General features: G+C 40.1%; 1 protein-coding gene and 1 long non-coding RNA gene across 2 annotated transcripts in view; one reads left to right on the forward strand and one right to left on the reverse strand.

Annotated features, from left to right (window-relative positions):
- Positions 1–7,005: 7,005 nt before the first annotated feature.
- On the forward strand, positions 7,006–58,371 carry sema3d (sema domain, immunoglobulin domain (Ig), short basic domain, secreted, (semaphorin) 3D). Its single transcript, XM_058645883.1, has 18 exons — positions 7,006–7,234; positions 19,269–19,527; positions 26,634–26,794; positions 30,110–30,172; positions 30,265–30,384; positions 30,462–30,555; positions 31,106–31,234; positions 34,036–34,172; positions 38,351–38,465; positions 39,120–39,189; positions 39,288–39,432; positions 41,092–41,314; positions 41,970–42,058; positions 42,169–42,210; positions 43,091–43,248; positions 45,042–45,106; positions 46,636–46,775; positions 56,778–58,371. The coding sequence occupies exons 2-18, from the start codon at positions 19,320–19,322 to the stop codon at positions 57,201–57,203; spliced, it is 2,385 nt and encodes a 794-aa protein (XP_058501866.1). The 5' UTR covers positions 7,006–7,234; positions 19,269–19,319; the 3' UTR covers positions 57,204–58,371.
- Positions 58,372–70,883: 12,512 nt separating this feature from the next.
- LOC131470641 (uncharacterized) overlaps positions 70,884–72,089 on the reverse strand; it is a 1,939-nt gene continuing 733 nt past the window's right edge. The window contains exons 2-3 of the long non-coding RNA XR_009241907.1: positions 71,098–71,230; positions 70,884–71,032 (exon numbers count right to left, since the gene is read on the reverse strand). This is a non-coding gene — a long non-coding RNA (uncharacterized LOC131470641). The remainder of the gene's footprint in view (positions 71,033–71,097; positions 71,231–72,089) is intronic.

Here is a 72,089-nt window from a genome sequence, read left to right on the forward strand (position 1 = left end):
ACTCACACTCCATATATCAAGAGAAAAAATAAAACAAGCTACCATTCGTTCTAATGGTGGAAAACACATTTAGCACATGTGTGGATGCATGAGTGTGTGTTGTGCACTTACAAATGGATTACAGTTTGACCCCTGAAATCTCACGTTTTCTTGTATTTTCTGATGTTTACATCGTTTGATTCTTAGTTTCTGCTTTTCTGTTTTTTTCAGAAAAGCAGATATAGAATACATATATAGATATAGATATAAAATACACATTTGGAAGTATTCCTCCGTTTGAAAGTCGCTTCCTGTTTTGTTTTGTAGTCTTGCTTGTGTCCTGTTTCATTAATTTTACTTCCTGCGTTTTCCCTCCTCTGTGAGTGTAAGCCCCGCCCTGATGTGACTCACCTGTCTTCATGAGTTCCACCTCCATGTTCTCTGTTTCTTTGTCAATTCAGTTGCTACTCCTGTTGTGTTTGTATTTGTAACCCTCCCCTCCTGTCTGTGGTTTCATTTTAATTTTTTTTAGTTTTGTTTTTAATTTTAAGCCCTTTTTTAACCTCTGTTTGGATCCTGTTTGTGTCAAAATTGCCTCATCCTAGTTTTTACTTTGTACATCAAGGTCAGCAACTGATGGCACGTGGGCCAAAACTGGCCCGCCAGGGTTTATAACAATAAAGTACAAATAATTTGGAGAGGAAATTTGACACAATAGATCTGTCCCAATAGTCAAGGCTGCATCCTCCAAGTGTGCAGCCTACAAGGCCACTGATGGAAATCACACGCTGTGAGAAATGAGACGGTCTAACTCACAACACTCGCCACTTCCCCGTCTTCTTCTCCTAATACATTTCCGACAGGCTGTACACCGAGAGGTGACACGCTGCCCCCCACAGGTTGAAGTCATGAACAGTTCTTCCTGCCCCTCGAAACCTGAATGCTATTCTGGAAAAACGTTAAAAAATCACATATATTTGAACATATCTAACATCATATATGTAGTTTTAGAACTAATAGTATGTTTTAGTAAGGCCATTTTGTCCAGTTTTGTGTTGTTATTAGTTATATTTTTTATTATTTTTGATGGATATTATTGTATGTAATAGTGGAGTAAATGAAGATGCATCAACACAGATACCAGCGTGTGATGCATTACAATCCTTCCCCTTAAATCATGTTCCATAATCCAATGCTTATATCCTGGAATATTATTCACAAGCAAATTGTATCTCTCTGTTGTGTGGTTTACAAAAAATAAAAAAGTAAAGAAATTCTTCTTCACGTTTTTGAAACAGTTGAACGGTGCATTAGTAACAGAGGCGAGGCAGAGCCTGACATCAGCTGCAGAACTGGGAAAGCAGCTTCAGTGTTTCGTCGGATGAAAACCATCTGGTCAGCAGCAACCATCGACCTTGTACAGCAGCATCATCCTGACCACTGCAACATATGTGAAGTGAAACATGGAAGCGCACTGTCAAACTGACCAAAAGAGAGTGACATCATCACAGGGATAGAATGCAACTGTCAGGGCACGTTCTATGTTTACCCAGACACCGACACTCAAACACAGCCTGGACCTGGGTACCTGCAGATGGTAAAAGGACGAGAGGCAGGCCGAAGAACACCTGGTGCAGGGCATTCCCAGAAGATCTAATAAGGGCAAATGTCCTCTGGGAAGAAGTAGAGACAGTAGCTGTCGATCAGAGGAGATGGAAACTTGCTGCCCGATGTGCATTTGTCGGCCACATGTGAAGGATCTGACGATTCACGTGTCAACGGTGACACATTTTGACAACATCCAGACAACAAATGCACATTTAGAAGACGCAGCCTTGACTATTGAGACACATCTAATGTCTCGATGTCTCGGATCACATCAAAAGGACAAAATGGACAGAGTCAGAGTTGCAAGGACCATTTTTCTGTCGGGTAATTGCATAAAAGAGACTTCAGACTTGACAGGTGAATCACAGAGGGCACCAGTGTGTGTAGTGCCCACTATGACTTTGTTATGATAAGAAATGCAAGAGATATCAGTAATAATATGACAGGTGTCGCAAAAAGAGCCACTTCCTCCGCCCTGACACTGAATTATTTCACTATTTGTCATTGCTATTATAAATATGTTATGATTTCAATATTTGTATTTAGGTTTAATGTAAAAAAAAAAAAGAAATACAGTGACCATGCACATATTTAACGGTTATGCAGAGTTTTAATGAATACCAAGCCTAAGAAGAGAAATATAGCCAACTTTAACACTTAACTGCTTCAAGATGTCTGTCAGACAGTCGAAAGATTTAAGAGGAAAGTCCTGTTTGTTTGTTTGTTTGTTTGTTTGTTTGGAAACAGGCCCAGCTGTTTCCATTTGCTTATCTGAATATTTGTAATGTCAAATCATCAACAACACACTGTCTGATTGTTGGGACGTGTACCAGGGAAAATCGACCTCTGTCAGAAGAAACATAAGCTCCAATACTTCAAATAGTGATTATTAGGATGTCGAACAATGATTATGCTCCTGCTGCCTCTCGCTGAACCAGTGGACAACTAGTGATTCCACCTGATTTTGAAATAACTTCAAGAAACACAGTCCAACGTTCTCTTCTCTCTCTTGTATTACCATTACACCTGTACAAAATAACTTCAAATACTCATTTTCAGTTAATTAAAGTAGATCTGGAGTGTATGTGTTTGTGTGTCCATATCAATTATTGAAAAATATGTCTTGCTTTTGACTTAGTCGTCACATCTGCTGTGTCTGACAGAGGACACTCTGGACATTCATACATAAACACCTCAGTAGTTTATAAGCCTAGTTCAGACTCCGCCCACTGCCAGATCATCTTTTCAGTTTTGCAGCATTTTTTCAGGGTTAGTTCTCTTTGTGTGTTTTATTTACCAGTGAATTTGGTAAATAATTCCCTGGTAATAGTCAGTGTCCACTAAACACTGACTTTTGCCTGAACCCTCTTGTGTTGTGTATTAACTGTGTTCAGGTGGCCTGAACACAGTTAATATTTTGGAAAATCTGTGGAAATTCTGTGGAAAATCTTGTATTTACTTGCACATTATTTATTTCAATAACCATGCAGATGTTTTTTTTTAAGGTCGTCTCAACACATTCCTACAAAATACAGCAGCACACGTCAGCACAACTCTGCGGGAAACGGGAGGGAATGGAGTGGACATTGGAAAGCGATCAGATGTTTGACACCACTGACGTCATCAGTGCTGTTGCACTTCACTGATGCTCTGACGCCGCGTGTACAGTGTGTGTGTGTGTGTGTGTGTGTGTGTGTGTGTGTGTGCGAGGGTGTTGTCCTGAGGAAGTGTCCGCCCTGACACTGAAACTCCCCACAGGGAGGGATGACACCACTTTAACCTGTCCACCTATAACCCTAATCTTCTTAGGTAACTGTCTGGAACACACTGTCACATCTGCCAAGAGACACACACACACACACACACACACACACACACACACACACAGAGCTGGAGAGAGAGCAGGAATCTGGCTGTATCAGTGATACACTGCAGAAATTACCCTCAACTGTGATCATTATTTTGCTCTTTAAAGAAAAACTGAAACTGGCAAGCTAGAAAGTAACCGAATATTAAGAAAGACACACCTTTAACATTACAAAATATTGGTTTACAGTAAACTCACAAATTGGCCTGTGGCTGGGTTTTAACTCTAAAAGCCAGCGTAATCAAGTAAAGGCCTGTTTTAAGTTCAGTATTATAGCCGAGCAAAAATGTGCTTACCCCACTGGCAGGTTCTTTGTGTTAAAACAGTTACATTTGGCTTATTTCTAGTGGGGCTGTTTCTGCAGTGACTCCAACAAACTCTCGTTCTGCATCCACCGTCTCCGCTCTCACCTCAAATGAATGTGACCTCTGTGTGCACTTGGCTCTGACCCCGCCACGAGAAAAAGGGTGGATTTGGACCAGAGCATGTCTGCGTGTAAACGTAGGTGAGAAATCAATGTTTACTTCCAAATCAGCCGGGGAATTGAGACTGCACGCTCCTGTCTAGGAGACATGCAGCATGAACATCCCGCCCTGCTGCCGAAACACAAATACAGCTGCTAGTTCTTTCCTCTCTGCAGACGTGACACACATGTCAGGAGTAATTCCCATTAATCAAGTCGTGCAAACCTTTTTATCTCTTCTCCGGTATTCAAATATTCTTAAAAATGTGTCTAGGGAACATGAACGTCAGGAGCCATGGTTTGTTCCTGCAGCAGCTGTATCTTGTTTGTTAAAATGCTCTTTCGCTATCAGTACAGTGTGTGTGTGTGTGTGTGTGTGTGTGTGTGTGTGTAGTTACTGTAATACTAAAATAAGTCATGTTTACACTGGTCTACCTGTTCACTAACCACTGTGCCCTACATGTGCTCTGGCAGCACAGTAGCAGAGTCTTCATAACACGCCAGAGAACTACGTACGCTCCCGCGACGGAGACAATAAACAGAAGTGAACAAGTGAGTCACAGAAAAAATGTCCAACAAAGTGCAGCCAGAATTCACAGTTCTGCAACAAATCCTGATTTTTAGTGTTTTTGGGCAGTGGATGTTTGACGCAAGTGCTGACTGGAGGGGGGACGTAGCAGCTGTGAATGCTCAGGCTTTTAATCAGTCCAGTTAGTGTTATTGTTCTGTTTGTCCTCTGTGAGCCATGGATGGACGAATGGACAAAGAAATGTAGGGAGCTTTCCTTTTTTGGGGAACATTGGTGTTGTCAATGTTTTCCTGGCTGATGGAACTATTGATTCTGTGCTAACCATCTCACCATTTCATCAAATTAACACAAAGTACAGATGAAAGGCTCCGTCTGTCTCCACCTTTTCTGGAGACTATAAATCGTACAAATGGGCCTTTTAGCTTCCAAACTGTCACTGTTGGTATTTGTAACACAAGCATCACTTACAGCTATGTTGTGAAAGTTCTTTATGTCTACTAGGGATGTCCCAATACAACTTTTTCACTTCCGATACAATACCGATATTGCAGCCTTGAGTATTGGCCGATACCGATATTGATTTGATACGATATCAGCACGAATCATACATACTTTAATTACATATTTTGCAGTGAGGAATGTTAGAATAGGCTTGATTAAGTAATATTACTTAAACAGAGAACAATAGTCAGTAACATAGGTATGAGAAAAACTGACCCATTTATTATTAACCAATGGGTTACATACATTTTTACCTTCAACATAAGAATAGTTGATTTTTTGCCATGTTAATTTCATGCAGTCTATGGTTAATTTCATCAGGAGGAAAGTACCAAGTGCTAATGGGGGTGTTTTCAGAGCACTCGTGTTTCACAGGTAACAGCGTGTCTTCAGAGAACACCCATCTTGTTTTCACTATTGTGGATTAGCCCTACCCACTCTGGGTGAGTGACTTGTCCCGCAGGTAAACCCGGAGCCCGGCCCCGCAGACGTACTTAGCTCCGTGTGTGTAGCTTCAGGACATATTTAAAACACAGGAAGCTCTTGGTATGGCTGGTTTTTGGGGTACAATTAACAAACGGAGGCTGTTTAAAGTCGACAGGTGGCGCTGGTTTATGAAATAATGTTGTTTTAGCGGCTAGCCTCATGATGAGCTAGTGTGGTGCTAATGGCTAACTCGCGCTCGCTGTGCCGCTTCGTAGCCTCAGATTTCAGAGGTTAAAGAAAAATGTTTCATCTCTGAAATAACAGTAGCACACACGCTGTTGTTGTGATCATGTGGGCTCTACATGCATTCAACACGCAGAGTGCACAGTCCGATATAATCAGATATGCGTTTTTTGGCTGATATCGGACCGATATCCGATATCAATATCGGATCGGGACATCCCTAATGTCTACTGATCTACTGATCTTGCTAACCAGATATGGCGTGTGTTTTCCACCTTCCTCAGATCAGTCATCAAACAAATAAATGTCACATACTCAGGGTTGCCACACCTTGGTTGACATAAAATTCAAGGACTTTTCAAGGATTTTCCGTGATCAATTTCCTCAAATTCAAGGCAGCTTAAGAGCCTCTTCGTCCATGGCGTCCACTTTCATTGATTTGCAGCACGAGCTGCATCTGGACAAATGATTGTCCTTGGGATCTTGGGTGAGTGACTCGTCTTGGAATTTTGGAATTTTAATTTTCCAGGCATCACGTCATTCCACTCTCTCTTACTTAATGTTACTCGCTCATTGTTCTGCGTGGACTCTCATGTCAATGGCAGAGAGAGAGAGAGAGAGTGGACAGTATCCACAACACCGCTAGTAATTATGACTCCACAGGTCTAGTCTACGTACATCAAGCAGTGCAGGGCATGAAACAGTAGGTGGTCTAGAGAAAACAATATTTGGATGAAATAATTAAACAAATACATAAATAATATGTAGGTTAATATATTGACTAGATCTGAAACGTGAACATTCTAAAAACATTCTTTTTCATCAGGCAGAAATGAGTTGACCTAGACGATCTGAGCAGCTGCTGTGTTCCATATGTTTAGCAGACTGCTGCTACAGTGAATAATGATGGGGTGGCAGGCGGGAGACATTTACCTAAATATCAACTTCACTTCTTTCGTCAACAAAATTTGAGCACTTTCAATGACCCATGTCTATTTTAAACTTTCAAGTGCCTTGAAATTTTGCTTAGTTCACAAACTTTCAAGGATTTCAAGGATACAGTTTAAAGTCTCTCTATTAAATCAGATCTTGAATTTTACAGTGACATTCTTGCCTGTCAAACTAAACAACTTTAAAATGAGTCCATTCTACTGTTCATGTGCTTCATGTTGCACAAACTGTCTCTATGTTTATTATTCTACTTCTTTTTCAAAGTTCTATTTTTGCATTTGAGAAATAAAACATCTAACAAGAGAGAGACACGAGGATGTGAAGAGAAGTGACCACTGGGCGACACACATGCTGAGTGAGGGCTCCACCTCTTCACACACACACACACACACACACTCCACTGAGAGTTCGAGGGCGCCTCTCTCTCTCTGTCTCTCTCTCTGCGTGTGTGTGTGTGTGTGTGTGTGTTTAACAACAATTTAAGGGGAGTGGAGACTCAGTAACCTCAGGAAGTTTTCACTTTACTCTTCATCCACTTCACTTTCTGTCCTCACGCGCACGTGTCCGTGTCTCTCGCGCTCGCTTCTCTTTGTTTTTCCTTTAATTGAGGACAGTGACGTGGGCATTTGCAGCGCGTGACAGGAGGACGCCACAGAACAGCGCGCAGGTAAGAAAAAAGAAAGAATAAAAGAAAGAAAAACACAACAGTGTCAGGTTAAAGTAAATGAATGTGCGGTTTTCACGTGAGGTGGCTCTGTCCCGTTGATCTTTTAAAGTCATTAACTCAGTTAACTTGTCGTAAAGCAGGTCGTAATTAGTGATTAGTGAGTTATGCTTGTTTAGAGTTAATTGATTAACAATAACTTTAGTGCAGGGATTTGTTTTTATTACTTGACAAGAAAGTTTCTAAATGTACAAACTTTCTCGATAATTATAACAGATTGTCTGATTTATTGTTCCACATACAGAAATCATTGAGACTGTATCATTTCGATTTGTACACATTTTGAAGATATCATTATTGGGGTTTGAGAAACACTGGTCAACAATAACATGTCTTTATTTTAGTTCGTCTTATTTGCAACACCCAGTATAAAGCCATCCAAAGAAACTGATTTATAAGTGTTTATATCAAATGTTAGATTGAAATGATCTTTTCAGATAACTTTATTAAAATTGTATATGAAATAAAGATGCTGGATAATTGTATCTAATCTCCTTTTCTCTAAAGTCTTAATAATGTACGTAATAATGCGTTAATCCAGTGTGTTTACTGGCAGGTAGAAGAAACGTTAGAGGCTCAGTTAATGCAGAATAATCATTATATATATTCTCACTGGTTTCACAGAAAGATAGTTGAGACACTTGATTTGCTGTAGTTAATCTGCTTCAAGTTCACACTCAGGTCTGGTCCTTTCTCCTCTGACCTCTGGCATCAACAGTCTCTCTCTGGATATTTTCTCTTTTTTAAGATCATTCTCTGTAAACACTCGAGATAGTTCCCAGTAGATCAGCATTTTCTGAGATACTCAGACCAGCCCATCTTGACACCAACACCCATGTCTCTTAAATCACTTTTTTTTCTGCTCAGTTTGAACATCAGCAGCTTGTCTTTACCATGCCTAAATGCAGTGGGCTGTGGCTCTTTGAATGTGTGAAATTGTATTTATAACGTTATTGTGAAGCCCAAAGCACTCCCGTTAGCCCACAGTTATTCTCACTCTCATATCTGTTCATTTGAGTCTCCAGCACCTGTTTTCACTTTCTAAAGGTTTATCAAACTCTCCCTGCATGAGTTTTTTAGTGGAGCAGGTTGTTGTGAAATCGTCCAGGGAAACTGTCAGAGAAGGGGAGAGGTTGCACTTGTGTGCATATATTGATGTTTCTGGCAGTGTTTCAGGCTCTTTGATCAGCATATCTGAGGTGAATTATGCATATAGATTCTTTCGCTTCAGGCCACAGAAGAACGACCCAGAAAAAACCTGTCTGATTTTCCCCATGTAAACACTGTCCAGTTGCTGATGCTTTCAGCCAGACTGCTGTATATACACACAGCTGCAGGTTTACTCCACTGCCGGTGAAGTCACAGTCTGGAGCTCTGCACTCACAGGACTTTGAAGGAGACTTTTGCAAAGGTGTAAACTTAACGTTTCCTCTTTCTGTGGAAGAAAACACCGTGTACTAAATAACTGTGCAGTATTTGAATCTTCTCCTTTGTGTGGCGTGCACGGACGGATCCAGCATGACTGTGAAAGTCACATCATCAGTATTCAGCTGTGTTTTGAATGGCCTGCAGCACCATTCCTGCGCTCTGTGACAGCGTTATACAGTTCATGCCAAGGCTTCTTTTTTTTTTTCCTGGACGCTGATGAAAACTTAAAAAAAACTGAACGAGCACGTTCTCCAGAACAAAACAGGCTTTGAGTGAAAAGCGTCACTAAAAACATAGTCGTAGCGATGCTGCACACTGGTGCGGCCTTATAAGGCCATGTTTCCAGAATTCTTGGGTGCAGACGGACAGACAGCGAGGGCACCTTTACTGCAGTGGTGATGTTAGTATGTTTAGAGAGTCTGTGCAGCAGCTAGGTGCCAATGACTCGCTGACAGACAGCCAGGCTGGGATCATCTGCCCTGCAGCTCTTTGTGTTTCCTCCTTCAATCATGAAATAATCCTGTGTTTCCCACACTTTCTGTTTGGGAATCGTCAAAAACGCCACGATACGATATTCTCACGATATTTAAGTCACAACACATTTTTACACTTGTGGGTATTTGCGAAATCATATATTGCGATATACTCACACAACAGCTGTGGTGAGAGTGAGCACTTAGAGCACCATCTAGTGGACTGAAACGTCAATTGATACATTTTTTTGCTAATCGTAACATTAGTAAAACACAAAATATCGCGATATTTCCCTGTATTGATCCCCCCACCGACCACCCCTAATGGGCATCCACTCTTTAAAGATGGCAAATTATCATGACTTAAATCACAATATATATCATGACAAGAGCAAATTTGTATGGCTGATAAATTAATTAAAACAACATGGTTTTAAAATTGAGAATGAGCTGATACGATACTCGGTATCGGTCCAATACTGGTCAAAATCCCTGGATCGGATAAAGAGGATCGAGAAAAATGCAAAATCCGATACAGTTTAAAAGGTCGAAGAAGAGTGTTGATGGAAACTGCTATGGCTATCAGTAAATACGCTAGGTGGTGTTATCGGTATTGCAAGTGGTATCATGCCGTCCCTAATTAAATATATACACATAAATCTTGACTTGAAAGGTTGGGGAAAATTCAGCGAATTTGTTTAGGGACAAAAAACAAATTTCCCGTGACTCATCTGTGGGTCCCGCCCCAGAATCACTGACCTAATCTACTAAAGCTTTTTAGATACATGGGTGGCCTAGATGACTAAAAATGTATAATTTATCATGTTTTTTTTTTTCTTAAAGTCAGCAGTAATGGTATCATATCATGGTTTTAGAAAAAAAACTATACATTCCATTTAAATGCTTCCTCTTCTCACTGATGTTCTCTTTTGGACCTGGGTCTCCTCTGACTTGATTGATTCTCAGTGGCACATGTGAACCTGAAAGAACCTGAAAGAAAGCAAAGATACTGTTGCTGCCAACTAACAGTAACCACCGTAACTGCTGACTTTGGCGACACGTCGACCAAACTCAAACTCTCCCGCTTCTCTTCAAACGCTGTTGTGAAAATATTTTGCGCCCCCCAATGTCTGCGTTGTTGAAAACCATGGCGTGTAGCAAAGCACAGGACATCTCCGCGTGCATCATAAGACGTAGACATAAAAAAACAACTCTAATAACACAGGAAACAGTTCCTCGAAAGTTCAACTCTTGCTAAAAGGATAACTATCGCGATAGCCGTGTTTGTAGCATTGGACATGTGACTTTATTCAGTGGTGGAAAACCTTTGATTTAAGCATTTACTGGTTATTGTTACATTCATATTGTTTGACAAGAAGGCCTTAATGTGGTACGTTGCAAATTGAATCAAGGATTTGGAGAATCATGAAACCCAGAGTGCATGGGTTTTCTTTGGGCCCTCCGGGTTCCTAACATGAAGACGATTAGGTTAATTGGACACTCTGAAGTGACTGTAGGTGTGAATGTGTGAGTGAATGGTTGTTTATCTGTGTACGTTGGCCCTGTGATGGACTGGCGAGGGTGCACCCCGCCTTTTGCCCTATGTCAGCTGGGAATGGCTCCAGCTCCCCATGAGCCTCATGTGGAGGATAAAGCGGTAGACAATAAGCGAGTTAATCTCCTCTCTGGCTGTCTCTCACATTTAATTCATTTAATTTCCCAGAATAAGCGTCTTTCGGCGGGATTATTGCTTCCTGCTCATAAAGTGAGACTTACGATGAACTGCTGCTTTAGCCTTAGCCTAGCTTAGACTTTACCTCAAAGTTGTTGGGAAACAATACCTTGGTAAATGGTAGATTAACTTTCAATTTCAAGGACGGTGGCCTTGTGATCAGGTTTCATGGTAAATTAGATTACTGCCATTGTGTGCTACTGTGTAGGGCTGTCGCAATAATCGCACAAATGAGATATCGCAGAATGAACGAGACTATAATAGCGCTAAATTGCCCGTGATGTCATCTGTGTAAATATCCTTCATTTCACATTAAAAAGCCAAAGAAATAAACCAGGTATTATTTGAAATGAAAGGTAATAATAACCGGATTTAAGGATGATGTAATATAACAGTAGATGTTTATATCTACTTTCCCTCTCCTTTGAGATCAACATCCCAAAAGAAAACTTTTCATGAGTACAAACTGTGTGCAGCTTTATGTGCCCATATATCTTGTGTATGGATACAGCCTAAAAATATCCAGATAGTATTTTTAGTGCTGCCCACTCCTAAACTGATAAAGCACTCCACACATTTTTAGGAGACAGTAATGCTCTTGAGAGGAGTCGTTCCATAGCATTCATAGGTGTATCTTCAGGCTGTCAGGAGGTAAGTGTAAGCACTTACAACTGTCACTCTCTCATGCTTTTCTCTTATCGCTGACATCTGCTTACGTCACGATGGTATTGGCTTTCACGTAAACACAAAGTCACAGTCACTCACATGTACATACATGCAGGCGCTCGAACACATCCCCGGGTCATGCCCTGCTCAACACGTGTAGAATTACTCGCTCTGTTGTTGTCCCTTATCAAACGAAATGTTCATGCATGTGACGTAGCCTTGGTTACATGGTTTGAACGGTCTGTTGACTTGATGTTTTTCTGTTTCCGTCTTCTCTATGCATGCGAGTTAAACCACCGATCCAGTCCCACGCCAAACCCTTACACACACAGGCTGGTTTCCATAACTTCAGAGGACATTACATTGACTTACTTTCACTTCCTGGGAGCTACTACTGTCCTAACCCTAACCTTAACCCCATCCTGACCATACAACATCTCTTCCATAATGTGACTGTGTAAAGGTCCCCACAACATGAGTAATACCTGGAATACACACACTCTCTCTCACCTCTCTGTTCACCCTTCTGTGACAGTCAACAAGAGCTGGCACTGTCTCACTCTCATATGGCTGAGCTGAGTACTTTGTATTCTCCTCCACAAAGATTGTGGGGGATTTAAGTGCAACATTAACCATAAAGCATGTCTATACAAAAGGCAGCATAAGGACTATTATCTGTCTGTGGTTGGATTTGGTTACCATACCAGCATTCACTGTAGTATTCTATTACCACTCTTTTCAGATAACAGCTTTGGGAAGGAGAAAATCTAAATACGCTGGACCTCAGGGCTGCAATTGTATCCATCTCTTTGGGATTTTCCCTGCAGGCATACTCTTGATTTCCAAAATGGAAAGAATTCTGAAGGAATGTCCTCTTGTCTGAGCATAGAAATTCACTTATTTCATACAAGTACAGTCACCGTCTGACTCTGTAGGTGGGGTTTCCATCATCCATTCATCATGTGTATGCACATCACATTCGATGTGCACACAAAAGCTAAATGACTTTTCAGAAAGTAAAAATTCATATTGAATAACTATAAAAAAACAGCGTAATCTGTCAATAAAGACAAGAGGAGGTGGATTGATGAGGAAACTACAACATTCTCAACTACAATTATAGATACAAGCAGCAACAAAACACCAGCATGTATCAATAGCTACTGTTACTCTTTATTTACGTCATAAAGTTGTGGCTTGTAAATCTTCGGACTTTTGCTACACCAACTGTTTGTCTTTGTGACCTTAAAGTAGTGAATTTGCATTTTTTTCACTGTATTTTTATAAATAAATGATTCAACCAAGCTACTGTCGTGATTCACAACATGGCCTGAATTATTCTCTGAAACAAAGGATTGCAACTCATAAACAAAACAATCTGTATATTATTTTCTTCTTGTGAAAACGACGACTGTTGTTTCCCAAAACTCTAAAATAATGTCCCCAAATGTCTTTTTTTTCCCTCAAACTAAAGATATATGTATATTTTTTCTCATTTCTTTATCATATTTAGCTAAGAACCACATTAAAATTGATTAAATCAATCCATTAATATGCTGTTAAAATCAGCAATACTTAAATCATGATTCACCTTAAAATTCTATTTATTTTTTCCACACGCTAAATAAATGATTTATTTCTTATTTCGTTGTAATATGGAGCTAACAGATGGGAACATATTCACATTTAAGAAGCTGAAAAGTCTCAAAAGGCTCATCAAAAATAATTTGATATTAATATAATGTTAATATTATTGCAGCTTTACTCAGAGAAAACCTCACATAAAGTCTTTTTTGTTCAAGCTCAATTGCAGTAACGGTTGGTTTCAGTGGGGCTTTCACTACTCAGGCTGCATGTGAATATAAGATTTATTAGAATGTAAACGGCTGCAGGAAATACAGACTTTGCTAATGGAGAGGGATCAAATGATCGCTCCTCTGCTCCATGGAGAGGTATTGGATATCCTTACCTCACATGTTGTCCAATGCGCTCATTCATTATTTGGGAAACATTTACTGCAGCATTTTAAACTTCAAAGACCATCTCTGTCTGAATCACCATGTTTTGATTATTGAAGTTTTGCATGCAAGGCTACGTTTCAGCGATTTATTTAGCTTTTTTTTGGAAGTGAAATGTAATTTCCCGAGAGAAGAGAACGCAACGCTGATAGATTCAGGTTTCGCTTCGATAAGGTATGGTAATGTTTTGGGTTGAATTCTGAAATGAAATGCAGCTTGGCTTCCTCTGTTGACTTTATGACGTTTAGTAAACAAATCACAGGGAAATGAGCAAATCGTACAATTAAAGTTGCCAAATAGCCTCAGTATGTTGATGTCATTGGAGAAAAATCTTGTGTCACATGTTTCATATTTACATTGGAGCTTATAGGAAAACACCAAGTGTGTATGTTAACATTGTTAAAGGGAATTGTTTGGACAGGGCAGGGAGGAGGTGAGAGTCTTCATATCAATATTTATGATTTCTTAATGAGCGTAACAGAGCCATTTTACTTTGTTTCCTAAAGACATTTCGCCTGTCATAGAAAGTGGAACAATGTAATGTTTACATCTTTGTAACTGTAGTTTATAACCAAAACAACATCTTTTGAAATGTAATACTCCGTGCATTAGCTTTATAGTTTGTATAGAGTGAAAACACAAACGCTGCTGCCCAGTGGAAGTCCTGTATTTCCCCTTACTAGACATGAACTCACACAGACCCACGTGGGAATTACATGCTTGCTTAAGTGCGGGCCAAAAAAGATGATTGACTATTCCCGACAAAACCAACAAAAGTCTTGAGAGAGGTACAAACAATTACCTATATTATTGTGTCGGGTCAGTGGCTGTGGTCGGGGAATAAAGACAAATAGCTGTGCTAATGCACTCCGTCCCGTGGAGATTGAGGGGTTTGATAAAAGTGTTCTTGAAGGGGCACCTTGATTGTTGCTAAATGCCTGACTGGGGGTGGTCTTGGTATGAAAATGAACACTTTTCACCATCTGCTCCTTTCGCTTGTCAACTGGAAGTTTCTACTGGAAATATTTTATCTTTTAAAACTTCAGCGACTTTAAATGACTCGCCTCAATTTCTTGATTTTGGATCATTGCTGATCGTTGGCCAAGTGGAAAGGGAGCCTTGGCTTGGAGCTCGGCGGGTTGCCATTTCGAGTCCCTGCCAGGTTGGGGTCTGGGGTGCCCCTGAGCAAGGTACCCAATCCCCATTGCTCATTGTTAATTGGACACTCTAAATTGTGGGGGGGCACATCCATTGTACTCGCTTGGGAAGCCTGGATAGATGGGAGGGTTACATCAGTGAGGGCATCCGGCGTAAAAAAATCTCTGCTGAATCATATCTGCGGATCATCTGGTGTGGCGACCCCTAGAGGTGGAGAAGCTGAAAGGTTGATTAGTGATCGGTGCTGGTGAATGGCTAATATGGCACATTTTCTGTTGCGATACTGTATGTGTTTGATGTTGAGGCCACACTGGAGTATTTCATTTTCTGAGATGACACTTATGCGGCGCTATATCTTTGGCACGAGTGCCTCATTTCTGGCCGCTAGCTTTGAATCTGTCATCTGTCATTGCCGTCAGAATTGTTTTTCCATAACCCCCTGCACCGCGTGCTGGCCGTGCTGCCAAAGACAACAGGGAACAGGCTGTGGGCAGGAAATGGAGGCGTTAGCTTAACCCACATGGCACAAGCTCTCTCTCCCCTTTTGTTTCTCACTCTCTTTCACTATAGAATTTTCATTCATTCATTTGTCAACTGCTTTATCCTCCACATGAGGGTTGCAGAGGGGCTGGAGCCAATGCTAGCTGACATAGGGTGAAAGGCGGAGTACACCCTGGACATGTCACCGGTCCATCACCACTGGAGATGAACAACCACTCTCTCTCACATTCACACCTATGCTCAATTTAGAGTGTCCAATAAACCAATGCACGTTTTTGGACTCTGTGAGGAAACTGGAGAACCTGGAGAGAACCCATGCGCACATGGGGGAGAACATGTGAACTCCACACAGAAAGGCTCTCTATACCTCTCTATGCTCTCCATACCGGGGTTTGGACCGGCGACCTTCCTGCTGTGAGGCAACAGTGCTATATGCCCACTATAGACTGTTTCACACTAGTGATAACAACAATGCCATGGAGCTTAGTGTCAATGTTACAGTGGGTCTCTACAAACAGTTCTTGAGTTCCCACTGATGCCATTCAGAGCCGAAGCCTGTAAAGACCTGTGTCCATTACAGACTTGTAGGATCAAAGAGTAAATGCGGATTATACACATACATACACTCATATAAACCCAGGTTTGACCAGAGGGAATTGAGTAAATCTCTTTCCACTCTATTATCCTCTCTTTCTAACTGGCAACATGTACTGCGTCCTTCCTTCCTGTCGTGCGTGTCGATGTCCTGTTGTCATCCTTTAACTTGGAGTAAATGCGGATTATACACATTCCCACTGGTCAAGACACCCATTTAAACCCAGGTTTGACCAGAGGGAATTGAGTATATCTCTTTCTACTTGATTATCCTCTCTGTCTAACTGGCAACATGTACTGCGTCCTTCCTGCCTGTCGTGCGTGTCGATGTCCTGCTTTCATCCTTTGACTTGTCTTTCAACACTTGAGCTTACTCCTTTGTCAGGGGGACATTCTTCCCCAGTGTTGCCAGTAGCTCTGTACCACTGATAGATGTGTTCACTCAAGCAGTGAAGAGAGATACATTACTCGAGTGGTGGGTAAAATTGTGTCCCTGCTCCCCTCCCCAAGTTACTGTTGGGAAGACGATCCCCACCACCACCACCACCACCAGCAGCACCACCACCAGCACCAGCAGCAGCAGCAACAGCAGCAGCAGCACCACCACCACCACCACCAGCAGCAGCAGCAGCCCTATGACTGTCCCTCTCACAACGTGCCAAGACTGCACAGATTGAAACCCTCTCACTCTCTTAGCTGATTGCCCATCTGTCACACACAGCTCTGTATCTGTGTTTCTAACCCTGAAGGTGTGAGGGCGCCTCAATTTGTCATCCTAAGTAAACAGCAGTCTGTTTATCAGGGTCTAATCCTCGGCCGCTTAAAGCCACGGGCCACTTGGATGCAATTCTCCGCAGTGAAGACGACAACAAAAGCAGACAGGGAGAATAAATGAAGTGAAATGATTGATGAAATGGAATAGTTTAAAACCTCGTATCTGTCTGCCATCGTACATGTTGTATGACTGAGTGCATAGAATGTCACCTTTTATAATTAACTTTCATAGGCCATATTTTACCCAGATGGTGGTTGTGTCCTCTTGTGTCTGTGTATCCAAATCGTCCGACTGAAAACGCCACGCTTGGTTTTCTGAGATAGAGGTGTGAGTGTGTTTGCCAACGCTGAAGCTTTCATTCCAGTGGACAGAGTTTATGTTGATGTGTGTTATGTGAAATGTGGACGGACTGAGGGTAATGAGCTAGATGTAGCAGTCAGGTCTGAGCACAGAGACATGCTTTTAATGCTTTTACTCATTTCCTCCTTGTCAGGATTATTAGCGACATGGCTGTGGAAAATGCACTCATGCAGGCGAACTAACAACTGGGTATGATGATGGTAAAACATCAAGATGTCTGGTGATGAAATCTGACACAGAGTTGCAGCATGTATAATTTCAATAATTGACAATAAACTGCGAAAATTTGCACCTGAAATGGCAAATAACATAACTAGTGGGAGCCTTTGGTAAAACATACTGTACTTTACTGTATTGCACTACATTACATTTTATTCATAGTAAATGGGGAACAATGAATTGAAAAAAATAACCAGAATGTAGATTAACAGATATTTATAAATGATTGGGTTTAGGCTCCTTTCAAAAGGATCTTGATTTCAAGTTGGGCTGCACGATATTGGACTTTTTGCTGATATGTGTAATGCTGATTTATTGGGAATGATTCTACACAATCGCAGGCTTTCAGCAGTGCTGTCACTAAATACACCAGACTCCTCTCTTAAATAATGAGATTTGAGAAGTAAATGTTGGAGATTGGCGCAAGTTTTCAGGATTTTTAAGTCTTTTTATGTGATCTACAGTTCGGCATTGTCCAGCTTGTTTTTTTGTCTTGCTCATGACTCTTCTAGTGACCGTACTCCGTACTATCGCTAATGGAAACGCAAAATAAGGGGAGGGGAGCATCATTAGTCTCTTCTGTAGTGAAATTAACATTTTACAAACACAGGTTGCAGCAGATGTTGATTTAAACCCTCTTCATTCTTCCTTGTGCCAATGATATTGTGCATCCCTAATTTTAAGGTTTCCAAGCATCTTTGGATTAATCATTAGTTCAGTTTTATTTAGACATTGTTCATGTTTATAAGATGCTGTGTGTAGATTATAAATGTAAAACATCAAATCCTCTCTGCAAACTCACTTACTGAGAAACATCAAAGGTCCAGCGTGTAACAGTTAGTGACATCTAATGGTGAAACAAAGGAAGGGCACATATCTTCAGGCCTTCATCCAGTATTGTTAAATGATCTTCTGCCTGACTGCACTTCAACGATTTTATTGAAAAATTGCTGATTGTGTGATTTTATACTGCACATTGTATATTTTAAGTAGATTTTGTTTGCAGGTTTCATTAAAAGTATGGTGAGCAGATGTTTGTTGTTCGTCTTCATTTCTGTTGTAAGCTTTCACTTGAAAATGCAAAAGCTGGTTGATCCATTCAGGGTGGTGTCAGAACAAGACCCAAAGGGCCTCTCTGCATGGAGCTTGCATATTCTCCCCGTGTGTGTGTGAGAGTTCTCTCCAGTCCAAAAACATGCAGAGTTTGATTGGACACTCCTTAGGTGTGAATGTGAGAGTGAATGGTTGTCTGTCTCTGTGCGTTGGCCCTTCAGTGTCCGGGGTGTGACGCGGCCTTCTGTCCTGTGTCCGCTGGGATTGGCTCCAGCTCCCTGTGACCCTCATGTGGAGAATAAACGGGTAGACAATGAATGAATGAGAGAATAAATGTTCAGTCAGCGGGAGATTTGTCAGGGTTTGAAGCGATGTCACATTTGCATGTTCTTAATTGGCTTTGGTTGGAAAATTGGTCCAGTTTGCGCTGTAGTGTTACTCCTTCGCACATCGCTCATGTCCTCCGGCAGAGCGGCTTGTGAGTGTTCCCATGACGGTTCACTTTTCACACTTGGGACTAATGTCTTTGTACATGGCTCTTTAATGCACTGTGAAGTCCTGGATTGGGTACAAGGCCCATTTTTTACAGGATATAAAAGAGGGACTGACAGGGTCATCCAACAATGCTCAAACTATAGGGGAAGTATCACGTTTGCAAAGAATTCAATTAGCCGTTGGTGTGAAAAGGAGATGGAGGACTGAAGGAGAGCAGAATGTGACTCTCTCTCTTTTTTTGTTAGCTTGACCTTTTTGTTTTTGGGCAAACAGATTAAAGGGCAGCACAAAAGGTGAGCCGGGGACAGGCAACAGCTGATGTAGGAGAGGCGACATGCCTGTGGGGCTCCATGGTGAAACATCTGAATAGTCCCAACAGAGACATATGTACATGTCCTGTGTAAAGATAGATGAGACTGCACACACACACACACACACACACACACACACAGGCATTTATGATCGCTCCTCCCTGGCTTGACTCTTTACTCTGGTCTCTCTCCAGGGTTGCAGAAGAAGGACAGAGTGACAACAGAGCACAACCACTCCACACACTATGGAGACAGAAGACTCTGGCAGTGAGAGTCTGAACGGAGCCGAGACTGTGCTCTGCACGTCTGCGAGTCATTATGACGACCAAGGGAAGAGGATTAAAGCACCATCCCTTCCTGGGGTTCTCTTAGTGGGATTGATGTTTTTGGCCGCCCTCCCTGTTGGAGCAAGCATCAAACAGAGTGTCCCCCGGGTCAGACTCAGCCACAGAGGTAAGAATGGAAATATTGTTTCGATTTGTCTGTTGAATTTATTGTTATTATGTGTTTGTATTTACTTTCATGCTTTCTTTTGTTTTGCTTTTTCCAAAAAAATAAAGTGGTTTGGATAATTGGAGGTGATTTATATTGAACCACGAGTGCACTTAAGCCAGCTGGAGTAGTGCAAACGGATGAAAATGACACGTTATCGCACATCTGATGCCTTTTGTTTTCAGCCATTCACTGTTCATCCTCTACAGTCATGTGCAACTTTGTCACACTCTCCTCAGTTAAGGTTGACCAACATGGGTTTTTCTATGGCAACCATTAGAAATCAGTGCAGGAGATGATTTGATTCTTTTTTGGCCAATAATCTTTCTCTTTGTCCGTCCGATGTATAATAACTCTAATGATACACTTGGAAACTTTTATTTAAAAACACCTTTAGTCTGTTTCTCCAGTCCAGACTTTATATCTGCACTTTAGACAACAATGTTTTAAATTGAGTGTGTGTTCACTAATGGTATATAAAAAAAGGAAGGGTTAAATGCAGAGGTCAAATTCACCAGTGAGTATACAAAAATAACTCATTCTAATTCCACTGTTCAGGTTACAATTTGTCTGTTTCTCTCCCACAGTTAAGATGAAATAGCAAACTTAGTCACACTATTTAAGTATAATGGATTTAGGATCCAGTTACTGATCCACTTCACAATTCCACTTTTTTGTGAGTGCAATAACCTTTTTGAAATTCAATCTCTCAATAATCCCACCAGCATGAATCCGGAAGCCGGATTTGTATATTGAATATTTATGACAGTGATGACAGTAAGGCAAATGTTACTTTTTCATAAAACACACAGTTACTACGGTCCACTTCCATATAAATTTCATGTTGATGTGTGTAGTTCAATCCGTTCTGTGTGTGTTAGCCGGACGGCGAGGTGTGCCGTGTCCACGTGTTTAGTTCTGAGTCAACCTGCGTGTGTTTGCTTTGTGCCACTGAGGGAAAGCTAAAGTTATTGCTCCCCTTAAAACCCATTTGAAAGTTCAGTGCGAGCTTTACTTCAAAGTCTCCATCCCTCCATGCTATGCATCAACCACACAAATGAACTCCAGTCTTGCTCCATAAAACTGAATCCCCACTGTGACCTGTATGTAAACTCACTCTGACTTCAATTTCCAAATTCTCTCCTCTGGTCAAAGGCTTCCTCCAAAACCAGTATGGCTGGATATAGATACACGTGCACGGCCTGAGTGTCCAAAATAAATACATGCAAGTAGCTGCAGTAAAATGATTGCTTGGGACAGTGTTTACTCAGCAGTTAGCCGAGTATTCAGCACCCCAGTTTGTTTAATTTTGTTGGTTTGTTCCAAACCGAGCAGACAATAAAACGGAGCTTGTTATTTCTTATACGGTTTTATTTTTGGGGCTACATATTTGAATTGACTGAGACTGTGTGTCATGGCTTTGCTTCTGTGTGTGTCGAATATTAGACTTATCATTGGCACCTATTGGAGGATACCAGCCGTCAAATCAAGCTGGTGTCCCCTCACGTGCTGTGCTTTATCGTTTATTTTCCTCTAAATGCGAACATCATTTACTAAATTGACATGATTTTGTATTGGGGTGGTAGCAGTTCAGTAGTAGAGCCAGTCGTCTTCTAACTCGAGGGTTTTGGAGGATCCAAAAACATGCAGAGGTTAATTGGACACTCTAAATTCACCCTATCAAAATTTGTAGGGTTCCTTTGAATATTAGGAAGCCTTAACTTTTAAAAGTTGGATACATGGATGTTGTTTGTGAAGAACAGTGTGCTTCATTCCCACTATTGACATATTTACAGTTGGTAATGTCCTTTATAATATGAAGGCTGTATAAAAATAAGGACTTTTTTTTAACTTTTTGCTTCAAGATACAAAGTTACTTCTGTGAAAAATGAGGAAAAGAGGAAGAAGACATAAATCTCCAGCTTCTTCCAGAATTGTTTTCTTGACGTGAAACGTCAGAAAACCATCACAAACACAATGCTAACACAACTGTACGCTAAGTGTCTTGCATATATGAAAGAGTAACAACATTGAATATGTAGACAATAAAGCTGGTATTCAGGGAAGAGGGAATAAGACATTTATAAACTGTTTAAAAAAAAATCCACAAAATTTGCACCTTTAAAATGCAGGAAATAGTATTTCAGAGAGTTATGAATTTCTAACACATTTTTGCCGTGCATCATGTGAAGGTGTTAACAAAAAAAAATGGACGCCCTCTAAAAAAAATCCTAGCTAAAAGCCTGCCTGTGACCCTCAAGTGGTAGAGAATGAATGCATGAATGAGCCCCCTCAAATCTGTCCATGCATTAAGGACAGATCGGGAGCGTTCAAACCTGATTTCCACACAACACTGAATCACTTAGCACGGATATTAATATCTCAAATCTGATCGGGGTCCATGAGTCTGAATAAACTTGGTCGTTCTTTCAATTTCAGTTTTCTTTGGACCACAAAATAACAACAATAGATCAACGTCCATATATGGCTCTTTAAGTAGGAATGACTGAAGCGGAGATGAATCTTTCAAAAATCACCCACAACCTCGTGCACACAGCTTGTCACCGGCTCATCAGTGCACACCGCTCAAAGACAACAGCACCCAGCAGTGATCACTCATCAGACATCACACCGTATCACCCTCCCCCAGTGAAAGCACAGCATCAGTGAGTGAGGGGTGAAATGATCAAAGACAAATCAGCGGAGTCTGAGTAAAAACCTCCAAACAACAGCCGTCTACTCTAAACTTTAACTCTGAAAATCATGTCTCGGAGCACAGGTTCAAGTTTCATCCAGAGGCAGCGTCTGCCAAAGGAAAATGAAAATCATCTGGTCACGGTACAATATTATTAATGTGATGCAGACTCACAATGTTGTTTTTGCATTCTTAATGTGTGACCAAAAGGTTAAAGGGCTACAATTTGTCTTTTCGACCAACGAATTGGAGAGAAAATGTGAGGAACGGCGAATCATAACACGTGTAATTGAATTAAATCTTGAGCTCACATGTATTAGCTTTTTATTACTTTTTGACCTGTGACTGTGCTGGAGCCACGGACCCAACATCCTGCGCTGCATATGAATGGCCGGCTGAGGCGTGTGATCATGCAGCATGAAGACAGTGGGCCTCATATTGTGCTAATTCATGCTGAAGTTATGTGACTCTTGTCCGTGCCCCAAATGGCTGATTCATAGCGTACACGGCATCAATAGAACAAAGCATGCTTCCCAGCCCATGCTCTCATTTCAAACACAACAATGTGGTTGATTAAGTTAGGCCATCGATGTTTGTTATTACTTCCACAATCGATTAATCTGTTGTTTCTTTTTTCAATGAATCGAGTACTTGTTATAAAATGTTAAAAAATGTTGATCGTGTTTCTCAAACATCGAAATGATGTCTTGTTTTTGTCCACAACCAAAGTTTGAATGATTTCTTTGTTGTACGGAGCAAACAACCAGAAAATATTCACGTTTAAGAAGCCGGTTTTAATTATTAAAAAAAGACACTCAAAGCGTTTAGTCGATTACCAAAATAGTCATCGATTTAATATTTGAATAATTATTGCAGCCCTACTTTGCTTTTAACTACGCATTTGCAAACTCATCAGTCCAAAACTTTGGCGTATTAATAAAAAGTAAATGTGAATATGTGCAGTGGAAACTCATTCAGCAAACACAGTTTGACATTTAGAAATCACAACAATGAGAGTTCACCCTATCTTTCCTATTTCACTGCACTGGGGAAAAAAATGCAGAAGAATGGGTGGTAGTAATTATACATGGAAACCAAAGAAGCAAATATTACCACAATAATAGATGGAAGTAGCAATGAAATGGAACCATGTGTCAGCAGCGACTGCGACTCTTGATTTACTAACACTACATTTCATCCTTCTTCTGTGGTGGCCTGGGCTTTTGCGCCACCTACTGCCTATCTCTGTGAACTAACACCTAATATTCACAGTGGGATAGAAACACATTTAGTTAAAATTTGTGATACATTTGAATAGGAACCAGGTCAATGGTCTCAACAGAATGTGGCCCAATAACCTTTTTTCATGTTAGGTACTGATATCACAACCTTGTGTATTGTTTCTTATATCAGTTATTTAGCTTCTTACTACTAAGTTGTTAAAAATACATTTTCACTCATATTGTATTATACTTTTTTCTTTATCCAATATCCGATCCGGTTATTTGGACCAGTATCGGACCGATTATTCAGGTGAAATGATCAATTCATTTTAAGAGAAACTGCCATTTTTAGTGTCACGATCTCAGAAGTAGCCTGAAACAAACTTCCTCTGTGTGTGTCACCACGGTCCTCTCTCATCGGTCTTTGGTCTGCCCTGTCTTCCGATACTCACAGTACAAGCACAGTGTACAGCATGTACTTGTACAGCAAGTACAAATATGCTCATTCAATAGTCTCCAAAACAGCAAATATACTGTATCTTCAGCCTCAAGTGACGATCCTGTCAAGAATTATACCATTTTCTCCGATATCACTCAAGTCTGAACCCGTCTGTTGGCAGCCAAGCATCTTGATGATGTTCCTGCAGAGGAGCTAATCAAGAACTGTTGACGGGAGCGCGACGCTAAGCAGTGATAGCGAAGCGGGCAGTTTCTTTAGGCTCCTAGTGATGTGGTGTTTATAGAACAGATTAGCATTAGCCAGGGGCTAGCAGACCTAATCTCCGTGAGCTTTAGTCTGTAGATGTGGGTGTAGGGGTGAAAGATATGAGCATGTGGGGGTTGCCCTCGCTCTGTGTGTGTGTGTGTGTGTGTGTAGAAGGAGGTATTAGGCAGGATTGCATGGTGCGGAGGGGTCCTAGATGTTCAAATATTGGAGGTTGGTAACCTCTTCAGTCCTTCACACCAAGAGGGTAATCACATTGTCAATCCTTTCAGAGTGACTCCCACAGGAGAGCCCATGTTTATTCAGCGCATGTTGCGATACTGACACAATGAACAGTGCCTGGTGATAGAAAAGATTTCCTCACATCAAGGAGATGAAGGACACACAGTGAGCTGGGAATCTACTTTTCAGCTGCAAGAAAAAGTCTATTTATGGACTTCTTAAGAAATGTCCTGATGTTTTGCCTTTTGAGATTTTTTTTTTTTAGGGTATCATTTTTTTTTACTGATGTTACAAACAAACATAAAACTTTTTGTGAAGTTTGGACTATGACACTACTTTAAATGTATGCTCGATCAGCTTAAAGATTTTGATATTTCTAAGTTAATAGATGGCTACATAGTCACATGCTCGACTATATAAACACAACAGTTAGATGACATTGCGACAATTCTGTTGTGTGCAAATAACCACAATTTGAATGGCTTGGGGGAAGAAGTTCCTTCTCAGCCTCTCTGTCCTGGCCATGCAGGAGTGCAGGCCCTTGCCATAGGTCAGCCACTGGAACAGGGTGTTGTTGATGTGGTGAATGTCTTTCATGATATTTCTGGTTCTGGTTGTGTAGATGTCCTGGAGGCTGGGTAGCACTGATCTGGTCGTGTGTTTGGATCATCGGGTCCCTTTAAAGCAACTGGATGTTAAACTGGAAACCGCCTAATACTAATAAACTGAAAGTGGTTCCGACTTCCTATTGTTTTCTGTAATTTCAGACACCAACTCCAACCACTAACAACACTTAATCCTCATTAGCTGTGGTTTTACTTGACTTGACTTGACTAAGATGTCCCCTCGGCATTTCACCAGCATTTCATAGACCCTTCTCTGGTACTGGATGATCTTCTGAAGGTTGATTTTCCACAAAATCAAACAAACCGGTATAAAGACACTGCAATGGCTTCTTCACATACAGGCCTTTGAGCCACAGAGCTTTTCCTTGTTCCCTGGATGAGGAAAGAAGCCTCAACGCAGCTTTGACTCCACATTCCCGTCTTGTCCACAGCCGATCCTTTAAAGACCTTCGCTTCAACCAGCTGTTATAGGAACCCCTGACTGCACACACAGTAGCCGTTTTTCAAGAAGACATGTTTACTTTCAAAGTTGTTCTGTCTGCTGTGTAAAGCGACCCGACCGCTGACCGTCAATGCCAAACCAGAAGTCTTTCTAACTAATAATGGCGGACATCGACTTCCATGTTGCTGCCAAACATAAGGTCAACACTGGGACTTGGACAGTGGTGGAATTGAACAGCTCGACTTGACAGTGCATGGAAACACACTTGATTGTGATCTCATAGCAGGCTTAGGCTAAAGCCGCAGTTCAGTTTATAGAAAGCCTCCTTGTCTGATTGTGAACAGCTGGTAAACCGAAATAGCTTTATTGTTGAAATTATGAAGTTATAAAAATACCCCAATGATAGTGGAACCAGTGTGTTATTGTGACTCTTCTCTGTCAGTGTGTGTATCCTCGTGGGTTGAACCACAACTGCTTTAAGTCAACACCTGCTTTCATTTTCATCACTTTAATTTATATCACTTTGAAATACACAGTGTGCAAAATCCTTTCTGAGAAACATAATATGCCACTTTTATGTGCTTTTATGCCCTGTATTATCCCCTTAGAAGTAGTTAAGCTTGGCAGCTTAATCCTGTTGAATTATACACCAAACACTGGCATACTTTCATTTAGAAGTCCATCTTTGGTCTGCCACCATCATATCTTAAGGCCTACATTCATCAGAACAGCATATGGAGTTGTTGTCTTCGATCCCAGGACTTGTTGTCAATTCCATGGGTCCTGCGGCCTCCCCCCCTCCCTCCCTCCCTCCCTCTTCCTGGAAAAAGCAATAAAATTGTTTGAGACTGAAGGATCTGGTCTCATTGGACACTATTATTCTATTTTTAGATGATTTGGTGGCAGAAACATCTGGTTGAAGATGTTTTGCCTAAATGCACTTTTATTGAAAATAGCTGATTATGCAATTTTTATACTGCATTTTGTATATTTTGATTCAATTTTTATGTATATCTTATTATTTTGAGGTTGTTTTTGATTATGCTTTATGCTTGAACAGTTGTATCCATCATACACATGCTAAATACTGGTATTTATTAATCTAGTTGTATGTCTCCCTGTGTCTTTGGGTCAGAACTGCTTCATGGTGGAAGTGTGTCTCTGTTCCTGGGACCTGCCGATGGCCTCCACTCCCACTCGCTGCTGCTGGACGAAGAAAGAGGTCGTCTTCTGTTGGGAGGCAGGGATTACATCTATCTGCTGGACCCTGACAACCTCAGCAGAGAGCCCAGAAAGGTACACGATACTGGAATGAGATCAGAGTAAAAAAGTAGAAAAATGATGATTTACAAAAAAATAAACAGCATCATTTGCTTTTGTCACTGTTGAGGCCATTTGCTATACTTGAGAGGTGTGTTTAGGTAGACTGTGAAGTGTTTACAGCAGCGTAAGAATCCACTCACCCTCTCACAGAGGCATAGTGCTGGAAGAAAATCAAGACAGAGAATCTCCGTCTGCACACTCGAATCGTCAGGACAGGCAGAATCATGCTGTGAGTCACTTGAGACCGCCTAATAAGTTGTGTTAATCGTGCTCATTACTGTGGAGACAGTCATTTACCTTGAGCTGGTGACACTTGTGATTAAAGCGAGGTGATGTAAGGTATCGTTTTTCCACGACTGTGTTGCTAAGCTGGAATGCTCTCAGTCGTGTATTGTTTTAGTGAAGAGCTCACCTTTCAGTCAGAGTCAGCCTGAAACTGTCTGTCTGAGTGAGGTCAGGGTCATCGTGTTGGAGGGCACACACACACACTCACACTCACACGCACACGCACACGCACAGACACAACTGCACACGCAGAGTATATACACTTCCACACACGCTTGCACTTTATACAAACACACCAATGCATTTGGACAGATGCCATATGTTAAAGTTTGTGGAAGTGAGTGTGTGTTTATGCAGCTGAGGTCGATGACAAGAGGCTACGGCCGTGTGTTTATTTGATCGTTATCTATTTGTTATAACTCTTAGTCGTTACTCTCAGAGTGTTGCCTTTTTGTTGCCTCTCTGGTAAGTGATACTGATGGGAGATAGACACCCGGACTCTAATTCTCTGAGCCCCTAAGGGACCAGGTCCTCAGAGTAAATCTGATCTAGAGACACAAACTTCATCAGTGAATGAAGTGGCACACCGAGAAAAGGACCCGGGGCACTGAAACGTAGGACAATATTTTGCTAGCGAGCGTTCCAGTTGTTTCAGTAGACGGCTCATCTACCATTACCAGACTAGTTCTTATTTGCAAGAGGGTCCAGATAGGGGTGCACAATATTATCGGCACAATATCGGTTTCAGTCAATATTGGTTGAAAATACACAATCAATGGACAGAGTAGACGCACATTTGGAGTCGGTCGGGCGTTTTCACATCACTCATGTTTTTCTGTGTTGCTCCATGACGCGAAATCCAAAAACCGTTGAGATTCTTCGTCTGATGTATATAGAATAGCACAAAAATGATGTAAGGTGTGAATTTCTTGACTTTTATGCTGGCGCCCTCCAACTATTATTTTTTCATAATTTTTTTTTTTATTTTGCACAATGAAGAAAATGCATATCTACATCTGCTGTGACATGAGTATAAAAATATGTTCATTTCTCTACAGAAGAGACTAAATGACCTCTGACCTTGGGCACAGAGAAAATGTATATATTGGTATTGATTATCGACTCCTGATCGGCATATCATGTATCAGTGAAAACTGCCATATCGTTCATCCCTCGTTCCAGGTTTAATTTTCTATTTACAGGTTAGGTTACAGGACTCTCCGTCCAGTCTCAGCAACAAAGTGTGCAGGGTTGTGCAGATGGACAAAAATATTATAATGTGAATATAAATATGTATAGAGTATGGCAGTTGAAAACTCAGAACAAAAGAATACAAACAACGTGTACAGAGCCAATCATGTGTTAGTTTTTAGCAGCAGTCCATGGTCATATTACTTAGATGTGAAGGTAAAATAATGTAACATAGAAGCATATAAATTAGTGCTGGTTGATATGACTCAAAAATGAAATCTCTTATTTCCTCACACCAAACTCGGAAAAAATCATCAAAAATCTTACTTTTCATTTTGCTTTTATTTTAACTTGTTACTTTTCCCCTTTGAAATGCAAGAAAATACAAGCATATAAACAAAATAACAGGCCCTGCCATTGTAAACACCAGCATAAATCTTTTCTGCTGGCTTCAAACAATGTCCCACCTGCAGGGATCTCATCTTAACTACGCGATTTTCACTGGAAACAAATCCTCCTAAGCTAAAATTCAAAATTCATTGATTTAATTGAGTTATCGCCCAGCCCTAATAAGAATACACACATATGCACAGAGACCACGGGTTAAATGTAGGAACTGAGTCCATTTTCCACATTTGTAGAATCTTTTTTTTTTAACCCAAATAAAATGGGGGAACAACCTCATCTGCAAGAGTAAAGGAAAGAAGAAGAAGAAGAAAGAAGATGTTGCTATGTTGAAACCCCGTCCATCAAAGTTTCTAAATATCCCCATATGCTGTAGTAAGAGGACCCCACTCGTCTTTCAAACATCACATCGTCTGCCACATCGAATTCCTGAATAGCATGCAATGATTTTTGGAATCACAAGGTGTTTCATAATTTGTGCCGGTGTGTTTCTCAGGCCTGCTTTTCAAAGCTGTGTTGCAATCATTTTTGGCGATCGCTCTCCATGGTGGGATTTAAGGGAGGGAACATGCAAAGCACACAAGCCTGTTATAATGCATGTGTGAGCAGGATTTATACATCCATCCCTCTCTCCTAGCAGCACCCAAAGCTGTAGGTTATTGTATAACTGAGATTTGTTGTGTAATAGTTACAAATGAGGAATTATGAAGCAGAAGGAAAGCTGAAAAGGCAAAAAGGACGATCGTCCCGAACATATAGATGTCACTGAGGTGCAGTGTAAAAACGTAATGCATTATTTATCACTTGTTACTGTCATTTCAAAGTCATTTGTTATAATATAATATTAATGTATTTGAATTGCAAGGCATTACATTCACCAAAATAACTGGAAATATGGATTTAGCATTCTCACTGCAGCTCATTACACATCCAGTAGGAGGTGATGTGGTGCTGAGCTAGGCTAAAGGCTAACAACAGTACAATATAATGGCTGCAGTTATGGCTCATGGTGCACTACATAAATAGAGATAGAGATACTGTAACGTGAGGCTTATTCATCAACTAGACCTGTATATTGTATATTGTACTGTATATTGTTGTATATTTTAGTACATAATATTGTATTATGTACTAATACTATACCATTACCATAATGTTACGGTACTGTAATGCAAAGTGTCACCAAGTTCATTCAAACTAAGAGTTGTATGAAAAATGTCCTCGTATAACTATTACTTAACTAACATTTGTTAGCAATTTAGGCAGTTTCCTTTAGTGAAATTATTTTTCTTGTGTAGATGGAAAGTGTAGCACATAAAATAAAAACAGACCTGACGTCTGGGGTTAGAAGCTACGTAGAGATATGTAAAGTATAATAATAATGTTTTTTTTCTTATCTGTCTTCAGTTTCACTGGCCTGCTTCCCGGGACAGAGTTGAAATGTGCAAACTGGCAGGGAAAAATGCAAATGTAAGTGCACAAAATGTGCAAAACATCACTGTGTAAAATATAGCAGTTTAATAAGTTGTTAAAGTTCTTTTTTTCTGCTTCTGCTGATGCAGCTGGAGTGTGCTAACTTTGTCCGAGTCCTGCACAACTACAATCGCACACACGTCTACGCCTGTGGGACAGGAGCTTTCCACCCGATCTGCGCTTTCTTTGAAATCACTGGTCGTAGAGAGGTAAAGTATTTATATGAGGGGGAGAATTTGAAGGGAATGATTTTGTTATAGGCGTTAAAATTCTAATTTCCTCCCAGGATGGTGTGTTCCAGCTGCTGTCGAGCACAGTGGAGTCTGGCAGGTTGAAATGTCCCTTTGATCCCTTGCAGCCATTCACCTCAGTCCTCACAAGTAAGATGAGCCGTCACACGACATACTGCAGCGTGGCAGGGTGTCCTCTGTCTGCCTTATCTTTCATGCAGCAGAACTCCACCCCTGCAAAACACCATGTCCTTAGGAATAAGTGATGTTTCTCCTCGTATCTCCACTCACTCTTAAGTATGTTTGTATTCATGTACACACTTTGTCTCCCCGGGATTTTACAGCAGCAGAGTTTGTTTGTTTGTTTGTTTCTCGAACTCTGATTGAAATGTTTTTTTCTAATTATGTTTTTACTGTGAACATATCGAAGATACAAGGGGCAGCCTATGACTTAGTGGAAAGGGAAGTTGGCTTGTAACTGGAGGTTCAAATCCTGACAGGTCAAGGGCTGGGGTACCTCTTAGCAAGGCACCCAATCCCCATTGCGTCCCATTGATTGGGCACTCTAAACTAAATCAACCAACCAAATAAAATATGTGGATATGCTGTGACACTTAGTGGGGGAGGAGCCAAATGGAAACAAAGAAGAAACCTATGGAGGAGACATATTTGAATGAACCTCACTCTGATCTCTGCACAGGCCAGTACCTGTATGCGGGTACGTCTTCAGACTTCCTGGGCAAAGACACAACCTTCACGCGCTCCCTTGGCCCTCCACCTGACCAGCACTACATACGCACAGACATCTCTGAAGACTACTGGATCAATGGTAAATAAGCACTTGTGCACACTCTTATTAAAGGGATGTTTTTCTTGAACACTGATGTCATTGAGTTTGCTGCCTCGAGGGCCTCCATTTCTGTCAACCAGCTTGGCAGTCAGACCCTTGCTCTTATTGAAAACATGGCAGCCAAGGAAAAACATTCATGCATGCATTCATTCATTCATTCATTATCTACCATTTTATCTTCTTTGGGAGCTGGAACCAATCCCAGCTGACAAAGGGCGAAAGGTGGAATACACCCTGGACTGGTCGTCAGTCCAGTGCAGGTCCAAGAATGAATGAATACATTCTCTGCCTGGTTTATTGTACAATGTCTCAAGATCGAGTTGCTCTGACTAAATTTGAGGTATCATTTGGAAACTGAAGTTGGTAAACCTCTCAGTCTCCTTCTCCTAAACCAAAACCCATCGAGAAATCTTGCATTTTTAGCTTGTGGTGACACAGGAGCTGCTGCTCTGCAGGTTTGTGTCACCGACGTCACAAAATAACACATTTAAACGTCATTTAAAAACATCTCCTGTGTTCTGGACTTTGGTGCACTGGAGAGAGCAGTTTATAAATGTCAGTTTGTTGCCAGAAAGGCTGTCGTAAACTCAAGCAGCCATATATTTTACGAGCTGAGCCTTTTTGTCAAGTGGCTAAAATCTGCTTTCCCTTCTGCCCCCGCTGGTAAACATGTTTTCAGTTGATAGAAATTGAGGTGCACTGAGTCGGTGTCGATCATTTGTGAATATCTCTTACAACGCCACTTAAAAACACTGAACTATCCCTTTCACTCGTCCATGTCTTTTCCCTCTGTGCACTGATACAAAGAGCCTTTCTGTGCCTTCAGGATTGTTATTGGCATTCCAGCACGGAAGAAACAACACACTTATTCATTTAGCCGGGATCTTTATATGAAGGCCACAGCTGAGCAGGGACCACACCTACAGGGGAATTTACAGTGTGCCACAAAGTTCACGGTCCTAGTCCCACCACCGCATCGCCACACACACACACACAGGCAGACACGCACAGTCATCACCTCTGTATACATCTCCAGTCTCCAGTGTGCTTCAGAAAGTGATGGGTTATCGTGCAACCACATTCGTCACCAGGATCCAAATCCTTACACATGGTCTCCACATTTCACAACCACAGAGTCAGATGTCTGGAGTGATTACGCCTCCCTCTCTCTCTCTCTCTCTCTCTCTCTCTCTCTTGCTCAGCGTGTGTCGTGTAAGTGGCGTGTGCTGGCGCCGCGCATGCAGAGAGAGCACGGCACATCATTCCTCTGCTTGTCTGTCTGTGGAGAGCATCTTTTTTCACTGCTGCAGGACTAACAATGACCTTCTGTCTGACTGTGTTAGCACCAGGACATTCAGCTGTTTCACCGCAGGAAATCACCCTCTGGTGGTTTGCTGGGCTGCTAGCGGCGGAGCTAAAGTTGATGTAATATCACTGCAATACAGTGTAGTCTTTAATATTCCTGGTCTGTCACTAACTTCTACTACTGTGCAACAACATAAATTAAATGCATGCGACCTACACCTTAAATTTTAAGTTTCAGAGGCACATATTTTTTTACAGTTTTTCAAGCTTGTGCCATCAGTGAGGTTCTACTTTGGGGAGGGCATTTTGAGAAAATATATTTTATTATTCAATGAATATTCAAATGTTTTTAACTCCAGCAGAAAAGCAGGTTTCGCAGTGTGTTAATGAGATTCATTCAAAGTCAATTTGATCCGTTATAGCGTGTTGAGTTTAGAGGAGCTGCTTCAAGATGCATTCAAGGAACATTGTGAATTTCATCAAACACACATAATAATCCACTAAATAATGGAGTGTTTTCACCGGCTCGACTCGGCATGGCTCGGCACGGTTAAGCACTAGCTTACGGCACTCGATTTTTTTTAGTACCTGCTCTGGCAAGGTTCCAAGCGAGCTGAGGCGATACTATGTGTGACGTCGCCAGAATCCAGCTGAACAGTGCCGAACTGTAGATCAGCTACAAAGACTTAACATCTCACTCTCCAACAATTACCAGGGAAATCTCAATATTTACCAACCTAAACCGTGCCGTGCTGAGGCGAGGCGAGCTGGGACCGTAGGTGGTAAAGGGCCATATGTGATAATAAAAGCACCACATATTAAGTCATCAATGGAGTACAACTCAGAAATTCCCAGTTCTAAATGGAACTGTCATCAGATGAGCGGCAGGCGAACATATTTTAGCATTTAGAGTGTGTAGACCAAAGTAGAGCTAAAAGAAGAGCTGATTTGCTCTTCATCGGTTTGCTGACGTACCACTCTACATGATTGCTAGGTCTGCTCAGTATGTAAATAAGCATGTTTACTGTTTTCAGGTTGTCAGTGTTGTGTGTACTTGTTTTATGCTTCCCCAAGAGGCAAATCAATCAGTGAAGACACTTTAAATAAAGTAATCAAGGATCGTAATCCAGTATTTACGTTGTCCGCACTGCGTTTAATGAAACGCTATGAAGACTTAACATCATTGTAGACGTGATTAGCGTAATTATCCTGCGTGTCCAATTAAAGGATGATTTAGAAAGGTTACCTAATAAAGTAGTAATCAGCTATAAGTGCTTGTAGGATCTCTGTTCAGTGTCAGTTTTAGTTTCCTGAGTAGAAATTGCAATATCTCTGTGTAACTAGAGAGAGACCGTAAATAAACATGTGCATGTCCTGTGTGTTTATGCCACCTCTTGACTACATCACATGGAAAAGCCATTACTGGATCCGTGTAACACTTTCCTATTTCCCTCTGTTTCCATGTCTGTCTTCAGAGGGCAGGTTCATATCTGCTCATCCCATCGCGGACACCTACAACCCAGATGATGATAAGATATACTTTTTCTTCCGGGAAGTTTCGTGGGAAGGCAACGACAAAAGCATCCTGACCCGAGTGGCTCGTGTGTGCAAGGTGAGCTGGTACACAGGAGAGGTGAGGTGAGGACATGATGTATGGGTCAGAAGGTCAGAGTATGGGGGGGAGATGGGGGGTGGAAAAGAGAAAGACCAAGATTCTGAACATGGATGTTGAGACTCTAGTTAGTAACATGAAGTAATGAGTGGCCGACATCAGTGTGTGTCGGTGAACTATATCCATTTATATCATGCAACCTGGGAGTGCCACATGGGTCAGTTTTAGGACCACTGCTCTTTCTCATGATGGCCTTTCAAATGACAGGGACGACAGATGCAAATTATCTCAACATTGTGATCTAATAGAGTGAATCACCTGGTAATGTTTGTTTTAACCCTACACCGTCCATTTTCAATAAATAAATATGAAACTAATAAAGGAAATGCATTAGGATAATGAATAACTACTTACTCACTTACTTGAGTAGAATGTTACCATGTTATTTTGCTAAAAATGCACAAATGCAGGGTTTATTCTTATATCTTAGTAAATTAACAAAATAAGTTTTAGAGTATGAAAGAGAATTAGGACCACATGTGAAATGTTATTATATTTTTTAAATGTTTTATTTTGTTTTCACAAACATATTCACATGTGGCCCTCACCCTTTTCCATAGGAATAACTGCGCTCTTGCAACATATTTGTACAAATGTGTCGACTATTGAGATTTGGTGGGGTGGGGTATGGGAATGATAATGTTTGTGGAATTTCATGACCTTTATTTTCATTTTACATTATTTTCATCCTATAATGTTATGAATTTAATTGTTTCACCTTCTTAGCCAGGGAAATATCAGCATTGCTCAAACCTGGTACATCAAACATTACATGACAAGTGAGATCGTGTAATAAGACACAGTGATCTGACTAAAACTAAAATACATCAGTGTGGATGTAGCCTTTGTGTCAGCCAGTGTTTTTATGTCCCTCAGGAGGAGACCTTCCTGATAATTCCGTCTTTTGTAGTCATCTGAAAGACTCGTTGCTGCTGTCAGACGCAGTAAATCATGCTTTTTTTCCCCCTTTTAACCCCTTTGTGCTCTGCTGCATTCAAAGAGCTGCTGCCTCCATTGTCCCTGAGATCCGTGCAGCGACAAGAGAGTGATAAATACTTGACATTTTCATTTTTTTTTACCTTGAATACATTTAATTTATTAACATTACATAACATTCATTTGGCAGATTGTTTTGTCCAGTGCAACTTTTGGCCTCCAAGGCGACAAAACCTAAAACTCATCTTTTTAAGGTCTGTCAAGTTGCCAAAGTCATATCTAAACAATAATACTAATAACAAAGTGCAATCCTGGTTCACACTGTAATTATCAAGCAAATTTCCACATGGAAACAAATGTATGTGAATTCACAGAGGGTCTATTTTATTTTATTTTATTTTACTTGCATTTTATTTATGTATTTATTTTTATTTCATCCACACGGAAACGAATGTAGGTGAATTCACAGAGGGTCTATTTTATTTTATTTTATTTTATTTTATTTTATTTTATTTTATTTTATTTTATTTTATTTTATTTTATTTTATTTTATTTTATTTTATTTTATTTTATTTTATTTTATTTTATTTTATTTTATTTTATTTTATTTAGTTCTTTGGGAGACCTGAAACAGTATTTTCTTGAAATCGGTTGCCAGATTGGGAAAATCCCTAAACACCGCCCTTGCATTTTCATTTACACAACGAATACGCTACTTTGGGGAAACGATGATGTCATAGTCCACCCATTCTCTGTAATGCGCTGACGTTCACTGTCTCTATCTTTGTTGCCAACTACTGTCAATGAAAAGTAACTAAAGTCGTCAGAGAGTTCAGACCCGGGAGTGAAGAAAAACACTTTTTTCAAGATTAAGAGTGAAACACATTTGTAAAATCAGGGGAGGAGAAAACAAAACCTAGATTACCTCCAGATCAGGGATTGTTTTCACTGCACATCCACAGCTGTTTGGTCTGTTTGTTTTATGATCATTTAATTTAATTTATTTATTTCTTATTCCTTCCCCTGGCTTTGGTTATTTTGTGATTGTATGCATTGTAATGTACGACGTCGTCTTCTCCGTTTTTACTGTTAAAACAGTGCAACAGCGCCACTTACAGGCCTGGCATACGTACTACAGCGTTTTGAGTCGTGTGGATGGAGACATTTGGTGAAACGATGCCATGTTTGCGGGACACATTTTCAAAGATTGTTTTGTTCGTTCCATGCTCACAAGGATAAGGCCTAATAAAGGATTATCTTATACTTACTTTACCTCCTGTATTTTCTGTTTCTCCAGTTCTTGGATGCTGCAGGACTTTTTGTGAAGCTTATCACGTTTCAGAGCCTGTTAACTCAGATTTGACAGCGTGTCAAAACAGCTGTAAGGCTGGATAGACACAGCACAGCTGACAGACTTTAATGATTACAGTAGAGCGTGCCAGTTGTCATTAAAAAGAAAAGGATGAGTTCATGCAGCCATTTATTTGTATTTGGAAGTGTATCGCTACATTCCAGCATGTTTATGACTTGAGGGTAAGCTGTAAGGCAGACTGGACGGAGATTCCTCTGGATTACAGCTCTCTCCTCCTTTTCTTTTGGGAATCCTTCTCTCTTGGTCTTTGTGTTTGTCCCTCCCTTTCATTTTACTTAAGTGCACACCCCCCACCCCCCAATTTAAAAGCAACTTCAGCCGAATCCTCTTTGAAGAAAAAAAAATCCTCATTAAGTGTTTGCTTTTTTTGGCAGTTTCTTTACTTCCATACTCTTAGTGCCCTGGCTAAGTTTAACAGGGAGGTTCTCTTCAGGTTTCTATGCATTACAAAGACGTTGCACTTGAACCCTCTTATCATAGCTCGGTCTCAGGTGGCTCCTTAGAACAGCAGTTCATATGCTAAGATAAGATTTGATTTTGTATTTTCTCTTGTTTCTCTGTTTCCGTCTCTCTTTTCAATCACTGTTGGCTGTTGTTACAATAACGAGACGGATCTCCTTTGTGCTCGTCCAGTACATCTGTCTGCTGAACATCTGTTTATTTTCCTAATCAGTGCAGGAAATCATACTCAGGCTTTTAGTCTTTGTGTTGTGCGTGTGTGTGCGTGTGTGTGCGTGTGTGTGTGAGCCCATTAGATTCTATGCAGTCTGTCGTACAGATGTATAAAAGTGTTTTTTTTTTCTTTTGACCACCTACACTGGACTTAATATGATTAAATATGCATGTGGTTTTAGAGTCTCATATCTATTTCTATAAATAAGCTCTAAATACGGGTTTGATTCCCAGCTCTGCCAGTCTACATGCCGGTGGGCAAGACCCTTAACCCCCACGTTGCTCCTGACGGTTGTGCTGGCAGTGTGTGAATGTGTCTGTATGACTGTATTAGGTGAATGGGTGAATGGCAAAAGTGTGGTGTAAAGCAGCTGTGGGTGGTCATGAAGACGAGAAAAGCGCTATGTAGAGACTTGGGGAGTTTCTACATTTAGGGAATCACTTATGCCAATGGTATAAACTCTCTCTTTACACAAATACATCTAATTTCATTATATTTTGTAACATAAATTTGAAATATACAACAGAACATGCCAAAATGAAGTCACTCACGTTCATGGTATCACATTCCTGGGCTGCCACTTCTCCCATTTCCTTAAACTAAAGTGACTCGTCTGCTTCTCTCTTCAGGAAATCTGATTTTGAATGTGAGCATATATCAGACGTATACATATGAGACTCATATTAGACACAAGGCCCTCTGAAGTCTGTCCTCTTCAGTTTTGTTGGACTTCTCCATTGTTTTCATTTAAGAAAAGCTTGAGGACGTCTTTCTTGTTTATGCTCTTTGTGTGTGTTTCTTTTCTCTTAATATGATTTGTCTGATGTCAGCACTGAAATATGTAGCTGTTCATTCTTTACGCCTGCTTTCTGTTGTTGTTTGGAGGGCTGGTGTCTTTCTAAGCCTTTTTTAACCTCCCCTGCACAATGTCTTATCTATATTGATTGTTTTTTCTTTAATATTATGTGTAAATAAACTAAACTAAAAGTGTATATGTGGAAGCGCTTATATTACGTCTTTTTGGTAATTAACTGCATTTTTTGGGGGATTAGTTCTCATCCTTTGTGGCTTTTATGGATCTATGTTAATGTTGCTCTGTGAGGGATTAAAAACAATATGCATGTGGTCGTGTTTCAGAATGACGTCGGTGGCCTGAGGAGTCTGACCAATAAATGGACCACCTTCCTCAAAGCCAGGCTCGTGTGCTCGATCCCCGGTCCAGACGGAGTGGACACTCACTTTGATGAGCTGCGTGAGTGACCTCTCCTCTCAGGCCGCCAGTCTTGGTTTTATCCTCCGGGAATTAAGTTCAGAGTGCAAAAAAAATGTCTTGTGCAATCTACACAAAGAACTCTGTACTGAATTAACTTTTTTAACAAATCCTTAATTAATCAAAACAGACTGTAAAAGAAAATGAAAGACATAAATAGAATCAAATAAAATGGAATAGATACACATAAACTAGTTCATAAAAAGAAGGTAAGTAAATGAATAAATAAGAGAAGTACCATAAGGATAAGATAAACTAGAACATGATAAAATAATGCATGCAGTAAAATTAAAAAAATTAAAATTTAGTAAAAAGAGACGAAAGGCTAGAATAAAATAATTAATGTCAGATCCTCAAAATGAAGTAAAAAGAGTTTAAATAATTGATGAAAGCCACGTTAAAAGGTAGTTCTTAATTTTGCTTGTTAACATTCTCAGACATGGACTATAGGAACAGAGGAGGCCTCATTCTTACTTTGAGAATTAAAGAAAAAAACAAACAAACTTCACTAAATATGTTAAAACTGCACTTTTTTGTGCAGCAGAAATTTAAAATGTGCATAAAAAGTTTGGAAACCCACCTATTGTGCAGAATAAAAAAAACAACAAACCCATGTTTGCTGTCTCCCTTTTCCAGAGGACGTCTTTCTTCTCCCGACGCGAGATGAAAAACAGCCCAAAGTGTACGCAGTCTTCACCACCTCCAGGTTAGTTCAGCACTCATCACATCATCCTCACACTTACTCTCCTTCTTTTTGTTTTTGTTTTTGAAGTAGAGCTTCTTCTCCCCTCTTTCTCCTTCCAGCTCCATTTTCCGTGGCTCGGCGGTGTGTGTGTACAGCATGGCAGATATACGAGCTGCGTTTAATGGACCTTACGCTCACAAGGAAGGGCCTGACCACAGATGGGTGGAATATGAGGGGAAGATTCCATATCCACGTCCTGGAACGGTGTGTTTCCCACATGATTAGTCCGAGAGGCAGACCACACACACACACACACACACACACACACACACAAACAAAGTTGTTGCTATATCTTAGTCAGGACACATCATTGACATAATGCATTCCCCTCACCTTAACCATCACAACTAAGTGCATAATCTTAACTTTTACCCTAAGCCTAAACTAAGCCCAAGTCTTAACCCTGAAAAAGTCCTTTAAAGTTGTGAGGGCTCAGACAAAATGTCCCTACGAAGACAAGTTTTTACTACGGCTGTCAATCGATCACTGTCATAAAATTAACTAATTCATCGCACAATCTTCTGTCATTAATTGCGAAAATAAAGCTGAAGCTTATAACATATTTATTTATATAAAATCATGGAATGAATGTAGAATCAACACAAACAGTGTTGTTTAATGGCTTTCTTTAAAGTTTAAACACTTAATTATAACAAATGTAGGTCTAATAAAAGGCATCTTGATGTTTTAAACATGTTTGTAAATCTTTACAGAGAAATACAAAAGAAAAAAAGCACTGACACAGATCGAAGTGGTGGGTGATCGATTAAAGGGAGAGAGAGAGACACAGGGAGAGACAGAGAGAGACACTAAGGGGGAGAGAGACACACACGACAGACAGAGAAATACAACACACAGAAAACACTGGTGGACACTGAAAAAGAGCGCACAAATTCACACAAGTCAGGGAGGACAAGAGAGAAAACACAAACTCAGAAAGAGGGAGAGAGTAAGCAGCGTGCACACATACACACACACACACACACACACACACACACACTTTAGTTTGTCTGTCTCCCTAACCTTTATCCTAACCAGGTAATGCTTCAGCCCAACATTGATTTAACCACAGTTCAAACCTCACCTTTGACCTTAACCACTTCATCTGCCTGTAGACTGTACATGAAAGTGTCCACCAGGGGGCGACACTGACACTGACACGCCTAAGGGAAAATGAGATTGTGCCTCTCACTCCATAGATGTCAATAGATCATGATGCACATTTTGTCAATGATGTTTCCATTTTTTGGGGGTAAATAGACAATAAAGCACAACATCATGAGCAGACACCAGTGTGACTGACAGCTCGTACACAGCATGGACACAAGTGACGTCAAAACAAGTCAAAGCTATAGAGGCAACTGGGAAACTACATTCACTTTTTATACAGTTTATCGCTCTGCCTCATTAGTACCAGGCTTTGTTTGCAGCAGGAAGGATTGTGAATACTCTTACACACACACACACACACACCATATATCACAAAAATCTTCAGCTCTCTGACTAATTACGAAATAATAATATAATCAGGATCATATCTGATTCAAGGGTGAAATGTTCAATACGCTGTAGGGCATGTGTGCATGTGTACATCTGCAGCTGACATATCAGGTTTTTATTTAATTGAGTTTGCATGAGTTAGGGAGGGGAGGTTTGGTGTGTGTGTGTGTGTGTGTGTGTGTGTGTGGTTGGGGGTCGGGTCAGGTTTAAGGTCACAGATTGTTCAGATTTGCTTCAGCTCCTGCACATTTTGTATTCAACCACCAGAGGGCGATGTGTCTCTGTGAACCAGTGAGGGCTCAGTTGTTGCTGCAGGCTTTTGATGATTCACTGTTGCTCTTTGCTTTTTGCTTTTTTTTTCAGTGTCCCAGCAAGACATACGATCCAAAGATCAAGACCACCAAAGACTTCCCTGATGAGGTCGTCAGCTTCGTCCGATTCCACCCGCTGATGTACCGCTCCGTCTACCCTCTGACCGGCCGGCCCGTGTTCACACGTGTACGAGTGGACTACACCCTCACCAAGATTGTGGTGGACAGAGTTTTGGCTGAAGACGGACAATATGAGGTCATGTTTCTGGGAACAGGTGAGACACTCAAACGCACACATGCAGCTATTCTGAGGACATTACATTGACTTCCATTCAGTTTGGACAGCCTCAACAAAGTGATATTCCTGAACTTAACCATAACCAGATAATACTTAACCCTATGTAACTATTATTAACATATTAGCCCTAAATGTAAGCAGTTCCTCAGAAACCTCACTTTCTTTAAGTTTAAAGTTTAAAGTGTTTTTTTGTCCCCATGAAGTGTGTATGTACAAACACACACATACACACACACACTTCACAGGACATTACATTGACTTGCATGCATTTCCTGGAGACCTAACCTTAACTATAACTAGTCTTAACTACTACTGGTCCAACCCTAACCTTATCCTAACCATGCAACATGTCTTCACCTTAAAAATGTAATAATTTGCTTAATGGGGACTTCATTTTTGTCCCCATAAGGAAGACAAGCCCCCATAATGTGATCATACAAATTGTGTCTCTTGCAAATCCAAACCTTACCAGCAGAGGGCACTAGATGATAAGAACAGCAGCCTTGTATTTGTCAGGTCTTGTTAATGCTCTTCTGATGTTGGAACATTTTTGCAAGTATTATAAAGCATTTTTGGAATTTACTGATTAACAAGTCACCTGACTCAGCTTCCTGTGTCACACTCTGTTTTAGATGTGGGCTCAGTTCTGAAGGTGGTGAGCATCACTCAAGAGAACTGGTCAACGGAGGCAGTGGTGCTTGAAGAACTTGAAGTTTTCCAGGTTTCCTGAACAGCACATTTCGAATAACAAAATCAGTATCACTTCAATTTTCTGAGCTTTGAATCAGTGAGGGAACATGATGGAGTCTGTTTGTCCACCATGTTTTGCAGGTTCCAACTCCCATCCTCAGTATGGAGATGTCTTCCAAACAGGTTGGACCTCACTGTCGTTCATTGTTTCCCAATGCTCTTTGCTGTTTATTCATATTTTATAAGTACACATCATTCCACATCAGAACAAATACTTTTACTTTGAAAGTCTGTCAAATATCATCATAAATGGCGTTATTGGATATCATAATGGACTATTGATTACTACATTTTAAGCTCATATTACTCACTGTCTATTGAACAGTTGTTTTTCCTCCACATTTCTTTCTAGACCTGCCCCCTCCTGACCAGATTAGACACTTATTGGCCCCAGGTTCTTTAAATTTGAGACCCCTGTTTTACTGTCATGTGTAAAATACACAAATCATATTGAATATGCCATTTTCACTCTATCTTCTCTTTTTTTCTGACTGTCTTAATCCCTTCTTCCTCGTTATCCAAGGGTCAGGAGAGTCAGTAGACTCTTCAACTCCAGTCACAGTTCCATTAATCATCAGCAGTGCTTGACCTGTGTGTGTGTGTGTGTGTGTGTGTGTGTGTGTGTGCGCCTGCTCACTAGTTTTTTTTTGGAATGTTTTCATTAGCAATCCCTTAAATCTCTTATGGGATTTAATAAAAAAAACAAAAAAAACAAAATATGCAATTAACCGCTTTTTTTCATTGGTTAATCTGTGGATTGTTTTCTTCATTAATTCATTAGCTTTTTGGTTTATTTGGTGTATAATTTAATTGTTGCAGGTCTGAATCTCTCTAAGAAAACCAAAAAAAACAAAGAATTTTCATTGTTTTTATTTCAATGCTTTGACCCGCAGTTATTTAGCGACTTGATTTCCTTGATTTTCCTCCAGAACAAACCTGTTTTCAGATGATTTGACCGTGTGTTGACCTTCCTTAAAGACTGTGGGTTTCTTTTTACTTCCAGCAACAGCTGTACGTGGGCTCGAGTGAGGGACTCGCTCAGGTTTCCCTCAGTCGGTGTAACCTCTACGGCCACGCCTGCGCTGAATGCTGCCTCGCCCGCGATCCGTACTGTGCCTGGGATGGACAAACATGCTCCCGATACGTCCCTGCATCTAAGAGGTGCTGTGTCTTCATAACACTGCCTTTTTCCCTATTAATGGAATATAAGATTTATAAAAATATAGACTTTTAAAACTAAAATAATTGGTAGCAGTGTTAAATGACACAACTTTAATGCAAATGTGTGTTTAATGATTTGTTTATTGTTGTAATTGTCTACAAAAACAGTGTGCGCATGATGAATCTTTTTATATTTTCAACGTCGTCACCTTTTATCTCCAAAGAAATTGATAAAAGTTGATAAAATAGTTTTGAACTCCAACTAAAGCCCCACATGGGTATCTAGTAATGTTATTTGTTGTTCCAGGTTCACAGTTTAATGAAAAGTATTGAAATGATATGTTGTGATAAAAATCAGTGCATCTACTGCCCTCTCTGGTCAAACACCGGCTACTACATTCAAATTTTGCCATTGGCTTTCTTCGTCGAATCACAGCAGCGTTCACATCGGCCGCATTATTTCGCTGTTCTAAAATTGCGACTTTTATTTTTTCCAAATGTGGTCGATTTTCCCCGAGTTTTCTTTTCAATGAAAACATCAAATCTAGTGTTGTTGATGACGTACAGTCCAAATATTGAACTCAGCAGCTGATTTCTTGCTCGATTGTATTTGTTTTCCCAAACCTTGTTCTTTTTAACAAACAAGAAAACACTATAAAACGATTACAAGGCATGTGTCGGTGGGTTGCAATGGCACAAGTGATGTTCACTCTAAACTGCTGTCTCTGCATCCGAATTATAGACTATAAGTCTTAGCCTTGTTTCAAATGTCCTTATTAGTCTCTTTCATATTTAGTCATTCATATACTACTTTTTGTTAGTCAAGTTTTAGTCGAGTAAAAGTCTCGTTTTAGTCAAACCATTTTCTTATTAACAAAAAATCAAATTATTTCTCATTATTATTTCAGTCAAATATTGATTCAATATCATAATTACACTTTGAACGTTTATTTTGTGAGTTATTCAGTTGTACGCTGCTTCACATCATCCATGTAAGGGGCAGCCCAAGGCTAAATGGAACTTGGCTGTTGAAACTGAGGGGTTGCCAGTTCAAATCCCAACAGGTCCAAGGGCTGAGGTGCCTCTCAGGTTAAATGCAGAGAGGGATTTCCCTATGGGGATTAATTAAGTACAAAAAAAAAGCTGAAAACAAGAAAGAATAAAGCATGCATGTGTTTAAGGCTTTAAAGTTCACAATCTTCTTCATGGTAGAATTGAATGTATTTTTTTAAATATTTAATGGTTTTGATGACTTTAATTCCTGGTTAAAACAAAAATGTGTTCCTAAAATGACACTCCTTTTTTTTATTATTTTGGTTCTCCTCACCTCTTCATTCTTTTTTTCCCATGCCAGATGGTGGCTTCTTCTTTTCTTTCTTTTTTTTACCTGACTGGTCATCTGGACATGTCCTAAAGGCGTGTTTACATCTTTGAGCACATGCTCCAAACCTTGCGGAGACTTAACCCTGAGAGTTCAGCTTCAAATTAGACAAACACGCTGCAAGCACTTTATCTGTGTGCTTGTGCTGCATTTCCTGCATGTGTTTTCAAATTGAGGGAGATGTTTCCCAATGCACAACTGTCATATAAATCAAACGGACGTCTGAAACACCACAGATTACTGTCATCCAACCTTTTAAGTGAATGTTTTAAATAACATGCGTAAAACACGACGCTGTAAATCATATCTTGGAGATAATGTGTTTCCAATTCAAAATAATATTTTGTGTCACAGATATGGCTGTAAATAAATAAATGAATAAATGAATAATTATTGTGTGTTTGTTCTTCAGACGGGCCAGGAGACAGGACATCAAGCATGGAGACCCTGCCAGTCAGTGCTGGGACACAGAAGACAGTATGTAGATTTTGTCTTTTAAAGATTCTTCAGATACGTCTTTGTTAATCTGTTGACAGCGTGTTCACTCAAGAATAACGTTTACATCTGTGATGTCTTTGTCCTGTAAATGTGTCTCTCCTCGATGCAGAAACACACAGAAAACTTCACTCAACATTCGTAAAGATGAGGAAATGAAGTAGAGAATAAAAGAAAGAAAAGCAGACTCACATCCTGGATTAAAGAATTAAAGAAAACAGTACAAGAAATAAAGTACTGTACAATAAAGGATGTGTAGATAAAATAATGAAAGATAAAGTATGAAAGTTTCAAAAGACTCAATATAATAGTGATAGGAAGAAATTATTATTATTATTATGATTACGATCATAATAATAAGTAAATATTTACTAAGAAACAACAAAATCTAATAATTACATATTTAATTGAACTTGAGCAAAAAAAGTAAAGAAATAAGCAAATGAAGAAAAAATATAATTTGTCATCATTTTAAAACGTGCAGAACATCTTTTTTTCTGGGGCAGAAGAAGTTGAACTGTAGGTTCTGAAGCTGAAAAATGTGAAAAATGAAAACAATTATTTCATGACAAACGTGCGAATCCTGCTGTGAGGCTGCAGTACCACTATTAAAGAAAGAGGGAGACAGAGAGCAGGACTGCGGCGAAAACTGCGACCACAATGGTGAAAATGTCCCTCCGTTACATGTTTGTTTATCGAGTGGTTTGATACTGAAGCGTTCACAATAACATTCAGTACAAACTCTGCCGAACAGTGACGTTGATCTGCTTTGGTCTCCTCCAGCAGTCAAGTGCTTAGTAAAACATGAAAAAGCCAGAACGAGACATTTTTCATAGCTTTGCACGCACCTTAATCGAGTGTCTGTGTCAGTCTAGCGTCCCGAGCATGTGTTTGTGATCGCAAACTCTAGATTAGAAATGCAAATGCAAAAAATAGAGTGTATATATATATATATATATATATATAGTGTTTATGTATATCAAAAAGCACGTGATAAATAAAAACCCTAAGCAAGTTTCCATAGTAACTGTGCTTTTTGTTGTCTCTTTTGACCAAGACAAGATAACACAGAGTGTGGCACCAACTTTTGTGCTACAGGGATTTGTGCTACAGGGAACATGTGCAGTGACGTACAGTATGATTTGGCCCTTAATCCTGCACAACATCCTGTCCTTGAGACAATTCCTGAAGGTTCTGGAATCAAACTGGCTAAAAAGATTCTCAGTGATCCATCACCACCTTCAGGCAGATGTTCCAGAGCAAGCAGATGTAAAAACAACCATCTCAAACTCTCGTCTGTCATGTATTCCTAACCTATTTGCGTCTTTTAATTTATTTGGTTCTTTGTCATTAAAATTCTGTGACTTCTGTGAACCAGACTATGCTGCACTGCAGCTGTTTTACCGAAGAAAAACTTCCCTGTGGGGACAATATTGGAATTGTGAATATTGGGATTTCATTTGATTTGAACACAGAGACTCATCGATCAGTAACAGCCATGTTTTCTTTAGGTCTTGGTGGAGGACAAGTGGAGGAGAAGGTTCTCTTTGGCGTGCAAAGCAACTCCACATTCCTCGAGTGTATCCCAAAATCTCAACAAGCCCAGATCCGGTGGTACATCCAGAGATCGGGATCTGAGCGCAGGGAGGAGGTGAGTGAGAGTGAAGTCATGTACAAACTTGTAAGCACACAAATAGCCCAAACACTAATGTGCAAATCATTTCTACCTCCCTTGTCTCTTTTTTACAACGTACTTTGTCTATGTAATTCCAAAGGTGTGTGTTGTTGCTACTTTTTCTTTAATGTACCTGAGGGAGGTCACATTTTTTTTAGGATTTGAGGTCAAAAAGCGGGAAGGTTTAATACAAAGGGTACTTCAAAGCATCTAAAAACTTCAGACTTTATGTCCATCTCAATGACTTTGAACTCGTAAACCAGTGTTTGTGCCACAAATCACCTGGCTGCAGGTACTGCTTATCTTGGGGAAGATAAAAACAGTGCTGGGTTGGTGATAATGCATTTTGCAACTCATATGCAGGGTTTTATACCCAAAAGCCACATATATCGGTGAAATATAGCTTATAAGGGAGTTATGCATGGTCTCTCGTTCCCTGAATAAGATTGTTATTGATGTTTATGAGCGTTCAGGGCTTTTTGAAATGTTTCTGCAGATACTCTGCTGTTTTGAAAGGTGAGGAATGAGTTACCTCAGATAAATCTTCTGAGAAAAAGTAGAATAAAAAGTTACAGAGATGACATTGTATCACATAGAAAAGTATTTTGGCTGGAATGCAACTGCTTTTCCATGTTGGCAACCTTAGGCTATTCAAGGAAGAGCTTTGATCCTCTTTTCTATATTGTTTTGAAATGAAAATGAAACATCAGGAAACAACTTGTAGAATATGCAGATTTCTGGCTAATTTTGGACTAGAGTTGAATAGAATGTGGGTTTTCCGAAAGGATATAAACAGCATATTAATAAAAACAAAGGTACAAATGTGCTTCAGAATTACTTTTGGTAAAATATTACCAATGCCCCTTTTCCACTCATTTAAAAAACGCTTGTATTTGACTTGCAGTGGGAAGTGATGGAAGTATGGAAAAATTACGGAGTAAATGAACTATTTTTCTCTATTATTTTATTTTATTATTATTATTATTATTATTATTATTAGTATTATTTTTATCTGCATAATTGCCAAGTCCCAATCAAGTAGCCGTCTTAAATCATAGAGTGATTAGTGAGTTTGTAAGAGAAAATAAAAAAATAAGAATGTAGAGTTCATTTTTCTCACATTTAGTGCAAACAACTGCAGTTTCCAGTCTTGAACAGCAAAGTGCGCTGTGACGCTTCGACATCACTGACAGACGCCCACCGTGGTGTCCTGTAACAGAGCAGGCAGCGTCATAGATAGATAGATAGATAGATAGATAGATAGATAGATAGATAGATAGATTTAGTTTATTGAACAGGGACCATGTAGAGCAGCATTAATCATAGAGGAAAATATGCTTTGTACCAGGTTGTACGTAGCTCTCTGAGCTCATTTCCATCTGCAGTCCCTGAGACACAGACACACTATACCCAGAACAGAACAGAAGACATTACTGAGAAAATATACAAGTAAAGTACAGTACAATCGTAAAAGTAATTGTGATTATACCCTGTTTATGTGTGCATTTCTGACACAATAGGATTAAGTTAGTGTTACATGTGTCTACCGATGCTATTTGAATGATTTCTTCAGTCCATTGTCCTCTACAATGCTAATCTGATCAAATGTTCAGCTACCAGGCTACACAAAGTGTTACTCCACCCTCCACTAACACCCTTCTGTATCATATTTTAAAGTTCCTGGAAAGTGATAAAAATATCTCTTCTGACTTTGGCAGCCCACAGAACAATGTGTTTCTAACCAACGTAAATGAGGGTTTCAAAATTAGGTTTCAAATCATGTCAAATTCAGCAAAGTTCAAAGACAGCTCAGCTAGCTCGCAAATCAAAGGCAGTTTAGTTTAATTGGTTAACACTGATAAAGCACGTTGAGGATTTTTGTTACATATTGTTTTTTTCACATTTCCAGCCTCTATTTTCTGTGTGAAGAGGAGAAACTGCTTTGGCTTTCATTTTCCACCTTGACCTTGATCGCAGTATGAATGTGAAGTTGTTAGTAGCTCTTTCTTCCTTCATTCAGGCCCTTGTTTTTCTTCTCTTCTGGTCAAAAACAAAGACATAGGTAGCAAGGCTTTTTAGGTTTGGTAACACTAAGCATTTTTGAGCCATACCTGCATCATTTTCATATACCACAAGACCAGTATATGATAAATGGAACGTGTTTGAGGGGGAACCCATTTCATTGCTGCACCACCACCCATGCTAAGGGCATGGATGTATTATAAGAACTGGATAGAGCACCGCCCCCTCTGCCTTGAAGACAATTTTGTTATGGTGGCCAACAAAAAATACTCACAGGCCCAGAAAGCAATTTTCCCATTGACCACGATAGTAAGAGACACCTATAAAATGGCATGTATAGATCTTTATATTCTGAAGTCAATTAGGAGTTTTCTTATACATTTTTTAATGCGCCGAGCCAGGCGAGAACGTGGACGGCTCGTTTACATAGCCGAAAGGCATCATGGGGGGTAACACTACTGCGCATGCTCATGCTCTACACAACCCGGAAATAAACGCGGAAGTCTGAGACTTTTTCGGCATATGCGCTGGGTGAGCAACTCCATAGGAATGAACGGAACCAGAGGGGTAGTGCTCTATCCAGTTCTTATACTACATCCATGGCTAAGGGCTTAGCTGAAGAAGTGAAGGCCTGTACATACAAGGACAGAGACAGTTCTACAAGGAAAGAATGGTGTCGTTATTTTCTTGCAGCTCTCATTTCTGAGTTCTTGCTGCTTGTTCTTGACAAAATCATCTTGGCAGAACTTTTTTCTTCTGTGCTTTCCGACAACTATTGTGTGATTGGACCAGAGATTTGAAGTGGACGTGGTCGTCATTCCGTGTGAGGACTTCCCAGGAGTTAAGTATGAGATGTCCTGACCTGAACTAACTTTGTTCTTGCTCTTGTCACCTCAAAAACAAGAACACATGTATCTGTTTCTGAGTATGTACGGGCCTTAACTGTGAGAGTAATTGCAGCAATTAACAATTTACTCCACCGCCCATGTATGTTGTAACATTTACACACACACACACACAGCTGCACCGCTCACACACTAGAGTGCGTCTGCATTTTTCTGTCTGAACTCGACTGAGACCGAGAAAATATTGAAAGACATCCCATAATTTTTGTCCAGACACAGTTAGAGTGAGCTGCAACTACTCTGACAGGAGGCTGTAAATCGCCAACATGTGTGTGTGTGTGTGTGTGTGTGTGTGTGTGCACACTGTCTGCAGTCAGTGATTTAGTCGCGCCATCACAATGACCAAAGTTAAAGGGCTGTTTCACCCATTTTTCCAAGTGTAGAATAAACTTAAGATCCTTGTGTTGCTGCAGTGTCTGTTTATTCCACATTCTCTAAAAAAACAACAGCAACAACTACTTGCCCCATGATCTAAATTCAAAATCAAAATTTAAAATGTTAATAAATTGGCCATACCACCGTTATCAGTGAAGACATTATTTCACACGTTTCCTAAATATCTGATGACCATTTCTTTCATATTGCACCTTTAACAAGTTGATTTTGTCAGTGCCACAAAAATAAAGGCAAAATATTTTGCTGGCAGTGGGAAGCGTTTTGTTCTCGCAGGTTTACCTGTGTGTTAAAAAAATAAATAAATAATGGTGTAAAATAGGTATGAGAGGCACAATGGTGTGAAGAGGAAGATGCACAAGACTGGGAGATAATGTGTTTGTGTTTGTGAAGGTGTGGAAAGGAACTCCTTGATGATGACACTTGTCTCCTGAATGAGAATGGAGAATGGATGGAGACGTGCTTACTCAGCACCTCGGTGCTCTTCCCTCTGCTGTCCAAACACGTACAAACCTTCCTCCACACCCATTGTTTACCACCAGTCCCCGTCTCTTTCCGCTTCTCCCTGCACTTACTCACTTCCACAAATGCACTGCTGTCCTCACTCTCTGGGCTGAATGTAAACACAACGACAGGTGCGGAGGCCACTCAAGACCCATGTGTTCCTTTATGGGCTGTCACAGCACAAAAGCCCTGTGTGTGTGTGTGTGTGTGTGATCCCCTACAGAGCACTCCCTGGGGACAGCCATGTGTTTTAGGGTAATGAGGACAATGGGGTGTTTTTCTGTGTTTGTGTGCTTAGGCATGCGATGATATGTGACCTACTGTACTCTAGACAAAGTGATGAAGGAGTGAAGGCAGGGGGTCTTCCTCCCTCAGGATTGTCATGAGATAAACATGGAGGCAGAGAAAACACTACACGATGTGTAAAATATATATAATAAGGAATCGAACGCAGATTCCGTGGGTTTTATGACAAGAAAGCCTTTAAGAACGTTCGTTTATCTCACTGTCTGATATGAAACATGCAACACCTGGATTTACTGGCAGGGTAACACCGTTTTTAGTCCCAGAATCTTTCTGATGCCTCGTTTAGATAATAAATCCGACCAAAGTAAGTGTTTTTTTATAGCAAAAACACTTACAAATGTCCCTCATAATGGCCAATGCCAATACTTGAAATGAAAAAAATATTGCTTTCGTGTTTAAAGAGTGTCCCAATAATGTCTAAAGCCGAAGAAAAATGATATGTCATTATATTTAAAAGGGAAAATAGGTCAAGGACGTTGCAACTTTCACCGCTGCAACAGACTTTCCATCAATAAATTAATACAGAGTTGAAGAAAAACAACCATCAACAATCTGCAAACACACATGAAGTCCACTCTGCTTGCTGCTGCTGCCACCTTGTGATAATAGATGCACCTTTGCACAGAACTGCACAGTTGCACTAAATATTCATTATTGTTGAATTTTTTTTTGTGGTTAAATACAATTTCCTAAACTCCCTATTCCTTCTGTAGCTGCCGTGCATCCCTTTACATATTTATCATTATGGTTTTATATTTTATTTGAACATTTTCTACCTTCTTATGTTGTCTGTATCTTTTTTTAACTTCTTATTTTGTATTTAGTTTTTCTCTACATCTATATTTTGCTTCCATCTATCTATCTATGGTAACTGGTATGTATTTATATAGCACTTTTCTAGTCTTGCTGACCACTCAAAGCTGCAGTACTACATTCACACCCATTTACTTTCACACAGTGCATTTTTCTATCACTCATCTTTCATACCCATTCACATGTAGATTAGCAGAGCCGGGATTCAAACCCTCACACTTTGAGTTGAACCGCTGTGCTTCTGTCTGTCTGTCCGTCTGTCTGTCTGTCTGTCTGTCTGTGAATGTGTTAGACGTTTTCCCTGCTCCAACACACCTGATGAACGGGTCATTATCTGGCTTGTGCTGATGAGCTGAGCGTTTGAATCCGGGAAAGGTCTAAAACATGCAGAGCAGTCGATCCTCAGGATCAGGCTTGAGAAACACTGACCTACAGCACGAGTGTGTGTGTGTGTGTGTGTGAGACTTGGGTTTAGCTTCTCTCACAGCTGGGCGTGTGATAATGGGCCAGGTGATGTCGGAAGTGTCTGGTTCACTTCAACCTCTCACTCCCTGCTCCTTTCTTCCCACCATTTCTCCCCGTCTGTCATCCCATCTCCGCCCTGTGTCCTTCAACCCCCCCCACATCAGTGCCACCTTAATCTCTCCTCACTTCCTTCCTTCGCGCTCTTTACTCCCTCCACTTTGTTTGCTCATACTTGTCCATGTCCCACAGTCTCTTTCTCTCCGCACTCGCTGCCTCCTGATGGGTTTTGAGAAAAAAACAAAAAAACGTCCTTGACCAGCTGCTCACAGCACCTGCAGCCATCTATCCCAATACAACTCTCCTCATTCACTCATTCATTTACTCCCACTTCTTATTCCCTTATAAGAATTGACTATTAAACATGTGAGCTCGAGGATATTTCACTGTCTTTCTCACAATGACTCCTTAACTCCTTTAATAATTAGTAATGGATGATGCTGAATTTCATGAAAACTTTTCATGAAAAAAACCAAAACATAGTCTTTTTTAAAACTTGGGAGGATGTAAAGCGATAGTTCTGTATTTTTACTGAAAAGTACTGAACTGTAGCTGCAATGAGAAACTTGATCTATGTTTTATCATAAGGTCGGCGAGTAACACTACACTGTGAATACACTCTAAAATAAAATATCTACTCTTTATTACCTTTTATTTCTTTGGCTTCTTTAATGTTAAATGAAGGATATGTACGTGTGTAAGAAACATTGACTATAAATTTGGTCAAATTCTGCTATAACACAAATAATTAGGCTTAAAACAAATCAGGTGTTAAGTGACTTCTTGAAATAATAATTTTGACTCCTTGTGTAATCAATTTATAATATTTAATTTAGACTATTTAGTGTATTTCACTCATTTATTAATTATTATAAATATGATGATTATCAATGCAACATCCTTCAAAACCAGGAAGTCATCACATAGACCTTATCACGAATATATTGATAGATAGAATACTGACATATTGCTCCAATACCTATTTTGTATATAGCATGCATGTATTACCGGTAGCTGTAAATGTCCTTTGTGGCACTGGCACTGAGAAACATACGGATTATTGTGAGGATAAGAAGATGAATTGATTTCCACTCCTGGTTTTGGGTCTTGGTCTTGGTCTTGGTCTTGGTCCTGGTCCACCTTGCTGAATTGGCTCATTAAAAGCAGGTATGGGTTGCAGAGCTGCACCTGTCACCACTTTAGTTTGGTTTGGCAGAAAACTGTCAACAAAACAATTTTCACATCTGTTTTCAAATGTTGCCAAAAGAAACGTTACAAAAGGTAGTCCTACGCCTTTTTAAAAACCTCCATATTAAGTTCCTTTGATTGAAGTACGATGTGTCCTGTCCCGGTTTGTGGACCGTTTAGATGTTTGCAGAAACATTTTCAAGGTTTCTTGAATACATCTTGAAGCTGCTCCTCTAAGCTCCACATGCTGTGGACCCCCCAGAAGTTAAAATACACCCGGGTCATTGAAAACATCTTGTTAGCTGCTCCTTGTTACCGCTCATGTTTCAACACACTCTGGATTAATCTAACTTGCCCTCATGCACTGGAGTTGGTTGCTGCTGTTTTCATTGAGAGGGGAATTGGCCTCTTTTTAGCTATGTAAAAGAAAACATAGCTATATTGACAATTTAGAAATGTCCTTTGTTAAATATTGGAGATAAACATGTTTTAAGGATTTTTAAGTCTTTTTAAAAAGACTTTTTACAAGTCTTTTTCTTGTGTCAGGCGTCGCACTCGTGAGTCTTCCAGTGACAACCAAATGTTGAGCCAAGTAGTGCTGGAACAATGAACAATGGAACAGCTCCATAGCTGAAGAAAACCAACAGTGCCAAAGCGGTGTTCTACAGTGGACCACAACACGCACTTCAAAAAAGTGTTCAATCCCAGACATGACACAGGGCAAAAGGTTGAGTACACCCTGGACAGGTCACCAATCCATCACAGGAGAAACACACTGTCACTGTCACAATCCTTCACTCTATAGATTAACCTAATCTGCACGTCTTTGGACTGTGGGAGGAAGCTGGAGAACCTGGTCATGCAAACGCCACACAGAAATGCTGAACTGGAATCCGAACCAGTCACCCACCCAGTCATGCTGTGAGGCAACAATACTAGCCACTGTAGCACAGTGTATCCCAACACATTTAATTCATTCAAAAAAAAGTTGTATAACTCCATGATGTTTTTGGTCTCGACAAACACAGACGTCAAAGCTGCATTGGTGTTCTCTGCAGGAGGTCGTTGTCTTGACCAGATTTCCACACACACACACATTCAAACACACACAGTCTGGACAGAGTTTAAATGGTTGGCATCGCTGTTTCGTCACAGATATTCTGAGGAAAGAAAGAAAGAAAGAGCGTCTGCACAGATGCTCTGCATAGGTCACTTCTACGTTCTCAGTAGATTTCTGGAGGGTTTTTTTATTGTTGGTAAATCAGTCGTGACAGAAGTTGGTAGACGTGAAGGCCATAAGTTTAACATGAGTGAGGGCTGGAGCAGTGCTGTTTGAGGAGGTATGCTTTTGAAGAGTCCACACGCTCTTTGACTGTCCTCTGAACACAGCTGTGTTGTTTTAGGTTCCAGCAGCGGACATGCCACCTGATGAGTCATGGTGGACTATAAACATTAGCACGCTACTTAGCCTTACACCTTAACAACAAGCACATGCACCCTCCCACACCAGCACTTGCACGCTCAGACACACACAGAGAGAGACTGCCATTTGTTTGGTTAGGCTAACCAATCGTTATTCTCAACTTTATTTCTGAACTCATACAACACAATCAATACGGGTGTAGTGAGGTGCTACGACCTTCTTTTTTTTAAAATTAAAAGTACAACATTTTGACCCAAATCTAACCAGTTAGTGTCAAAGTGTCATCACCACATAATGTGTAGAGGTTGTTATCAACTGGTATTGCTAACAATTCCTACACTGAGGTTGGTTTGCGTCCATTATTTTTCCATCTTCTCTCTGGAATGCAGTAATTCGGACTTTCAAGTTCGGATGTAAATGGAACCCAACATAACCCTTACGCTAACCTCATCGCAATTTGAATTTGCATGTTATCCCTTAACCTGACCAGAGACTCAGGAATGAGGTTTTACCTCATAACAACCAGGATTTGGTCCCCATGAGGACTACAGGTCCTGACAAGGTCAGTGCTTATGCCAGAAGAGGTCCTGAAGGGGTAATAAATACAAAGCCACACACACTTTCTCGCCCAGCATGCTTACTGGGGACAGTAAGCCTTACCCTAACCTTAATCATCTAACCTAAATGCCTAACAGATTTTTGAACATTAAGTTGTATCACACAGTCCCCAGGAGAGAGTTTGTGACACATAACTAACAGGTTTTCAACCACAGACATGAATGCATGTGTTATGTTAATAAAACCGCTGCCCATCACTATGTCAGATTACACTAAAATATTTTCTGGCCCATAGGATAAGGGTTAGGGTTAGTCACAGGTCCAGGTCTATGAAAATCAGAAAAAAAGACATTAAGGTAACTTAAAAAAAAGTGACCTTTTTACTCCACGATGAAGCAGCTGTAGTCAGTGTTGTGCAAGAACTCAGTGAACAGATCCAGAATCTTAGTCATAGGTTTTGTTGGTGGGTTCACCTGTGAGGTGACAGAGGCAGGTGGTCGGGTTTTTGTCACCAGAGTTGAGCATTCAGTTGACCTTCTGTTTTAAATGTTTCTGAGTTGGTTGTGTTGTGAAAACTGTAATCCCCCCTGATCCAGTGACTCCCCCTCATCCATAGTTTGGGGCTGATTTTCCCAGTTCATCCATCATTTTGATAGAATTAGTGGGTAGCTGTGGGGAGTTTTATTCCCTCTGCCATCTTTTAGAAAACACAATAGTGCATTTGTGCAGTGTTTCTAATGTTGTTAGTTTCCCAGATGCAACCATGACCTTCAGTTTTTTGTTTTTTTTCTGGGGAAATCTAACAATTTAACATTTTAATGTTTTTTTTTTGGTGAACACTGAACTAAACTAATGAGTTTAGAAACTGAAGGTCACCTTTCTGTGCATGTGGGTTCTCTCTGGGTACGCCAGCTTCCACCCACAGTCTAAAAACATGCAGAGCTTAATTGGTCACGTTAAATTGACCGTTGGTGTGAATGTGAGAGTGAATGGTTGTTCATCTCTGGATGTTGGTCCTGAGATGGACTGGCGACCTGTTCGGGCCGTGACCCCATGCTTCATAAAAGGGGGAGGAGTCAGGGACAACAATCCTTGTGCTGGTTGGACAAGAGCTTGTATCGGTGACACAAAGTGAACTCAGAAAGCCAATGGCAACATTTTAATTTAGTAGATCCACTGATTTTTATTTAATTTCAATACTTTACACTAAACTGGGAAGATTTTTACCTGGATCAACAAAACTAAATACATATATACACTTCTTTAGGGGTTAAGGGGTTTGTTTACACTTAAATTGTGAACTGGCTTATGTAGTTTTTTGTTTATTTTTTGCTTTTCCCGCAGGTCAAGTTGGACGACCGTGTGGTTCCCACTGACCGAGGTCTCCTGATCCGCTCCCTCCATGCCTCGGACGCTGGCGTGTACATCTGTGTGGCTCAAGAACGCACACACTTCACCCACACTCTCCTCCGTCTCACGCTACAACTTGTTACACACGGCCAGCTGGACGGAAAGCCCAAGCCCAGCGAGGACCCCGCGCTGCAGCTGCGGCACGGCGCCGAGTCCCGCCAGCGCTACAAAGACTACCTGCGAGTGATGAGCTCTCCTTTCGCATCTCTGGAGGAATACTGCAGCTCGCTTTGGTCCGAGAAGAAGCCGTCGCGGCCGCGAGGGCGAGTCGGCAAATGGAAACACATGCAGGAAATGAAGAAGAGCAGGAACAGGAGGCATCATGGAGAGAGGGAGGAAGAGAGAGTGGCAGGGTGGTGATGACGTTCAACGGAAAACCAGGATTAGCTGTGTGCACTCACTGAGCGATGACGCATTCATGACAGAACTGTTCAACTGCAGTGACGCAAAACCTAACTCTGAGTTCATAGGGCATGAACGACGAATGCTGAAATAGTAATATTAAAGGGATAGTTCAGGGTTTTTTATAACAACAACAATTCACACATTGTTTGGATGTTAGCGAGGACAGCAGAGAAAAGTGTTAGAATATAATAATCATTCTTTGCTGTATTTGAAATACTTTTATCGTGATGTCAGGCGGCCCTTTGAAATTAAAATCCAAACAGCTGATCTACCACTGCCTCTGCACTGTTGTGTGTAGGAATATGTTGATAAATGATTGTGTAAAATATTCAAACTGGTTAACTTTGTCGATTGCAGCACAACAATATGGTTGTGTTGTGTGTTTTCGTTTTATATTTTATTTCTAATGCAATTTCCAGCTTGGTAATAACAATGGTAATAGTGTGCTAATAAAGAGATCATATTACAGTACTATCATGTTATAGCTAATGTAATATAGTGTTAATTATCACTGAAATACTTTCCCATGAAAATTGTTGTGAATGTGAATTCAAATTGATAATTACCATGTTATAAAGTTGAAATTAATATTTTATGCCCCACACATATTTTCCGTGGTTATCACAAAGATATGAATTAGTAAAAACTAAGGAATTGCATGATTGGATAATATTGCCTCTCTATGTCACTGACTCTCTCACACACCGTAGAAAACTGAACTATCCCTTTAATTGAAATCATCAGTTTTAAGTATGACTGGTTTAAGAGTATGACGTTTCTTTGTGTTAACGACGGAACATTTTGTTCATTTAGAAAAAAAACCATATATAAACAGTAGTAGTGTGAGTTTGTTCATGGCGTTGACAATGCATTCATGTTGAATGACTGTAAATATTTGTATAACATGTACAGAGGATACAGCATGCTTCGTTTACTGGTCTGTATAACACTAATAATAATAATAATAAAAACAATAATAATAATCGTTTTATGCTCCTGCAACTGAAAAAAGGTAACATTTTTGTACAAACATTTAACATGTGTATGGTAGGTCCAGTAGATGTTTTTGTTATTGCTGTTTGTTTTTCAGTTATTTAAATAAATGTTGGTTCTTTTCCAAAGATTCTGTTCTCCGAATTCTTTCGAGATGAAAATCTATGCACAAGATATCTATATAAGTCTATGCAGTGCATGCAGATACCATCGTGATTTAGAACCACCTGCTCTTGTTTTGTGGAAGTCACCGTGTGGCAGGGAATGAGAAGAGAGAGAGAGAGAGACTGAGAGGAGGAGAGGAGGAGGAGAAGCTGTATGTCTTCAGGTGATGCCGTATGAAAGCATGTGAGCAAACTACGTTACAGATTTCACAGAATAAACTGATAAAGCTGCAGTGACATCAGCAGCAGGCATGAGCATGAAAAGAAGACTTATGTAACATAGTGACTCTGACCTGGAACAGATACTGCACTTTCAGACTTGTATAACATAGTAGATAATATCTATGTATAAATATATATATATATATATATATATATATATAAAAGTCATGGGAGTCTGCGGTGACGGACTAGTTATGAAAATGTATGTATATATATATATACACACACACATATATGTATATAGGGTAAATATAAATTCACCAAATTAAATGAAACACATATTATAATATGGCTGATTCATTATTTTGTTTAGTTATTTACAATTTAAATACTCTTTATTTTATTTTAATTTCAACTTTTTCTGTTTACTTTAATGTTGTATCTCGACATTCCCCTTAAAGTCATGTTTTTTGTTTATTTCTGTCATGTTTCCTCTCCTCTCGTTTCAGAGCCTTATTGTTTTTTAATCGTGATGTTTTTCTTGTCTTTTTTGGACTATCACCTGTTCACTGACTCACGCCTTTGCCTTTGCCTTTTTTTAGATGTGTTTGTGAAACTGATTGATCTTTGTGTACGAACCAGCCTTTTGAGATAAGTAAAGTGATTTTGCTTTAAAATCTGAAGTGTTTTTGGAGTCATGCTTTTGAGTCCTGCTTTTCACTAACTCTTACTAATAATCGCACTAAGCCAGGAATGGGCCTTGGAAGTTTTTCAGAATCCTCTGGGGCTTCAAACCTGTAAAGTTTGGAAAGCTCAGTTTTATGGACCTTAGTTTCAACATCTTTAATTGACCTACACCATACATACATACACGCATACATACGTACATCCTGTTTTCTCCAGTGATTCCTCCACATGGGCTGAAACAAAGACTATGAATATTTCAAACACTTCCTCTATGTCTATACTTTATTCATCAGTTGACAACAAAGAACAAAGTAAAAGAGAAAAACTGCATAATGACAGCACAAAGGGAGTAACAATAAAAGATTCTGGAACTATCTTTAACAACAACGTGTTTGTTACTGAGGCACAGTGGCAAGAAGCTGCTGCAAAAATCTGTGCTGCTTCCTGAACATTTGCGAGGTATAGCATTCTTTCATAATCATTTTTCAGACAAAAGTGAGATGTTCCATTTGTAGTCGGAACGTTTGGGATTTCCAACTCCTCTGGGTTCATGAGTTAACAGTAAATCAACTGAACACAAACATGTGTGCATAAACGGAGTGTATGCAGGAGCCTTGTCATCCACTTGTATTGCTAACACTAGCCCAAGATTAGCTTGTGTTTCTGAATTCTAAAATGGAACGCGATGAACTGACGTCACTCCCAGTTCCAAATTCCGATATTCCTATACTGTGTAATCCCAATTCGGTAACACTTTAGATTAGGGAACACATATTCACCATTAATTAGTTGCTTATTAGCATGCAAATTAGTAACATATTGGCTCTTAAGTACTTATTAATGCCTTATTCTGCATGGCCATATTATACAACCAGTAAGCCATTAACTAAGAGTTTTCCCTCAATAACCTCAGAATTATTACTTATTAGTAGTAAGTAAGGAAGTTGTTGTATATGAATTACGATCTCAATATGCTTTGCTTAGTATTGCCTATATAAGGTATAAAGTTGAGGGAAAACTCTTAGTTAATGGCTTACTGGTTGTATAATAAGGCCATGCAGAATATGGCTTTAATAAGTACTTAATAGTGACTCATTAAGAGCCAATATGTTACTAATTTTCATGCTAATAAGCAACTAATTCATGGTGAATATGTGTTCCCTATTCTCAAGTGTTACCCTAAATTCTCCCAAACCACACACATGGCCGACAGCTGCAACACTTCTACTAGCACAATTTAACAACTTAAAGGTGAAATGACTGATAACCCTTCAAAAAGTCAAAATAATGAAGTTCTTAATGCTGTGTTTCCTTTAACTTTGACCTTTCCAGTAACAGATTCCTCTCACTGCATGACAACTTTTCCTGGAGTCTCATGTCTGTGATGTAAGCACAACACTTCCCTGAATAAAGTTCCCTGATGCTATCGTTGTTGATAGAATAGACGTACTGTAGTTGTGCATCAGTTCTGTGCACACACTGAACTCCATTTTTCACATTTGGCCGGAGAAGAACCTGTGAGTAAAGATGACTTGCTGCTACAGATGAGCAGACAGAAGCCGCAGGGGCCGAGAAACAAAACCGAATTCACGGAAAGCAACCACAGTTTTGCACAAGGAACTGCTTAAGTTGATGTGATCGGTGTAATGAGTGAGGAAACCCCTGTTGTGGCCCCAAAAGGCACTAACTTACACACACACACACACACACATATAGTTGAGAGTAGAAATGTCTTCCCAGTGTCCTGTACCAAAAACAGATAGCAGAAGTGTCTATTATCCCAGTATCTGGTCCAGTTTATATAAATATAGCAGACAGAGGACCAGTCTCTATGTTATAGAGGTAGAGTTATATATAAAAGGAAGATGTCCTAAATGGGGTTAAATAAATAAATAAATAAATAAATGTAGATTAAATTAATGCAAATATAGAAATACAAAATATAATACTCAAATACATAGGAATATATAAATCTAAGGATTAAAAAGTGAAGGGCCTAAAATGGATCCCTGTGGTATACCATAATAACAATCTATATATATAGCTCTGAGAAAGTGACTCACTAATGTCTACAGTTACATTTCTATTAGAAACATAAGATTGAAACCAGTGTCTTGAAAAGATATATGGGATTAAATACAAAATAAACATAAAATACAAGAATAAAGAAAATGAACTAATTGTTACAAAATAAAGGATATGCATTTCTGCTATAACACAGTGCAACTGAATAAATGATCCAAGTGCAAGTGTGTGTAAAGTTAAGAAGGTGCAGGGATGACTTATTGTATCCAGTTTGACATTCATATTATTTTAATGTAGCTTTTATAATGCAACAATTCTGGTGTCGTGAACAGACCTTTCGTTTTAGAGTTGGAAATCCAAGTTTGGGAATGCACCCTGTCCTTGAAAGTTCAGAGTTCAGACTAAAAATGGAATGCATCAATATAACATATCAATTTCTTCTAAACCTGGATACACTGGTCAGTGAGAGCTGTGCTGTGTCATGTGACCCTCAGTTGAACTGAAGTGAAAAGTAGGGGGTCAGTTTTTGTCCCTATGATTTAGGGTGCATGCACACCAGCCCTTCTAATTCGAATCCTAGTTTGTTTGCTCGGAAAATCCGCACCAGAGAAGCGAACTCTGGTCCGCCTAAGAACGTATACGTCTCGTTTCGCTTCAAGTGAACCAAATGCAGGAAGCTGACTGCAAAAGGTTTGGTTCATTTCACTAAAGTGCGAAGTGTGAAAGCAAACTCGGACCCACTGAAAGCAACCATAAATTACAAAGTTGAATTTGAAAATCATGTCAACTGTAATTGGTTGCTGTGACTTGTTACATACAAATGACCTTGGAGGTAAAGGTCAATAAGTGTTGACCCGAATCTGTCGTTGCATCTTCTTCCATCATCTTGACATCAGAGAACACGACTGTGCCCAGGTGCAAGAGTTCAAAACAAAGCAACTGTCCTGGAACAAGTGTCCACACCCCCACACCCCCACCCCACAATCAAGATATCAAACACACCTTAACAGGAAGACGACCTGGGGGTAAAAATAGTGGAATTGAGTTGTCAGACCAAAGAAGTGTTATCTGCTTCTATATTACAGGGTATTTACAGCTGTGCTGATGTATGTGTGTGTTTGTCAGGTGATGACAGTGAACTTCTGGGCCTGGGTGGAGACAGCTGAGTGTTGGGAGCTGTCAGGGCTGGGTTGGTATTGATGGCTGCCTCAAGGTGCAGGAAGGATGGAGAGGTATGTGTGTATGAGCTCGGAACAGTTGTTCCCCTAACAGTAATGACTACCTCTGCTCCCGCTGCCTGATTTATGGCAGTTAGTGAACTCTCCTTCCTTAAGGATTTGTTTAGGAACTACACCGCATCTCGTCAAATGTGGACATGAGCTGCTTTGAGCAGACTGGAATGTAGAGGGTTTTGGAATGTCACCAAAAACCTTGTGATTACATAACCAGTGCAACATCGCAACTGCGCTGATATAACAGTGACAGTTACAGCTGGCAGCACATGGCCTAGTGGAAAGGAAACTTGGCTTGTAACAGGAGGGTTGACGGTTGGAATCCTGACTCCCCCTTTGCTTTCCATTGATTGGGTACCGGGTGCCGGTCCCAAGCCCAGAAAAATGGAAGGTTATCGCGGACCCTGGTATACTCGCTTGTCAGAGTCCTGTAGTATCTGACTTCAACCATCGGGTGGCAGTACAAGTCTGCAATAGGACGGATTCCTACCAAAGAAGAAGAGAACAATGCTTCATCTCCCTGACCCGTCTGGTTCGAGCGGCTCATCAGCTGAAACGTCTAGTCGGGCAGGGGAGTCGGGGTGTCAGCCGGTTCGAGGGTTACCAGGTGGGGCAGAAATTCTGTCCACGCGCACCCAACTCGCTCCTTGCACGTGGTTCTAAAATCGCAGTCTGCGCATTGCACGTTGGGTCCGTGTGCGGAAGTATACCAGGGCCTTGAGCAGGTGAATAGAATGTAGAATGTTGTAGTTATTTTTGTGGCATGGAACCAAAACCATGAGCTTCATACCAGACCCTCTCTCTCAGGCTTTGATAGAGGTGCCATTCACCCTGTTGTATGTTGATTGATCATCATGATAATCTTTAGAGACGAAGGTTTTTTTTATGTTGTAGCTTTAGAATAAGCCCTTTTATGTGCCTGTCATGTCTCCACAGCATCCAGCAGCAACGTCCTCAGACTTCAACTAAATAATTAACTTCTCAAGGGCAAACTTGCACAAATAGGCTCTTTTTTGTTCAATCAATCCTCCAACCTCTGCATTTTCTCTCTCTCTGTGCCAGCAGAACACACACACACACACACAAGCACAGTGTCATCATCATCCATCCATTTTCTATGGCTTTATCCTCCACATGAGGGTCACGAGCGGGCTGGAGCCAATTCCAGCTGACAGAGGGTGGAAGGGTCCAGGGTACACCTGAGAAGTTTTCAATTTAGAGTCCAATTAACTTAACCTGCGTGTTTTTGGACTGTGGGAGGAAACTGGAGGAAACCCATGCACACGGGGAGAACATGCAAGCTCCATCCAGAAAGGCCATCAGTTGGAATGGGATCCGAACCACTGACCTTCTTGCTGTGAGGCAATGGTGCCAGCCACTTCACCACTGTGTACCCCACAGTGCCATCAAACATCTGTAAAATCAGACTTGGTAAAAAACACATACATTGTTACTTGAGAGGAGAAACCACGTACAGTATGTCATTAATCTTCCTCTTCCCAAGGTGTGACCAGCATTAATAAGAAAGATAATAAATAATCTGCTTCGTCCTTTTGAAAACATTTTCAATGGTCATCAATGTTCTTGTTGTGTTTAAATTAAACCCCTCGATAAAAACGACTGAACTATGGTACACAACAAACAGTGTTGTTATGCAAGAAGGAGCAATTACCTTGTTTACGCAAACACTTTGACGCCTCATAATTCCAGGTTGTTTGGTCTGCTACTGACCAATGCTAATCAGATGAACTTTGAACTTTCCTCTATTGCCCTTTTGGCCTTTTACTTCCTTCCTCTCTTGGTTTTATAGATTCACTTGTGTATCCCATGTATCTGTTTAGGGTAGGACCTGAGGCAAAGGACAGTCATAAATGCTTGGGTTTTCATGAAGAAAAAGGGTTAAAGGCTGTTTTCAAAGTAGAGAAAGAGTAGAGAGTCAGCATGGAGAGATCACTGTGTGTGGCTGGTAAAATCCCACATGGCTGTCCCAGGTCTGCCCTGTATTGTGGAAACCCAAACCCACAAGAGACCACTTTCACCCGTGAAGGTTAATGAGGTGAGTAAACAGGGAAATCTCCCAGAACATTGTGGGACAGGGATGATTTTCAGCTTTTTCCACACTTTAGCATGAATTAAGTCTCAGTCTCAGCACACGGACGCTGTTTTTCAAATACCTTCAAGCTACTTTGACTCCCAGACATGTTGTCAGTGCAGAACATTCCTGCATTACTGTATGTTGTGATGTACTTTAATCAAATGTTTTCTTACCTTTGACCCACGAGGTGCACACTAAGGTTTGAAAATAAAGAGGATTAAATGAGACTGACTGGTCATTTCATGCTTCATTGGGAAAATAAACTCAAGGGTTGTGTTTGGTTGATGTTCGAATCGACTGAATCTTGGAGTGGATGACGTCAATCCTCTTTGTCTAAGTGTCAGTTTTCACTTTCTGTCAGACAGAGAGCATGCATGATGTTATATTCTATAAACAATTTCATAGAAATGTAATGGATATAGCATACACTGTTTAAATCCTAGGAAGTTGAACCTCCAGTGCTTATCAACGCAGCTTCAAATGTAAAGGTAGCATGAATTCCCTTTGAATTCCCAGCACTGACTTTTATCAGTGTTAAAGATTCATGGTTGATATTATCTAAATTATAATATTCTCTTACTCACTCAGTATCTACCACTGTATCCTCCACACGAGGGACACAAGGGGGCTGGAGCCAATCCCAGCTGACATGCTGCTGGGTGATACACGGCGAGACAAAAGAAATCATTCACTAAATCATTCGCCCTTAGTCAAACCAAGGCTTTATCAAAAATTCACAAGACCACATTCACATCCCAAAATAAGATAAACATTCATACAGTTTCCCTATTATCCTTGGTATCCTGCAGGATAAATGTGTTTTTGTTTTACCGTATCAAAGTTGAACACATGTTATTTTGCATATACAGGTACTGTACTGTATATGGGAATATAAATGTATATAATGGCTATGAGTGCACAGATGTGGGTCATGCATGTTTATATGTTTGATGGTGAGACCAAAGGACATGCACATGATAATGAAGCACTGAATATTGGTATAGCAGAATCAAATGGATCATTTCATTGGAAGATTAAAATAGCTTTTACATCTGATGAGACAGATTTACAGCCATACACATTGTGTTCATCAGCACACATTCACGGTTACATTTATCTAAACAAATGAACATGTCCTCACCTATGTATGTATATGTATATATATATATATATATATATATATATATGTATATATGATTACACTTTACCACAACAGACACACCCTTTAATTAGAGTCAAATAGTGCGCTGAACAGTAATAATGGCTTTTACACACTGTTTTGATTTACATGATGATTGAGTTGCCTCATAGTCATTACTCCAGGACTACTCTGTAATTTCAATATCATAAATTCAGATGATGATAAGTAATGGTGGTGAGAATAAGATACACTGTAAGAGTGTGTGTTCTGGTCTTTTTTTTTATCAGACTGATAATGAAGCTCTGCAGCCACCATTTTTCAATTTTCTAGAGAGTATAATGCACTTAATCATGTGGCATATGAAGCTGAATGTGTGTGACAGCATGAACATTACTGCATTATGTGTGTGTTTGCATGTCTCATATCACTGATCGCAGCCAGAGAAACCCAGCGGTGAACACAGTGCACATGAAAATGGATCCGTCCTCCACTCCGGTTTGATGCCACACCTTATTGACCTTTATATTTCCAATTGGTCACATATCTTTACTTTCTCCTCACTTTACTCTGTGCAGCCACACACACACACACACCATGTGTGTGTCATTTGGAAAATATTTATGTGATTTATGTGACGGCCATCAGCTGTAAGGACACGAGGCACAGGCTGACACTCATAGTGTTTCAGTGTATTTATAAACCCTCGTGTTTGAAATGAGTGCCATGCTCAAGTCAATTTTGACTGCATTAAAGTAACTCTAAAAGAGTGGGTTTACCACCAGTTGAAATTGGGACCAAATCCACATTGGGATAGTGTTACATGTAACTATTTAAGAGGTATTTTAACACTTAAAGAGTTACATGTACCCGAGAATAATGTTACATTTAAATGGAAAACCTCTAGTGGTATAACACGAAAGTTAGAGTTGAATGTTTAAATGCACTTATATATGTGTATGTAAATATGTATATACATATACATATACATATATATATAGATATATATCCATATTTACATACACATATATATGTACATATAAATACATTTATACACATATATACATATATGTGTATATATGTATATTTATCCATATAAATACATATATACACACATACATACATATATACATACATATATAAGACAGAGATATAGAGTGCAGTGTTTTGCATGCTTAGATAGAGAATGCTAGGATGAGGAGAGAGAGAGGAGTAACTAGCAGATCCATGAGAGTTTACAGAGTTTACAGATATTTATCTCCAGGTCAGTGGCATGTACTCTGTCATCTTTACTCCCTCTGGTTAAGTCTGAGATGAAAAAGAAAAACCAACAGTATTTTAAGTGTTCGTTTAATTTTTAAGTGATAAGTTGCATTTTTCACCTGCTGAGGTCACTCACTCACTTGCTCATCCAGCTGGGGTCATGCAAGCTTTACTTATCTTTCGGTCCATCTTATTCTAGGTTTTTGCTTAAATTTAGCTAAAATGTATTGTGTATCAGCAGTAGGATGTGTGACAGCAGCCTCCTGGTGCATCAAACCAGTTTATTTACTTGATTTTACTTTTAAATGTATCTTTTCACTCCAACTTAACAACAAACTATTAGTCCAGATCTCACTCACTCTTCATTTACAATCATATACAAGAGTGGTTCTCAAAGTTTTTGTATCAGGAGCCACTTTTTAAAGATGACAAACTATTTAACCCAATTAAATAATAAATTGTGACAAGACTGCGATTGCTAATATTATTTAAAAATATTATTTTGAATGGGTAAATTAGACATTTTCAAAGAAAATATGAAGAGCAACGATGATTGTTGGTCTTGACACTTTCAAAAAATGGTGAAAAGATGAAAGAAGAAAAATGTTAATCTGTGTATTTTGTATTCTTTTCTGGGCAAATTGACTGGCGCACCACCTGTGAGTAGAGACAAATAGCGTCTTAGGCTACTCAAGCACTTTACTGAAAATGCACATGCATGAATATTGAGTTTGCATGCAATTTAAACATTAGCATAAACTGCAGTTTTAAACATCCCTATAATGTACCAAACACTTATCCATGTAAAAGGGTCCTCGGGGAAACAAGCAGATCTTTATAGTTCTGGGATGTTTCCATCTGAGAAGATTGTGAGTTAATGTTGTGTGTTTAAGACATACTTAACTATTATGCCGTCACACTATCTGAGGTAGGAAGTCAGTGTTGCCTCATCATAATCTGTCTCTACTTCCTCAGTCCTCACCTTGGAAATAGACACACCAGATATTTTACTAAGTTTTTACTAACTTTTTTAATCGAAAAAATTATTTAAAAAGAACATGCAGTGAACAAACCAGGTGGTGGAGAGACTCATCAGTTCTTGTGTGTCACTGCCAGGGTGTGTGTGCACATGCCTGGTATGTGTGTAAGTATTTTCCAGAGGTGTGAATGGTGATGAAATGAGATCAAGAGCTTAGATGAAAAACATTTGTCACCACAGCAGCTGCAGAGCTGTGGATTTCCACTGGATTCCCACTTGGGAATTACACCATGTGAATTTATTTTTTTCATGAATGTACACCACATTAAATGGTGAGATTAATTGGGGAATCAAAAGATATATTTTGTTTTATTACAAGAGAGAAATTGATTGCAAAAGATCTGTTGATATTTGTGATATTTAGATGTCTGACATAGTGATGTAACTTTGGTTAAAAAAAAACAACTATATGTATGTATATATATATATATATATATATATATATATATATATATATATATATATATATGTGCAGGCCTTTTACTGTTGAGCCACATCTTTTTTCTCATCTGTCTCATTTGCAGACGTTGTCTCCCCTAACTGGAAACATTTGCAGGGAAACTTATAAAGACATGTTTGCTATGGTCCGTCACTTCCATTTTTACAAGGTCCACACAAACTGTTTTGCAATCTGTTGTTCTTTTGCAATAGCACGTACAATGTTTCTCTGTGTTTTTCCAAACCGCTCTGCTTTATTGAGACCAAGGGGTTTTTGATTTCAGTCCCCAGGTGCGTGGCCAAATTCACAAAAATTACAAAAGCAAGAACAAAGTTTGATTCCAGAGCAGGCCATAAAAGAGAAAGCTCTAGTAGGAGGCTGGAAAACAACAGAACTGGACCAGCAGTCTGATTTGCAGCCACCTTAAGTATTAATCACATGTTATTTACATGCTATGAAGATTCTGTAAAGTATCATGTGAGAGTATGATTTGTGTTTCCTTGAAATTCTAATAACAAATGTGTGAGACAGCATAAATGAAGGACTAAACGTCCTCTCATAAATCTGCCCGTCTTTCACTGACTGTGATAAACCTCCGTCTCTTAGCATTAGACTTAATGAGCTCATTTAGCATTCATCGCTAGCTAATAACTTTCCTTAATCGTCCCGAGACACATGGAGGTCTATTATGATGATTTTTCTTTCTTTCTTTCTTTCTTGCTTGCATGCTTTCTGTCTCACCTATGGTCCTTCCTTCCTTCCTTCCTTCCTTCCTCCCTCCTTCCTGTGGTTTCGTTAACTTTGCCCATATGGCCCCGTCTTTGATGTGATTTTGAAATCTGCATGCATGTCGGTTGTCATGTTGTTTCATGGCAGGCACATTCCGAACTTCCAGGGTGAGCGTCTCCCAACACACACACACACACGCACACCCGTGCACACACACACACACACACACACACACACACACACAGGTTTCCATGACTTCAGAGGACATTACATGGACTTACATTCATTTCATGGAGACTTACTCTTACCTTGACCATAAATACTACATCCCACGTGTTCTTACCTCAAAATGTAATAATTTACATCGTGGCTGGACTTAATGTGACAGTATAAACAGATTTAGGTCCCCGCAACGTGAGTAATACCTGGAGAGAACACACACACTCACATATGCCGAGTGTCTTAAATCAAAAGTGAGAGGTGGCATATGGCAAATGCATCGCACAGTATTATGTCTTAAGATACGTGACATATTTATGAATTTTGCAAAAGGGAAAAAAAGAAAAGAAATCTCTAATACCTTCCTCAATGGCTAACCTGATACCAAGGCCATTTTCACCATTAGGCTACAGTATAATAGATAGATACATGGATAGACAGATAGATAGATACTTTGTAAATCTCAGTAGCAGCTCAGTTAAATAATGCAGAGGAAGTTCTTGCATACAAAGCCACCAGTTGGCAAGCATGAAGGGCAATGCTATCATCAGGGCAAAGGATGTTGAGGAGCCTTCTGCGTGTGACAGACGACCACACTGAATGCCATTTTATGGCCCCCTTTATCCGTACTTTAAGTTGAAATATGGGACACAATAAGCAGAGCACATATTTCACACGAGACACGGAGGTCACATCAGTGTGCCGTATGAATTTTATGGAGGCTGAGATTCCTTCTCACTAGGCGGTGTATATGTGTGCGGGTGCACGTGTACGTGTTTTACCTCGGGACAAAGGGAGCGAGAGAGATGAAATAAAAGTCACAATCTCCATGATAAATGGCACGACATTCTCAGTGGAAAGTGTCATTGTGGAAGATTCACGAGTCCCAGTCCCTCCAGCGGCTTCAGTGCTGCTCACTTCACTGAAGACTCCACTATCGCTGTTGATGCGGTCTACCCAGGGAGTGCTGGACACCTTAAAAGACTCTGAACTTGCACCTCATCCTACTGTGCCTTTCTGCCTCATTAAAAGCACAGCATTCACTGCTACATTACTACTATTGACACTGTGGAGTGAATTCTCCGGTCGAAACCATTCATCCAATCAAAACACCAAGGGTTTTGGCTGCCAGTAGAGCTCCGGTAACTGATGTCACACAACTGAGGTAATGAGCAAACACTAGGCATCAGTGAAGAAGAAGAAGACATCTCTGACGGAACCAGACTCAGAGACGTGCAGCATCTGCCTCCACCGGTTGGGGTGAAAGGAAAAATGGGGGACAGAGAGGGGGGAGAGAAAGGACAAGAGGGAGGTGAGGTAGAGATAAAAGAGAGAGACCAGGAGCAGATACACACACATTTTTATCAAGTAATAAGTTTAGACAAAGTCAGTGATGACATGTTTATCGATGTACAATGTCATTTATATGTGCAGCAGCAGCAGAAAATGTTACTGATATCAACTTTAATTACAGCACAATGATAATGGTGATGATATTTATGATAAGAATGATAATAATACCCTCAAACATAGATCTGGATCCTGCTACCTGCAAGATGAGGACACAGAAAGACAGAGGAAAGGAAGGAAAGACACAAACTAAACAAGGGAGAGAAAGAACAAGGTTAAAAATGTGTCTATGATGGTGAATATGACTATTTTACCTTTAGATGGAGGCAAACACATGACACGTCCACAGTATGAGCAGGGGTGGAGGGGAACAGGCAGGGGCTGCAGGAGTCCAGGAGTGAAGGTTCCCCTACACTGCTGTGAATCTGGATGCCAACTTCAGAGTAACTACAACATAAATATCTTGTTTATTTGACGTGCTTTTATTGTGATGTGTAAGCATTCTCTGAGGCTGTAATGCTGCAGGTTTGGAATAATCCATCTGTTTCCATACTCATGAAAAGCACTCAGGGGTTTTGTAAGAATTAAATATATTCAGTTTGTCAGGTTCTGATTTTTTTTTTTGCTTGATCTCTGCAGATTTAAAGTGCACATCGCTCTCTTAAAGCTTGAAACCGGCACCAAGCTTTTATAGCCAACATGGCAACCAGAGCTCTATAGTGAAGGGGGAATATGCAGTGGGATGAAGTCCATTATATTAATGTGTTCCATAAAAGACAAACTATTTAATGGCGGAGGGATCATTTTTGACGAGTAGTAATTTGGCCTGATCGTATTTTACATGCACGGATGTCCTCGGTACCCTTTCACGCTACAGGCTTCATTTACACAAAGTGTATGCAAATGGTTATTTAGTCAAGCACGTGTGTGTGTGTGTGTGAAAGAGAGAGAGATAAGTGAGGCAGATTGATCAGAGATGTATTACTCCCCTGCGGCTGTTGTAAGAGAGACACTATTATGCAGATGAACAGGTTAAATGTAGTTGGACACAACCCAGCATGTCATTAGATCTATAATAGCAGCAGCAGGTCCTTAATGTTAGGGCTGCTATTTCAGTGTCTTTCTCCCTTTTGTTCGCTGAACAATCCTGAACCATCACATTCACAAGCTGGCGGAACCTATCAGTCACTATCAGATCTCTATCCATCAGGAGAGAGGACAAAATAATAATAATATCCATCCATCTATCCATCCCACAAGCACTCCTGATATTGGCATGATCGGCATAAGGAAAATATTAATATAG

The sequence above is a fragment of the Solea solea genome, chromosome 12 (genome assembly GCF_958295425.1).
Source record: "Solea solea chromosome 12, fSolSol10.1, whole genome shotgun sequence".
NCBI classification, from domain to species: Eukaryota; Metazoa; Chordata; class Actinopteri; order Pleuronectiformes; family Soleidae; genus Solea; species Solea solea.

Coding starts and splice junctions, on each gene's coding strand:
- sema3d (XM_058645883.1), top strand. CDS start 19,320: ATGGAGACAGAAGACTCTGGCAGTGAGAGTCTGAACGGAGCCGAGACT. Junction 34,173..38,350: donor GAGTGGCTCGTGTGTGCAAG/GTGAGCTGGTAC, acceptor GTCGTGTTTCAG/AATGACGTCGGTGGCCTGAG. Junction 38,466..39,119: donor CACTCACTTTGATGAGCTGC/GTGAGTGACCTC, acceptor TCCCTTTTCCAG/AGGACGTCTTTCTTCTCCCG.